Raw genomic sequence first — 72,089 nt, 5'->3', positions numbered from 1 at the left:
CTCTGTAAATCAAGACTATTGCAGATCTTAAATCCGAGTGGTAGCATACGTCTTCTAAAAGTAAATAAAAGTGTTCGCACTCTAACAACTTAACTTTTGAATTAGACAGTTTACACCCTTCAATAGGGTATCAGATGGTATTGGAGTAGGTAGAAGTAGGTAGAAATTTGGCGGTTGAATCTCATCATCATCCATCAAAAATAATCAAATCTACATGTACGCAAGTGTGTTGCTAACCTGAAATAAATAACTGAAGCTGTACTACGAAGAAATTTAAGTTTGAGAAGTTAACACTAAGGATGCCATTTTTTGGAATTAGAAAAATTTGAGAACTCATACTAGCAAATGGTCCCGATCTATGCCAAAATGGCCCGAGTAAATTCCAACCAGTGAAATCAAGCTCAACAAGATTATATCAAGGAAATTGGCCCATAAAGTTAGTACTATAGGCTCCACATTTAAAAAATAATAATACTGAAGTCTCAACTCTATATTCGAGCTCTAAATAAAAGCATGTTCAAGTTGCTAAAGTATGTACAAGTTCCGGTATTACAAGATGAAGCCACTCAAACACACTTTAACAGAGACTACTTCTGGACAGATGTTTGATAGATTCAACATAAACATGACTCATCTAACTAATCCTAGGAGCCAAGTTAATTGATAGGTACCGCGGATTTACATCCATGAGTAATCTGATATAGAGACTGCTTTAGTTCTGAAAAATTAACTCCTCTTTCCCATCGCATTACTATTATCCAGGAATAGAGAATCTGGAATTCACAGATAATATGCTGTTTCACTGATTATACGGCCAAATGTCAAATTTGAAGGATACAGAAAACGGACTTTATAGAAGAAATGATTTATTGCAAGACGAAGTCTATTATGGTCATGTACTCTGCAGTCAGCTTCTACCTGTTTGCTCAGTATCATTTTAATAGCTAACTCTTTTTTGCTGTTGTTGGTGTCTCTTGTTTTCTCATGTATAATGATTTTTCACTAAGTTCTTTGTCAATTGTATTTGCCACATATTCACTATGTTTGTTCTGTCAATCTTGTTCGACATACTCTAGGTTCTGTTACATGAAACCTTTTAATGGTAAGTGCGAGATACCAGAACAGGAAGTTGAACCTGGAGTGATAACAATATCCAGCAAGCGTTTGGGATACACTCCCACTGAAGATCGTGAAGAAATAAAGGGCAAGTTCTCCAGAAAAGCTGCGGAAACATCAGAAAGTATGACCCTGAAAATTGTTCTCTTCCTTAGTTATTCTGGTTTGCTGCTACAAGTATAATAGTTAAGTTCCTCTTTTGCCTGGTGAGGAGAGGTGTTTGTTAAAGTGGTTTGTGCATAAGTAGATAAAGTTTCCAAGTTTAGGTGCAGCTTGGATATATGATTATAGATGGTCATTAGAGTTCTATTTAGAGGGTTGACCCAAGATATCAATGTTTATTGGGAAGGTTTGCTGGGTGGGAAATCTGGAATTGATGATTTCATTTTAAGTTTAGTGTTTTTGTGGTACAGACTACCGGGGTCTATATCCCTTGCCATTACTTGAGGTAAAGTAAACATATCCAGAGCATGTTTAGGAGATGTCATGCTGATGGTTCAGTTTTCGGTGCGAGAAACAAAGAAACCTTTCAGCTCTTTAATAGGGTGGAATTTCTTTGATGGTTGTCTCGCCTATACTTTTGCATTAGACGTATGTTAACTGGATCAATATAATTTTCGAGAGATAAATGAGGGTTTATTATGATACAGGTTCTGACATTCTCAGTTTTAAGTGATCTATAATGAGGCTTAACTTTTGAAGATGTTCCAATTACATGATAAACAGGATAATGATTTTTAGGCCTCATTGTCTCTTTCTCATATTATATGCTCAACGGTTTCTTATGCAGACATTGGTGAGAACATTTCAAGTCAAACCATGGAGGATGATCTTCCAAACGACTATTCAGAGAGACGTAAAAGGTTCAGAAGGAGTTGTAGAAAAAGTTAGTATTATTTTGAATCGTCTTGTTTCTTCATGTGCAGGTATCTTATGTATATGTTGTCAATAGATTTTTTTTGTTACTACAACAATATGTTATGATCGGTCGTCAAGAAATGTGTTATACGACCGAGCACATATCTTTTTGAAGCCTTCTATTTTCATCTTGTACAAGTGATTGTTCCAAGTGAAGCATAGATATTCACTTTTAGATCGAATATAGTATACTTAATTGCTCGGCTGTGACGATAGTATTTTAAGGGGTCGCTTGGTTGAGAAATAAGTTATCCCATGATGAATTATCCTGGGATTATTAATCCCACTGTCCCATAGGGATAAAAAAATACTACAATTTCGGGATTAGTTATATCACGATTTTGTCCCAACCAAACATGGTATAACTCATCTCAAAAATAATCCCGGGATTATCCCTTATCCATTCATGTTATGTGAATCCATCAGAGAACATAGTAAGGTGAATAATTGTTGTATGGCCTACAAGGATCCCGACGCCCTAATGAGGTTCAAATTCATTTTTGCTCCATTACCTTAATATGACTGATGAAACATAGAAGTTTTTGCAATAGTAGCACTAAGATTGACGCTAACACTGTTTCAATGAGAATTTGGAATTAAAACCCATAACTCACCCAAACCCCTCGTCTCCCACCCCCAAGAAGAAAAGGAAAGTGAATCAATATGCATTAGTTGATTTCAGATAAATTTTGAAGATTTTAACTTGGTAGGACCACAAATCAATGAATATTTTAAATATTTGCACGACTGATAGGAAATATGTGTCGAGTGGGCACAAGGACACAAAGAAGGCCTTTTTGGTTGGATGTATTTCATTTTCAATTGTAGTGCTTTTATTGTAATCGCACTTTCATCAAAAAAGAGAGCGACTTTTTCGTTAGTGCCTTCATACAAAGGGTAGTTCCTACTTGCCCATGACTTTTCCAGTATCCCTTAATATTGACATATTATTGTTTGGATACGAATTGTTACAATTTTCCTCATACCAAATGGACAGATGAAATAAGTTGTCATTTCGTGACAATCTAACAATATTAATTGTAATTTACGATACTATCGTATCACCATACAAGAGGACCCCCCTTCACAGTTATCTTTGTACTAGTTTTTCGGCACATGTGTGCTTCATCATGGAGTAAACAGTTTGTAAAATAAAATTGATACAGCTAAAGCAGAAGTTTTGAGTAAATAATTATACATGAAGAACAAAATAAATAAATAAAAACTCTCATCAATGTGAAGCTCAACGCAACAAAGTAGTCTTCGAACAATAACAATTCTTCTGATATATAATATTTAGCTTGATCACTATTTCCTTGATGTCTCAAAGTTTCTGCCATGTTTTAAGAAATTGTAGCCTCCCAAATCCGTATCTAAAAATCTCGGTGGACAAGCACATTAGCTTATAATGAGAAAGAACAACAACAACATAAATGCATTGAATTGTTTAATTAAGTGAGAAAAATAATCCATAACTTAATCTATGAAATAGCTAGCGTAGAGTGAAATCTTTTCAATAGTCACGCTTACAAACAGAAATATCAGTTACAACTTATCCTTCAAGTCTATCTTGGAAGAAGTGTGAAGTAAATAAAGGAAAACGATTTAAAAATTTATTTTCACTCATCATATGCTTGACGTTCTCCAATGTTTAATCTATAGATTCCTAAGGATATTTCCTATCTAGTAGCGCAGAGACGTATTCAATGTATTCGTCTTTTTGCTTCGCTAACTTTTAAATCTCAATTGGACCATAGAAAAAGAGAAAAAAGTAACTCTAACCTCATAGAAGTAATTCTGACAGTGAGATCCCAAAGTGTGACATATGTTAGAAAAACTATCAATCATTAATAGATGAACTGAACACAAGTCATGCCATAAAAATATGGTTGAACATTGTATCACATTGACTTCAGAAATTAAGGTTCCAACTAACAATCTTACGTGCATATCTGTGATTTTAAAATATTCACTTGGATGCTTGAAAAAGGAATAAATACTATTATATCAAATGCAAAAATGAAGAGGTCAAACACAGGATTTTTCGTTTACGAATTATAAGCTCTGAAGAAGTCATCTTAGAGTTTCTTCCCCTGTTATCCCTTCAAATTTTTATCTTTCATCTTCAATATGTCAATATAACTCCATGGTATTTCTCAGTTGTCATCTCCAATTCCAATTGAAATCCAAGTGAGATTCTAAAGTCTAGTGTTATCTTTCTCATAAATTAATGGGTATTACTTTTTTCATAATTAGCACAGAGTACCAGACATAAAATTTGTTCCTTTCCTTCTGCTTTCACGTAAAGAAAAAAAACAATTAATATCTTCCTCCACTAAGCAGTCAAATCTTTCACGAAACTCAAGCAAATCACACTGGTCTCACTACAACAAAGAATTACAGAACAAAGAAATCAAAAGAATGACAACAAAGCTTAATTATTGAAAATTCCTAGACCTTACCCTCATCTCAATTTCCATTTCTTCCGCAGTCTCTGCATCCTCACCATGTATTCCATCATATAGAGTCCTCAACATCATAAGCCAAAAACAGATTGAAGTATACTTTCTGTCAGTGGGCCAAGTAAGTCCGTTGACAAAAGGTTGTCTCTATCTAACTATCATCGTCAAATTACATATATTACGAAATTACAGTTTTTAATACAGGATAAACCATGTCGTATTAAACAGCATGATGTATAACATAATTTTGAAAAATAAAAAACTTACCTCTAGTTGGCTGGTACATATCTTCTCATGAATGTTAGGATGATTTATGCCACGATATGGAACTCATCTCTTTCACTTCCTTTCATGTTACTGAATCTCTTGGTATTGTCTTACCAACAGATATTACTCTCAAGGCATGCCGAGAAACCAGTTCTATGGTGGGCTGGTGAACACAAACATGATCGTGCACTCTTCAAGCCTTCCATCTTGAGCCCATAACATGGCGTCTCAATGTTCAACTATATTCTAGTCCCTGCAAACATATGTAGAGGCTTCCTAATCAAAATTGAAACAGAAGTTGACAGTATAAAAGTAGTAATAAGCGATAATAGAAGAACAAAATAAGTGAATGAGAAAATTTCCTTTGGAGGTATAACTACAGAATGTGGACTTTGTGAAGGAGCATATCTCTTCATAACAATAAGTAAGCGTCTTTTCGTTTAAGCTCGTTTGCTAAGCGTCTTTTTTTTTTTAAAATTAGGGTACTTAATTTTAGGGTTGTGCATAATTTGGTAAATACCGAATTACCGTACCGAAATCGAAAATTTTGGTATTTGGCATTCGATATTTTGGTATTTGGTATGGTATTTGGTTTAAATTTTAAAAAATATTGGTATTAGGTATGGTATTTGGTATTTTAAAATGAAATACCGAGATACTGATACCGTACCAAAATATATATTATATTACACAATACACATATTATTAGTCATAACATAAATATAAAAATCTAAAATTTTACTTTCCTTTATTCTCTAAGTTCATCAATTAACTCTAAGCAAGTAACATGATATTTCTAATGATCAAATTTATTCTTTTATGTACAGTTTTCTCTCTCTAAGTTGGTATTTGCTAGTTTTGGACAAAACTTTTGTCAACAAATGTTTTTAGCTTTGTACTTTTGAGTACGTTAATTTAGAATATTACAGTTTATGACTCTATGCACTAGTTAGTATTTGAACCGAATAAACCAAAGTTACTGTCACACCTCCTTTTTGCGCGCCCCGCCCCGAGGGGTAAGATGCGCGGGTGGAGTTTTTCCAATTTAAGTGACAATATTCGAAATGGGATTATTTATTTAATTCAGAGTCGCCACTTGGGAAAGGTTTGGCTTTTGGTGTCCCAAGTCACCGGTTTATCTTGAATCCCAAGTCGAGGAAAATTTTCGACTTTTCCAAATGAAGTCTGCGAACCAGAAATTCTAAGTAAGGAATTCTGTTGACCCGAGGGAAGGTGTTAGGCACCCTCGAATCCCGTGGTTCTAGCACGGTCGCTTAAATTGTTATAATGGCTAAATATCTGATTTAAATACATGTTGTGACTTATGTGCTTTTATTAAGTTTTAACCGCTTTTATTATTATCATTTACTTTTATAGAATTGCAACGTCGTGAAAATGTATCTCGAACCACGTCACAATCAATGCACCCGTAGTTGTTAACACATTTCGACTCCGTTGAGATTTGAAATTGGGTCACATAAATGCGCACCCGAATTTAAGAATGTGATTTGATTAAGTCGCGCCTAAAGAATCTAACGCGTTATTGTCTTCGGGGAGGGCAGTGGAATTCACTAAACAGCCCGTCCCAAATTCTAAGTATTTATTATGACCAATTATTGAGGGCCCCGCAATTTGCCTTTTGATTTGGCGAGGCTCGTCTCATTATTTTAGAAGGGTACCCTACAAGAACTACATTTTACTACATTTATCTTTTAAGGGAAGGATGATGCCGAATTTTGCTGGTTTAGACAAATACGGACTGAATCCTTATTATGTTTGCCGAACCTAAACTTGTTTGATTACTTGATTGATTGTTCATGAGGTGAGAGCTACGGCATGCTTTGTCTTCAACAAGTGAATATGCTTATTAATTCGCTAAGTGAGATTGCAAACAAACTAACAACATATGTTGAGTTATGTTTTAACGACCTCCAAGTTCTATTCTTAACACTCTAACCTATTCGAAATTGATAAAGAAATCGGCTGTTTTATTAGGAAAAATTACTACTAATTGAACTCAAAAATGATTATCAGTTTTTCTCAACAATCATTACATCATTTCGAAATAAAAATCTGTAACGAAACCCAGTATCGAACCTGTATTGGAACGAATGAACTGACAAGAGAACTGGCATTCATAGCCATACTCTTAGTGTGACTGTATGGGAGTTTGTTTGGGGATACATTTATCCCGGACACCAGTATCGCAGTTTTGTCAATTCAGTGGTCTAGGCAAAATACATACAATGCTTACCATGACTCTATGTTATACAGTCATACTAAATCAAACAAGTGTTATACTTGAACTGAATGTATACTAAATCAAAACATGCTGTCCATGTCATACCGTCATTACTATTGAGCCATGCTATCTAACAGTTCATCTTAAACAAAATGTATGCTAGTTCCTACAGAATATTTGCAGTTCACAGTAAGAATACAGGCCCAAACAACATTCGAACTATCTTTTTACACCAATGCTATAACATAAACTGGCGTTCATTCCTTTATTTCTGCTTCAACTTCAAACTTTCAACAATACAAGGTTCAAAGGTTGTGTACCTGGGAATATTTGCAATTGAAGAAAAAGGGCAATCAGTAGAGTAACAATAAACAAATGCAGCAGCAGTAACAGCACCAACAGCAACAGGGCAGAATAGCAGCAGGCAAAACAAATAGCAAGAAACAGGCTCGAGTGCAGAGATGCAAATATGGCCAATAGAAAGTAATAGCCAAATAGCAGCAACACCCAGTGGAATAGAAACAGAAATCCAAAAGACCAGACCAGTAGTAAACCAATGAAAACACTCGACTAATAGACACAACTGGAATTTCAAAGAATCAGAATTGATTTGAAACAGGTTTAACAACTGAAACCCAGTAATAATAGGAGGAAAAAGTTTCTGATTGTTGGTTGTATAGTCTCTATCCCTTCACCTCTCTCTATCTGTGTTTGTGTTTTTTCCTTTTCAATTCCTAAGGTTCAATGTCTGTCCCTTAATTCTGTATGTCCATGCCTTTATAAACCTCAAAAACTATCTCTTTCAACAGCCTGTTTTCAGAATATCCCAGTACCCCTCCCATGTGCCTTCCATTTTTAATTCCAAACTTTAGCTAATTAAGTATTAAACCCCATCAACCTTCTCTGGCAGACTTCACTTTTAAAAGGTTTACATACTTCTTTAAACTAAAGCCAAGTATGGGCAGTGGAATGTATCTGACAGCATATGCTGTCAAATTGTTTAAAACTTAACAAAGGCCTTTATGCAGGCCACAGGCTGTGCACAAAGCACATGAGGTGCACTAATGCACCTGCTGTGCATGAGTGCACATGCCTTCCAATTCAGAATTTAAACTAAACAAATCTTTTTACATTACTGTTTAATCCAAACAACTATAAGTAAACAAAAACTGGTTCTTAATTGACTCAACAAATGCTTAGCAGAAGTAAATCGATTTGTTATTGTTCGGACAGTTGAGAGTAATTGACGACACATGTCGATTCGACTATATTAGCATTAACATACACAATCGTAACCAAAAATCCGACATTTAACAGTATCGACCCATAATTCGAATTATACTGACTGAGCAAAGTGGTACTTGAGGAACCAATTGCTCAGTCAACATTTGAAGCTCAATTATTGTACAACAAATACATATGTTTCATCAGAACAGGAGGGGGGATTTTAGACAAACAAACAGAAGTTCAGGCAAAACGGTTGAAGAACAGTTGATAGAAGTCAAGGACAGAAAACGAACAGACCCTTACAACAATCAAACGAACCAAAGCAAATAAAGAAAAGAAAGAACTCACCTTAAACCTTGAAAATTAAGACCTCGACTCGGACTTGGCCAGGCCTTTCTTAAGGCTGAACGGACTTTAAACGAAGTGTTTCTCATATGAGAAACACTTTGATTAAAGTCTATTAGACCTTAATCTCTTTGGTTGAACCAAATGACGGAGGAACACAAAATTTTCAAACTTAGATCTGGGATTCAGGCTTCCCTGGTCAGATTCGGACCAAACCAAGTATGGTTTGGTCACGAGGGGGGTCTGGGGAGTATCTGGTGTGAAGCTGGGGTTAAACTGTGTAGATCGAGTTTCGACTCGAATCTTCAAATGAAGATTCGAGAAGGTGGGGAGGGATTCGAACTACAGGGTTAATGGATTCATGTTCAGGAAGGCAAGGGGATTCTAGGGTGTTAAGGGGAAGGTCACCGGCATCCATGCCGCCGGCTTTCATGGCGAAAGTACGCAGGGGCGGCTAGGGTTTTAGGGCTGTTTGTTTGGGGACGAAGGTTGGGGTTCAGATAGGGGGGCAGGGTAGGATTATGGCCTTATATAGTTAATGGGTGGATTGATCTCGACCGTTAGATCAATCTAGATCTACGGTCTGGATCTGATAGCTTAAGTGGAACGGTGTCGTTTCAAGGGTAAAGGGTTGGGGTCGGTCCGGGTGAGACGGGTCGGGTTTATTGGTGGGTTATGGGGAATTGATCTTGGCCGTTAATCAATTTGAGATCAACGGCCCAGATCGACCTGTACCAAAACGACGTCGTTTGGATTCTCTGGGCATCAGGTGGTGTTGGACCGGGCAGGCCTGGGTTTTGGGCTGTTTGTTTGGGCCAATTTTGTTAAAATTGGCCCAAGTCCGGGAGGGAAGGGGTCCTTTCAATATATTTTTTCTCTTTTTTTTTTCTTATTTATTTTAAAACAAAACCAAGCCAAAAAATCAAATTAAAATTAAACACACACTCAATACAATTATTTGCACACATACTAAAATATTTCAAAACAGGTAAAGTTAAACAAAAAATAAAATCACGGACGAAGATGCCTATTCGTGATTTTCTATTCAACGACCGGATTACGGTTCGAATTATGCAGGACACATATATTTTTGAATTTTGTTTTAATAAAGTAAATAAATAAAAATGGGCCGAAGTCACAAATAAATCAACAAGGTGCCGCACAGAAATCCAAAATTTGTACAGCAGGGCCAATTATTATTTTTTATTTCCTTTTGGAGCGATTGTCGTGCGAAACAAAAATCACGTGCTCACAGCTGCCCCTCTTTGTTCGGAAACACGAAGAGTTTTCGTGCAAAGATAAAGTGAGCGCGTATGAGCGATTTTTGCCTATGGACCACTCCGTACGAAGCATTTTTGAAAGGTCTGACCGAATCTTGCTTCAAAGATTTCCTACATATCCTGGGCTAAACAGGAATCAGGTCAATGTAGTTCGGGAAGTTTTGGTAGCTGGGACTACCATGGGATGGCAATGCTTGCTGCTACTGCTGTTGCTGTTGTCACTGCTACGTCACTGACCGCCTTATTACACCCAAACGAAAATTGGAAACTGAACTAACTACTTATATGCATGTCAACTGCTAGTTACAAGATTCCTATCTATGATTCTTTTACGACTTGATCTTGGGTCTTAGCTGCTCCTGCTTGTAGACTCCGATCTGAATCTTGATGCTTGCGAGTTGCGGCGACTCGTTCAACCTCTGGGATACTGAGTGAGACACGATTGGCAGGGTTTAGGACCTTAGTCAAACGTTGGAGTCGATCTGCTCCCCATTCACTCTGATATCTCTGGATGTCTTCTCTTTTTTTTTTTTTTTTTTTGATTTTGAGTTGAGACTCATCTCGTGGGTCATTTCGATCCGTGTAGCTCGAGGTTAGACCTGCGGGAAAAACAAACAAACGAACGAAATTTTCTGCCCCAGTTTCACTAGGAAAATTTCGTTAATTATTCACCAGGAAGTTCATAAAATTGATGAAAGAGGATATGCATGCTCAGTTTAGGGCTGGAGTCCTAACACCGGCTAGTTGGGGAGAGGTTCGGTTTGGGGTTTAAAACCCTAACGCCGATCAAAGGAAGAACTCAGTTTAGGGTTTAAAACCCTAATGCTGACTGCATGAAAAAGCTCAGTTTAGAGTTTAAAACTCTAACGCTGGCTGAAAGGAAAATTCAGTTTAGGGTTTAAAACCCTAATGCTGATTGCATGAAAAAGCTCAGTTTAGAGTTTAAAAACTCTAATGTTGGCTGAAAGGAAAAAGTTCAGTTTAGGGTTTAAAACCCTAATGCTGATTGCATGAAAAAGCTCAGTTTAGAGTTTAAAACTCTAATGCTGGCTGAAAGGAAAATTCAGTTTAGGGTTTAAAACCCTAATGCTGATTGCATGGGAAAGCTCAGTTTAGAGTTTAAAACTCTAATGCTGGCTGAAAGGAAAATTCAGTTTAGGGTTTAAAACCCTAATGCTGATTGCATGGGAAAGCTCAGTTTAGAGTTTAAAACTCTAATGCTGGCTGAAAGGAAAATTCAGTTTAGGGTTTAAAACCCTAATGCTGATTGCATGGGAAAGCTCAGTTTAGAGTTTAAAACTCTAATGCTGGCTGAAAGGAAAATTCAGTTTAGGGTTTAAAACCCTAATGCTGATTGCATGGGAAAGCTCAGTTTAGAGTTTAAAACTCTAATGCTGGCTGAAAGGAAAATTCAGTTTAGGGTTTAAAACCCTAATGCTGATTGCATGGGAAAGCTCAGTTTAGAGTTTAAAACTCTAATGCTGGCTGAAAGGAAAATTCAGTTTAGGGTTTAAAACCCTAATGCTGATTGCATGGGAAAGCTCAGTTTAGAGTTTAAAACTCTAATGCTGGCTGAAAGGAAAATTCAGTTTAGGGTTTAAAACCCTAATGCTGATTGCATGGGAAAGCTCAGTTTAGAGTTTAAAACTCTAATGCTGGCTGAAAGGAAAATTCAGTTTAGGGTTTAAAACCCTAATGCTGATTGCATGGGAAAGCTCAGTTTAGAGTTTAAAACTCTAATGCTGGCTGAAAGGAAAATTCAGTTTAGGGTTTAAAACCCTAATGCTGATTGCATGGGAAAGCTCAGTTTAGAGTTTAAAACTCTAATGCTGGCTGAAAGGAAAATTCAGTTTAGGGTTTAAAACCCTAATGCTGATTGCATGGGAAAGCTCAGTTTAGAGTTTAAAACTCTAATGCTGGCTGAAAGGAAAATTCAGTTTAGGGTTTAAAACCCTAATGCTGATTGCATGGGAAAGCTCAGTTTAGAGTTTAAAACTCTAATGCTGGCTGAAAGGAAAATTCAGTTTAGGGTTTAAAACCCTAATGCTGATTGCATGGGAAATCTCAGTTTAGAGTTTAAAACTCTAATGCTGGCTGAAAGGAAAATTCAGTTTAGGGTTTAAAACCCTAATGTTGATTGCATGGGAAATCTCAGTTTAGAGTTTAAAACTCTAATGCTGGCTGAAAGGAAAATTCAGTTTAGGGTTTAAAACCCTAATGCTGATTGCATGGGAAAGCTCAGTTCAGAGTTTAAAACTCTAATGCTGGCTGAAAGGAAAATTCAGTTTAGGGTTTAAAACCCTAATGCTGATTGCATGTGAAAGCTCAGTTTAGAGTTTAAAACTCTAATGCTGGCTGAAAGGAAAATTCAGTTTAGGGTTTAAAACCCTAATGCTGATTGCATGGGAAAGCTCAGTTTAGAGTTTGAAACTCTAATGCTGGCTGAAAGGAAAAAGTTCAGTTTAGGGTTTAAAACCCTAATGCTGACTAAAAAATGGAAATTCAGTTTAGGGTTTAAAACCCTAATGCTGATTGGCTGGGGATAAAGCTCGAGAATACTACCCGATCTATTTTTTGAGTTTTCTTGTTTTAATAGAAGGTATAAGGGAGTTTTGCGGGAACTTACCTTTGAGTGAATTCCTTATTGCCAAAATGTTTCTTGTAGCCGTGTACCTTCTTCTTTGGGCGACACCTGCTTCTTGCACGGTTGTCTTGGATTAACACCTGTTTCAATTTCTCAGACAAAGAACAATTGTTAGTTTGAAAATGACGGTCGGTTTGGTGACCTTGATCGTTCCCAATTGCTTCGTTGCGTTTTTACTTCTGTTGCGAAGTCCCGCCATTGATTCGAATTGAATGGCGAAACCTTTAGACTGCTCAGGCTTGTATTTCCGGATTCTGTGATGATTTGCCTCGTAAGGCCCTTTTTTCTTTTTGTCCCGTTTTGATTGAAGGTTCTCAACGGGGATTTTATTGGAGGTATTCTGTGGGAACTTGTACAAGAGGAAGCTATGTGGGGGAAATATTTACAAAGTGGATTCTTTGTGCGGATTCTGTACAATGGGGTATGCTGGGTTTTGGTTTCAAAACGGGTTTCCCAGGGTTTGTTGGGGTAAGCTTGTTGGGGAATATTTACAAAAGAACTCGCTGGGGATGTGCTGATGAAATTCCAACAGGGATTTTTTTTTTTTTTTTTACTGGGGATACTTTGTGGGAGATTGTACAAAAGAGAGACTCTGTGGGGTTTTGTACAGGGGGAGACTCTGTGGGGACTTGTCCGAATGTGGACTTGCTGGGGAAGATTTCAAGATTTCTCTCTTTCTTCTTTACTCCGGAACACCATCAAACGTCATGATTCATCATGCTTGGGTAATCATATCAACGAGATGAGGTGTTTTCCTTCATGAGACGGGATTCCGTGCAAACAAACCATGCCACCTACTCTTTCCGGTGTGTCCTGAACTCGGGGTTAAAATGCAAAAGGGATTCGAAAAGAAACAAAGCAGGGGAAAACAAATCAGAAAAGGAATACCCTTTTTCGGGACGAGAAAGACTTATCTGAGGAAGATAACGCTGGCTTTAAATGACATGACATGCTCTTTGGACTGGACATCCGACCTTCCATGAACTTGCGTTTTCCTGAACCAGAACAGATCTATGATTCCAAAACCGGTGGAACTTTGCCGAGACCTTCTTGGGGTGGCGTCATTCCTTTTCGGCCAACAGCGCCCTTTGCGGGTTTTCGCTGGCTGACCTCTCTCATTTCTCTTCCTGTCATCGCTTGATAGCACTCTTTGCGAGTTTTTACTAAACAAGCTCTCTCATTTCGGTTTCTCTACTCCCGTCGCCTCGTGGTGCCCGAAGGTTTTCACCGCCGAGACTCTCTCATTTTATCTCTCTCAATTCAGAGTGTGCTGGTCTCCATTTGTGACGCTTATTGGTTCCCCACCATATTCGGTAATTGATTTGAAGGCTTGTGCTTGGTAAAGAGATGGTAGTGGATATTAAACTTCTCAAGTGTCCGACGTGCCCCGGTTTTCAATTTCAGGGTGGATGGGATTTTGTTGTTGGTGTGACTGAACCTCAAGGAGAGGCTGCCTACGTATCCTTTCGGAATCAAGTCAAACGTAGTTCAGGCCTCAATCGAATTTTGTTTTGTTTTGTTTTTTTTTTCTTTTCTTTTTTTTGTTTTTCTTTTTTTTTCTTTTCGTAGAGAGGATTGGGTAGTGTTTGGGAGTAGTGGGGGATAAAACCTTCGCCATTCTCAAATGTGTCAGGACTGCTTGGAGTATGATCTAGACGTAGTATCTCTTGACTGCATCTGCATTCACCGCTGTGTCAGGGTCATTTCCTTCGATATCACCTAAATACAATGCTCCTCTTGGCAATATTTTCCTTACGATGTATGGGCCTTTCCAATTTGGGGCAAACTTTCCTTTTGCTTCTTCATGATGCGGCAGAATACGCCTCAGTACCAGCTGACCTACTTCGAAATTCCGGGGTCGGACTTTCTTGTTGTAAGCACGGGCCATCCTTCGTTGGTATAACTGTCCGTGACAAACTGCAGCCATCCGCTTTTCATCAATCAACGTCAATTGCTCTAACCGAGTCTTAACCCACTCGCTGTCCTCGATTTCTGCTTCGACAATGATTCGAAGCGAAGGAATTTCTACCTCTTCCGGTATTACAGCCTCGGTCCCATAAACCAAAAGATAAGGAGTCGCTCCCACCGATGTGCGTACCGTAGTGCGGTACCCCAATAATGCGAAAGGTAACTGCTCATGCCACTGTCGGGAACTTTGTATTGTCTTCCTCAAAATCTTCTTGATGTTTTTATTTGCAGCTTCCACAGCACCATTGGCTTTTGGCCGATAAGGAGTGGAATTCCTGTGTGTTATCTTGAATTGCTCGCACACATCTCCCATCAAGTGACTGTTCAAGTTTGCCGCATTATCTGTAATGATAGTCGCAGGAATACCGAAGCGACAGATAAGATTTGAGTGTACAAAATCCACTACAGCTTTCTTGGTGACCGACTTGAGAGTGACAGCCTCTACCCATTTCGTAAAGTAGTATATGGCAACTAGTATAAACCTGTGTCCGTTTGAGGCCTTTGGTTCAATCGGTCCAATGACGTCCATGCCCCAGGCGACAAATGGCCATGGTGCGGACATGGGATGCAGTTCCGTGGGAGGTGCATGAATCAAATCACCGTGCACCTGACACTGATGACACTTCCGAACGAAACTAAAGCAATCCTTTTCCATGGTCATCCAGTAATAACCTGCTCGGAGGATTTTCTTCGCTAAGACATACCCGTTCATGTGAGGTCCGCACACACCTGCGTGTACTTCGTGCATGATCTTTCTCGCTTCCTCGATATCGACACATCTTAAGAGATTGAGGTCCGGAGTCCTCTTATATAACAATTCACCGCTCAAAAAGAAACCACTTGCATGTCGCCTAATGGTCCTCTTTTGATCTCCAGTAGCGTGCTCGGGGTATTCTTGCGTCTTCAGGAACCTCTTGATGTCATGGTACCAAGGCTGCGTATTTGATCCCGCCTCGATTACACTGCAGTAACCGTGTCTTTCCTTGATTTGGATTTCCAAAGGATCGATGTGGGCGTTGCCCGGGTAGGGTAGCATAGAAGCCAGAGTAGCAAGTGCATCTGCCAGTTCATTGTGACACCTCGGAATATACCTGAACTCTATTGAGGTAAAGCGCTTGCTGAGGTCCTCCTACATGTTGTCGGTATGGGATAAGCTTGACATCCCGAGTTTCCCACTCGCCTTGAACTTGCCGGATGATCAGGTCAGAATCTCCCATAATCAGTAAGTCTTTGACATCCTGATCGATTGCCATATGTATGCCCATAATGCAGGCTTCATATTCAGCTGTATTATTTGTGCAGAAGAAACGAAGTCTAGCTGTGGCGGGATAATGCTGACCGGCAGGTGAGATCAAAATTGCCCCAATCCCTATACCCTTGGCGTTCACGGCTCTGTCAAAGAACATCTTCCAAATATGAGCTTCCTCCGAGATCACTTCTATGGTGTTTACCTCTTCATCTGGAAAGTAGGTATCTAATGGCTGGTATTCCTCATCGACCGGGTTTTCGGCCAAATGATCTGCTAACGCTTGGGCTTTCATTACCGTGCGAGTGACATAAACTATGTCGAATTCCGTAAGCAAGATTTGCCATTTAGCCAGTCTCCCAATAGGCATTGGTTTCTGAAATATATATTTCAAGGGATCCAACCTGCTTATGAGGAATGTAGTGTGGGCTTGGAGATAGTGCCTCAGCTTTTGAGCAACCCATGTGAGAGCGCAACATGTTTTTTCCAACAGAGTGTATTTGGCCTCGTAGCTGGTGAATTTCTTGCTCAGGTAGTAGATCACCTGCTCCCTTTTCCCGGTTACGTCGTGTTGCCCGAGGACGCAGCCAAAGGAGTTCTCCAAGACTGTCAGATACAAGAAAAGTGGCCTCCCTGGTTCTGGAGGGACCAAGACTGGGGGATTCGAAAGGTACTCTTTGACTTTATCAAAAGCTTCTTGACACTCCGTTGTCCATTTAATCGCCGCATCTTTTCTTAACAACTTGAATATGGGCTCACACGTGCTTGTCAGCTGGGCAATAAACCGACTGATGTAGTTCAGCCTGCCCAAAAGACTCATCACGTCTTTCTTCGTTCTCGGGGGAGGTAGATCTTTGATAGATTTTATCTTAAGCGGATCTAGCTCGATACCTCTCCTGCTTACGATGAAACCCAAGAGTTTACCTGACGGAACTCCGAAAGCGCATTTGGCTGGATTTAGCTTCAAGTCATACTTCCTTAGCCTCTCGAAGAATTTCCTCAAGTCTTGGATGTGATTATCCTGCGTCCTGGACTTGACTATTACATCGTCCACGTACACCTCTATTTCTTGATGCATCATGTCATGGAAAATGGCGGTCATGGCCCTCATGTAAGTAGCCCCAGCATTCTTTAGACCAAATGGCATGACCCGATAACAGTAGGTGCCCCAAGGCGTGGTGAAAGCGGTTTTCTCGGCGTCCTCTTCATCCATCAGTACCTGATGATACCCAGCATAACAATCTACAAAAGACTGTATCTCGTGTTTGGCACAATTATCAACGAGGATGTGGATGTTGGGCAGCGGGAAATTATCTTTCGGACTTGCTCTGTTCAGGTCTCGGTAATCTACACATACCCGAGTTTTCCCGTCCTTTTTCGGTACTGGAACCACATTCGCCAACCATGTTGTATATTGGACTACCCGGATCACTCCTGTTTTCAGTTGCTTGGTGATCTCCTCCTTAATCTTGTCACTGATCTCAGTTTTGAACTTTCGTTGCTTTTGTTGAACTGGAGGACAATCAGGATGAATTGGCAATTTGTGAACCACTAGATCGACACCTAGTCCCGGCATGTCATCATATGACCAAGCAAACACGTCTTTGAATTCGAAAAGAAGTTGAATTATCGCCTCTCTCGTTTTCTTGTCCGTGTGAATGCTTATCTTGGTCTCCCGGATTTCTTCCGGGGTTCCTAAATTTACCGGTTCAGTGTCATTCAGATTTGGCTTAGGTTTATTCTCGAAATATTCCAACTCTCGGTTTATCTCCCTAAAAGCCTCTTCCGCATCATATTCTGGTTCTGGGTTCATTAATTCGCAGTTAAATAGCTCATTGTGATCTGGGCGTGAAGTCCGCAAGCATGTCATATTTAAAGCCGCATTATTAGGACTGAAAAGGAAGATGAAAGGAAAACTAATAAAAATCAGAACAAAGAAAGAATAGGAAAGCAATGATGATTTTTTTTTTGTATATTTTCTTGGAAAATTGGAAGACAACAACGTTTACAACTAGGAACAACAATTGAAAAGAAGACAACGTTCAAGTCATGTCCCGGGGATAACTTGTGATACAGGAAAGGTGGCAGGACAGGTCTACCCGGACTTCCGTCTAGTTGGGAATGGCGTGATCTCCCAGTTTTGGAGTTTGGCGTTTGGCCCCATGTACATCATCTCAGCAGTGCTCGTGCCTTCGCCTGGTTGAACCATGTGGACCTCGTAGAGCATTTCCCTCATTGCCCCACATATTTCCTCGATTTCCTCAGCTGTGAAGACCTCACCGTCTTCTTCTTCAGCGTACCTTGGCCTGACGAAAGTCGCATGTAAATCCGGCAGTGGTTGAGGCAACTTCCAGCCCTCATTTCTCCTTTTCTTTGCCCATTTTTCGTCTGCTGGAGTAGGTTTGAAACCTAGTCCAAAAGGTTTCTTGATGACTGGTAAAGTTATGGGTTCCGTCATTCCCTGAAGGGTTCGTCCAAGCCCATTCCCTGGCCTAAATCCGTGTCGGATCATCTCTTTGGCCACCATAACCGAAGCGTTAGACAAGAAAGGCTGGGGGCAAGGTACTCCTTCTTCGTGCTGCTCTGCCAATACCACCTCGAAAGCTTGATATACCGTATGCTCACTCCCTTCTCTTGGTTCAAGATACGGGATGGATGGGTCCCGATAAATGGCATGTTCGTCTTCCCCATGGACCACGATCTCTTGGTCTTCATACTCGAACTTCACCATCTGGTGAAGAGTAGAAGGCACGGCTCCTGCCGCATGGATCCAAGGCCTGCCAAGGAGGAAATTGTAGGATGTGTCCATGTCGATCACTTGGAAAGTGACTCGAAATTCGACTGGTCCTATGACCAGCAGCAGGTCTATTTCTCCCATGGTGTCTCTCTTGATGCCGTCGAAAGCTCTTACGCAGACATTGTTGGGTCGGATTCTTCCGGTCCCAATTTCCATTCTCTGTAGCGTGGAGAGCGGGCAAATGTCAACGCCTGAACCTCCATCCAACATTACTCGCTTGACATAGTAGTCCTCGCATTTGACTGTTAAATGCAAAGCCTTGTTGTGTGTTGCTCCTTCCGGGGGTAGATCTTTCTCGCTGAAGGAGATTTGGTTGACGGCGAAGAATCTTTCTGTCATCCGCTCTAATTGTTCAACCGAGGTTTCAACCGGCACATATGCCTCATTCAGGGTCTTTAGTAAGATCTTTTGATGCTCGGCCGACCTTGTCAATAATGATAGCATGGACACCTGCTCAGGGTGCTTGCGCAGCTGATCTATCACTTCGTAATCCGGCATCTTCATTTGTTGGAAGAACACTTCCGCCTCTTCAACACTCACAGGCTTCTTCGGAGGAAAGCGCCTTTGTGTGGCGTTGTTCAGTTCTTGGGTATTTGAGTACCCTCTGATGAAAGTATTTTCTGGAAGTTCTCCCACGACCTCTTTTCCTTTGTACATCACCAAAGTCTTTTTATAATTCCACGGCACTGTGGTCGGGTTGGTCATTGGCTTTTGTGGCACGCGTCCGATAACCACTGGCTCATTCAGCCGAGGTGGTTGAATCGTCCCCCGGACCACATAGGCCCCTTTTGGCACATACATAGGTTTTGTCTTTTTGATCCCGGATCTCTGCGTCTTCTCAGCTTGACCTCGCGGTACGTAAAGAACTCCGCCCTTTGCTGGTACCACTTTCTTTTCCACCTTCTTTTCAGACTTGCCCTCTGCGACCTTGGCCTCCTCCCCTTTTTCTGATTTTTGGTCTATTTCAGGCCTCTTCCCCGTGTCGACAATGGCAATTATGGCTTTCAAAGCAGGGTCGAACTCTTTGTCTTCACAAATCATGCCGATCAACGGCCCATTATTGTGAGCGGGCAATGGATTGTTTGTTACATTCGGGATCTCCTCGTCCCTTAGCACTATTTTCCCCTGCTCTATCAAATTTTCGACCACTCTTTTCAATGACCAGCAGTCGTTTGTATCATGCCCCTCGGCCCCTGAATGATAGGCGCATCTGACTCCGGCTTTGTAAGAAGGAGATGTCGGGTTTTGCCTTGTTTGAGGGATGGGTTGCAAGAAACCCAACTGGACCAACTTTGGGAACAAAGTTGAGTATGGCTCACCGATGGGCGTGAAAGTCCGCCGTCGAGGTGGCTCTTGGGGGCGGTAGTTATTTTGCGGGGGTTGTGGGTTATAGTGGTTGCGGTAGTGAGGCTGATTTCTGGGAGGTGGAGCTGGGCCTCGGTTGGCTTGTTGTGGTGGATGGTTATAAGGTTGGGCATTCATGACCATATAAGGTTGATGAGCATATGCCGAATTTGAATGGGGGTAGTAGTGTTGTGGGGCTCTTCCCGGAAAATGGGGCCTGGGATGACGATACTCCCTTGCTTCAGAGGCTGCCATAGTCGTTTCTTCTTTCTTCTTCCCCCTTGTTGTTCCTCCAGACCCACTTTGGACGGCCTGGGAGGTCGCCCTTATGGCTGCTTGACTCAAAATCCTTCCCGTTTTCAAACCGTTCTCCACCATCTCTCCAATCTTGATCGCTTCTGCGAATGGCTTACCCATGGCCGACATCATGTTCTGGAAATAGTCAGACTCTTGAGCCTGGAGAAAGGTAGTGACCATTTCCACTTCATCCATGGGAGGCTTCACTCTCGATGCCTGTTCACGCCACTTAATAGCATACTCTCTAAAGCTTTCTGAAGGCTTCTTCTTCAAATTTGAAAGAGAGTTTCGGTCTGGCGCAATGTCGATGTTATACTGGAATTGTTTTACAAAATCTCTGGCGAGATCATCCCATATATGCCATCGGGACATTTCCTGATCCATATACCATTCCGAGGCTATCCCTACTAAACTTTCCCCAAAGTATGCCATTAGCAATTCTTCCTTTCCGCCGGCTCCCCGCAATTGGTTGCAGTATTTCTTAAGATGTGCAATGGGGTCACCGTGCCCATCGTACTTCTCAAACTTGGGGGTCTTGAAACCCGTTGGCAGGTGTATGTGAGGAAACATGCATAGGTCGGCGTAAGAGACGCTCTTTTGCCCGCTCAATCCTTGCATATTCTTCAGACTTTGCTCAAGGCTTCTCATCCTTTTGGACATCTCGTTTTGTTCTACAACTCTGGGGTTCTGATCCTGCCCTGGTACAAGCTCGTATTGAGGCGGTAGAGGATTAGTACTGGTAGCGAACCTATTTGGTTCCATTGAGAACGACGGTGCTTGGAATGTAAAAGAGGATGAGTCAAGGCTTGGCTTGTACGTGGCAGGCTGTGCCGTAGCTGGGCCAGGCGATGCAGTAAAGATGTTCATGCTTGCATCATTGGCCGACATTCGGGGATGAGGCTCAGAAGGTGATCCTGCAGAGAAGGCGGAGGTGGCTGGGTACCCAAATGGGGTAGCAGGGTAATTTATGGGAACACTAGAAGTCCCACTTGACCTGGAGAATAGTTCAGGGAATCCGGGGACGACACTCGGCGGCTCTTTCCCATTGTTCCAGTCATCCAGCATTTCCAACATGCGGAGTCGTAGGATCCTATTTTCCTCCGCAGTTGCGGATTCAGGTGTGAGGACGGCCGAGATTGAGCTCTCCTCAGAGACGGGGACGGTTTGCAATGGAATTTCCGACGACATTTCCACACTTCCTTTTGACCTAGTGAAATAAGTGTGAGTACTGCTTCTGGTCCTAACAATAGGTAGTTGAACACCTTTCCTTGATCTCGTGAAGTATGAGTGCGAGGCCAGCCTTTCACCAAACCAACCGTCTTTTCAAAAAACCCTGGGAAAAATGCTCAATGACAAACGCACGGTTAATTCTGCAGCAAATAATAGATAGTTAATCTCACGTTGGGCATGATGCACCTATGCAGTTAAGTGGATTACTATATGTTTGCTACGAGAGCATGCGTCATTCCGGCATTTTTCTCTTATTAGTTTTTCCCCCTTTTTTTCTTTTCTTTTCTTTTCTCTTTTGTTTTCTTTATTATATATATATATATATATATTTTTTTTTTTGTAGTAAAAGAAATGCGACCGGATCCGATGAGGATTGCCTACGTATCATGATGCCTACGTGAATCAGATCATTACGTAGTTCGAAAAACACAAATGGACGTAAAAGAAACAACCTCTTCATTGTTGAAATGTTCTATTACAAGCTACATTCTGCAAAAGAAAAAGCAAACTTGGAAAATGAACCTAGACTCAAAATAGACTGAAAATCATCTTGATGAAAAAAAAAAAAAAAAACAGGCAGAAGATGCTACAATACAGGTTTGACCTATGAATGCATTATGGTTTTAAAAATTGGTCTCCGCGGGGCATCGTTCGGCCTCGCCGCGGTCCTAGGCGTGAGATCCCTCTCGAGTTGCTCCAGCTCGTGCATAGTCTGCTTGACATAACCCATTACTGGCCGAGAGGACGGTAGCGCTGGACATGTTCTCACATCGTAGACATCGTCTGGTGATGGCATGGGCAATGGCATTGATCCTATCTCTGGTTTGCTTCTTCTCTATGAGTAGGTGCCTTATCTGATCACTGCTCGTCTTGAATACCTGTGAGTCCTGTATGTGCTGATCCCTCAACTGCCGCACTTCTTCCTTCATTTGGGCCAACAAGTCGTAACAGTATCTACTCTCCATTTGGAAATCCCTGGCCTGCTTAACTGCTTTAAACTCAAGTGCAGCCATTTCCCTTTTTATTTTGGAAACAGCCTTCTCGTGATCACGTTTCAATTGGTTCAAACATCGGCGATGCTTATCTACTCTTGTTTCCCACCGTGCCTTGAATTCTGTCATGACCTTTTCGGATTCTTCTAACCTGTCTCGCCATTCCGTGATCTCTCTTTTCAAACCCTTTATCAACCGCTGGTCTGACTGACTTCTGGGTTGCTCAACAAGAGACAGTCTCAATTTTTGGACTTGGGCCTTAAGTTCTTCATTCTCTTGGATCAACCTATTCTTTTCGCTTCGATCCGCCGCGATTTGTACGCTGTTATCGAATTTCAAACTATCTATTTGTAGCTTCAAATTGCCAATCTCTGCTCGATAACCCTTCTCTTTTGCTAACCAGTTCCATTGCCCTTGGGATGATTCTACGAAATCTTTGAGATGCGGCCTCTTAGCCGGTCTTTCGTAGGACAGGCTACCTCTAAACCAAGCGTGATATCCTGGGGCGACTTCCCCTTTTGCCGTGTCGATCACACAAGTGTTTGCTGTCAGATGTTGGCATTCACTCCAGATTTGGCGAACTTCCTCTTCAGGGAAATGACCGTGCGGACTGATTTCAATCACTTGGGTACTCAAATCTTCATCTTTCGGTACCACTTGGTACCTCCCAAGTTGCCTCAAAACCCGATACGGTGCATAGGGTTGGATACTTTTCAGTCCCATCAACAGAAAGTGAGGCCGGGTTGCCGGCATGTATATGATTTCCTCGATAGGTGACCATCCGAACGTCCATTGGATTTGGCTGGCAGTGAGAGTTCGGAGAAATGAAGTCCATGATGTGACTCCCTCAGGTAAATTGAGTCCTTTGATTCTCGTGCAGAATTCTCCAATACAAGTCTTCTCTGGCGAACCATAACCCACAAGTGAGGAGCGATGACATAAATGATCGGTCATCCATACTTGCAACAGTAGGTTACATCCTTCGAAGAAGTCACCCCTGGCTCGACAAACAGTGAGAGCCTGGAAAATGTCAGCCATAATCATAGGCGCCAGAGTACTTTTATCTTGGGTAAGCAAAGTACTGACAACCCCAGTTATTCTTAGATCGATGTTGCCGTCCTTCCTTGGAAACACTATAAGACCTAAGAAAGCCGTCATGAAGGCCAATTGCCTGTGTTCGTCCCATTTTTGCCGGTTGCCTTTACTACATAGTTTGAAATCCGGCTTATTGAACCCACCCTCATGACCGTATCTAGCATACATGAGATGGAGACTGCAGAAGCCTTTGGCAAGATCTGGATGGTGAAATGTTCGGGGTATTTTCAGAAAGTCCAAAAATCGGTGTACCGTGACGGTTCTAGGTGCAATCAAGTACTTGAACCTTAACGGAGCTTCATCACCCCCAATGTATCCCGCTATTTCCTCCAGCGTCGGGGTGAGTTCGAAGTCTGAAAAATGGAATACATTGTGCGCCGAGTCCCAGTAAGTGACCAATGATCTGATAATATCACCCCGAGGCTGAATGTCTAGTAAATCCGGGAGATTTTTCAGATATTTCCTCACTTTGCCTTGCCCCTCTTTGCCTAAGTCGTTCCACCATAATCGCAACTCAAAAGGGATCTTGGTCATTATTGAAAACGATTCATTTTGTATCGTGCTCATCCTGCACATTTATTTAAGGCGATAAACTTTATTAGACTCAAAAAAAAATTAAAATTATCTAGATTTTTGAAAACGGGAGGTTGGACCCGCCGAGGGTTGCCTACGTATCTCACCCCGTGCGAGAATCAAACCGGCGTAGTTCGGTCATAGAGAAAATCAAATAAACCTAGTAATCAAGAATAAGCATTTTTATTGTTTTTTGGAGAAAGATAAATACTAAAAAAAAATATTTTTTTTTTTTTTTGCAATATTTGGACTATTAGTCCGAATTTATAAAAGGGTATTACAAAAGAAACAACACATTTTTGAATTATGAGTTTTCCATTTTTTTTTTATTTTTTTTTTTGAAATAAATACCCTCTTTTTTCTTAAAAGAAAAGAAACAATTTTTATATGTTTTTTTTTAATCAGACTAAAAGGCAACTTTTGGTTTTATTTTTCCAAAATAAGTAATTATCTCCCCTACGCTGCTATTTCCCTTTTTTTTTTAAGAACCGGTCGACATGCGGAACCGAAGCAAATAAATGCATAACACAGATAGGAATGCAGCATGATGGTCTTTCCATTTCAGGTTGCCTGTCCTAGACGGACTCAACCCCTGTGTTGAGTCCCCTAAGTCAAATGCAACATGATGCAAATAAGCGTTCCTACTAGGGATCCGGCATGAAGTCGAGTTATACTAGGTTTAAACCTTGGTATTTGTTCTAGACTGTGTACCCGAGCGGACAACTCGAGTCGAGGAGGGGCAACTTACCGGGAACCAAAAGGCCGTCCGGCTTCGTAACTTATCCGTCCTCTTTCTTATTTCGGGTATTGACACTAACAGAATAGGGAGTCTCGACCAGCGAGCTTCTCCCCGGAGGTGAAGAGAGAAGGGTTTTGGCACAGTTTATATACAGTTCAGATAATATCGAAGCAGTAAAAAAACATTGCAGCACGTTATGTCAAAACATGTAATAAATATCAGATAATAAAGCCAAATATAACAATTATTCTAAGCTCGAATTCTTGAACCCTGAACCGGAGGTTCTGGGTATACATTCCCCAGCAGAGTCGCCAGAGCTGTCACACCTCCTTTTTGCGCGCCCCGCCCCGAGGGGTAAGATGCGCGGGTGGAGTTTTTCCAATTTAAGTGACAATATTCGAAATGAGATTATTTATTTAATTCAGAGTCGCCACTTGGGAAAGGTTTGGCTTTTGGTGTCCCAAGTCACCGGTTTATCTTGAATCCCAAGTCGAGGAAAATTTTCGACTTTTCCAAATGAAGTCTGCGAACCAGAAATTCTAAGTAAGGAATTCTGTTGACCCGAGGGAAGGTGTTAGGCACCCTCGAATCCCGTGGTTCTAGCACGGTCGCTTAAATTGTTATAATGGCTAAATATCTGATTTAAATACATGTTGTGACTTATGTGCTTTTATTAAGTTTTAACCGCTTTTATTATTATCATTTACTTTTATAGAATTGCAACGTCGTGAAAATGTATCTCGAACCATGTCACAATCAATGCACCCGTAGTTGTTAACACATTTCGACTCCGTTGAGATTTGAAATTGGGTCACATAAATGCGCACCCGAATTTAAGAATGTGATTTGATTAAGTCGCGCCTAAAGAATCTAACGCGTTATTGTCTTCGGGGAGGGCAGTGGAATTCACTAAACAGCCCGTCCCAAATTCTAAGTATTTATTATGACCAATTATTGAGGGCCCCGTAATTTGCCTTTTGATTTGGCGAGGCTCGTCTCATTATTTTAGAAGGGTACCCTACAAGAACTACATTTTACTACATTTATCTTTTAAGGGAAGGATGATGCCGAATTTTGCTGGTTTAGACAAATACGGACTGAATCCTTATTATGTTTGCCGAACCTAAACTTGTTTGATTACTTGATTGATTGTTCATGAGGTGAGAGCTACGGCATGCTTTGTCTTCAACAAGTGAATATGCTTATTAATTCGCTAAGTGAGATTGCAAACAAACTAACAACATATGTTGAGTTATGTTTTAACGACCTCCAAGTTCTATTCTTAACACTCTAACCTATTCGAAATTGATAAAGAAATCGGCTGTTTTGTTAGGAAAAATTACTACTAATTGAACTCAAAAATGATTATCAGTTTTTCTCAACAATCATTACATCATTTCGAAATAAAAATCTGTAACGAAACCCAGTATCGAACCTGTATTGGAACGAATGAACTGACAAGAGAACTGGCATTCATAGCCATACTCTTAGTGTGACTGTATGGGAGTTTGTTTGGGGATACATTTATCCCGGACCCCAGTATCGCAGTTTTGTCAATTCAGTGGTCTAGGCAAAATACATACAATGCTTACCATGACTCTATGTTATACAGTCATACTAAATCAAACAAGTGTTATACTTGAACTGAATGTATACTAAATCAAAACATGCTGTCCATGTCATACCGTCATTACTATTGAGCCATGCTATCTAACAGTTCATCTTAAACAAAATGTATGCTAGTTCCTACAGAATATTTGCAGTTCACAGTAAGAATACAGGCCCAAACAACATTCGAACTATCTTTTTACACCAATGCTATAACATAAACTGGCGTTCATTCCTTTATTTCTGCTTCAACTTCAAACTTTCAACAATACAAGGTTCAAAGGTTGTGTACCTGGGAATATTTGCAATTGAAGAAAAAGGGCAATCAGTAGAGTAACAATGAACAAATGCAGCAGCAGTAACAGCACCAACAGCAACAGGGCAGAATAGCAGCAGGCAAAACAAATAGCAAGAAACAGGCTCGAGTGCAGAGATGCAAATATGGCCAATAGAAAGTAATAGCCAAATAGCAGCAACACCCAGTGGAATAGAAACAGAAATCCAAAAGACCAGACCAGTAGTAAACCAATGAAAACACTCGACTAATAGACACAACTGGAATTTCAAAGAATCAGAATTGATTTGAAACAGGTTTAACAACTGAAACCCAGTAATAATAGGAGGAAAAAGTTTCTGATTGTTGGTTGTATAGTCTCTATCCCTTCACCTCTCTCTATCTGTGTTTGTGTTTTTTCCTTTTCAATTCCTAAGGTTCAATGTCTGTCCCTTAATTCTGTATGTCCATGCCTTTATAAACCTCAAAAACTATCTCTTTCAACAGCCTGTTTTCAGAATATCCCAGTACCCCTCCCATGTGCCTTCCATTTTTAATTCCAAACTTTAGCTAATTAAGTATTAAACCCCATCAACCTTCTCTGGCAGACTTCACTTTTAAAAGGTTTACATACTTCTTTAAACTAAAGCCAAGTATGGGCAGTGGAATGTATCTGACAGCATATGCTGTCAAATTGTTTAAAACTTAACAAAGGCCTTTATGCAGGCCACAGGCTGTGCACAAAGCACATGAGGTGCACTAATGCACCTGCTGTGCACGAGTGCACATGCCTTCCAATTCAGAATTTAAACTAAACAAATCTTTTTACATTACTGTTTAATCCAAACAACTATAAGTAAACAAAAACTGGTTCTTAATTGACTCAACAAATGCTTAGCAGAAGTAAATCGATTTGTTATTGTTCGGACAGTTGAGAGTAATTGACGACACATGTCGATTCGACTATATTAGCATTAACATACACAATCGTAACCAAAAATCCGACATTTAACAGTATCGACCCATAATTCGAATTATACTGACTGAGCAAAGTGGTACTTGAGGAACCAATTGCTCAGTCAACATTTGAAGCTCAATTATTGTACAACAAATACATATGTTTCATCAGAACAGGAGGGGGGATTTTAGACAAACAAACAGAAGTTCAGGCAAAACGGTTGAAGAACAGTTGATAGAAGTCAAGGACAGAAAACGAACAGACCCTTACAACAATCAAACGAACCAAAGCAAATAAAGAAAAGAAAGAACTCACCTTAAACCTTGAAAATTAAGACCTCGACTCGGACTTGGCCAGGCCTTTCTTAAGGCTGAACGGACTTTAAACGAAGTGTTTCTCATATGAGAAACACTTTGATTAAAGTCTATTAGACCTTAATCTCTTTGGTTGAACCAAATGACGGAGGAACACAAAATTTTCAAACTTAGATCTGGGATTCAGGCTTCCCTGGTCAGATTCGGACCAAACCAAGTATGGTTTGGTCACGAGGGGGGTCTGGGGAGTATCTGGTGTGAAGCTGGGGTTAAACTGTGTAGATCGAGTTTCGACTCGAATCTTCAAATGAAGATTCGAGAAGGTGGGGAGGGATTCGAACTACAGGGTTAATGGATTCATGTTCAGGAAGGCAAGGGGATTCTAGGGTGTTAAGGGGAAGGTCACCGGCATCCATGCCGCCGGCTTTCATGGCGAAAGTACGCAGGGGCGGCTAGGGTTTTAGGGCTGTTTGTTTGGGGACGAAGGTTGGGGTTCAGATAGGGGGGGCAGGGTAGGATTATGGCCTTATATAGTTAATGGGTGGATTGATCTCGACCGTTAGATCAATCTAGATCTACGGTCTGGATCTGATAGCTTAAGTGGAACGGTGTCGTTTCAAGGGTAAAGGGTTGGGGTCGGTCCGGGTGAGACGGGTCGGGTTTATTGGTGGGTTATGGGGAATTGATCTTGGCCGTTAATCAATTTGAGATCAACGGCCCAGATCGACCTGTACCAAAACGACGTCGTTTGGATTCTCTGGGCATCAGGTGGTGTTGGACCGGGCAGGCCTGGGTTTTGGGCTGTTTGTTTGGGCCAATTTTGTTAAAATTGGCCCAAGTCCGGAAGGGAAGGGGTCCTTTCAATATATTTTTTCTCTTTTTTTTTTCTTATTTATTTTAAAACAAAACCAAGCCAAAAAATCAAATTAAAATTAAACACACACTCAATAGAATTATTTGCACACATACTAAAATATTTCAAAACAGGTAAAGTTAAACAAAAAATAAAATCACGGACGAAGATGCCTATTCGTGATTTTCTATTCAACGACCGGATTACGGTTCGAATTATGCAGGACACATATATTTTTGAATTTTGTTTTAATAAAGTAAATAAATAAAAATGGGCCGAAGTCACAAATAAATCAACAAGGTGCCGCACAGAAATCCAAAATTTGTACAGCAGGGCCAATTATTATTTTTTATTTCCTTTTGGAGCGATTGTCGTGCGAAACAAAAATCACGTGCTCACAGTTACCAAACCAAATAAACCGAAACCGAAAGGAGAAAAACTGAACCATACCGAATTTAATTGGTACGGTATTGGTATTGCATCTTAAGAAACCGAATACCAAAAATACCGTACCATACCGACCAACGAACACTGCTACTTAATTTAAATAGGTTAATAATTAAAAGGGATATTTTGGTAATTTAACTTTTAACTTAAGGCCTTCCCACTTTTAATATAGTATAGATAGATAGATAGATAGATAGAGATTAGTACTAAATTTTCTTGCGGCTTGAAATAGTTAAAAATTTACGCGCAGCAAATATTTACATCAAATCATATTAATTTAGCATTGTCATAAATTACAGAAATAATATGCGTTAATTATCTATCGTATTGCAATAAGAGTATATGTAAAGATTTGTGTTAAACATGCCTTGAGTTTTGTTGTTGTAAGCATTGAGTTTTTACCCTCGAAATAACAAACCTGTGTCCCTTATTTCGATTCCTGTTAACAGCTAATGATAAATTCTCTATATTATATTATTTCAAAACTGGCTCGCTGTTGCATTAATAATTGAGTAAGCATTTTGCTTTATCATCCCTTTCTTTTTCTTTCTCAAATCAATGTTAAGATTTTGCAAATACAACGTCGGTGAGTGTTATAAATCCCGCGCTAAATTAATAAGAAAATGATGCATATCACATGATTCTGTTTTGTGAAGTAATGAAAGGATGTGACATGCCTAAAAACACACAAAAACGTGAACAAAGGTTGTGATAGTCATAAATTTAGTGGGCATTTGGACATAAGCATTATAAAATTTCGGGAAGAAGTGAAAATGATATTTGAAAATTAGAGTTATATTTGGATATATACAATTTTGGGTTGTTTCTGAATTTTTGTGAGTGATTTGAAGTGAATATTTTGAAAAATAGTTTTTTGAAGTTTTTTAAATTTGTGAAAAATTCCAAAATTCATCTTCAAGTGAATTGAAATTTTCACGGCCAAACACTGATTTCGAAAAGAAAATGAATTTTTTTATGGCCAAACGGCCCCTTAAACTATGAGGGCTCAACTAAAATTCAATCTAAAATTACTACTGAAACTAGATGCTCAATTAATAAATTTGCATGAATTACTAGTTTTCTTAACATAGGATCGCCATTGGCTATGTGAATCCTTAAATATTATTTCTTTTTTTATTTAAATTTATTCCAGACCAATATTATATAGTAATAATAACCATTACTAAGCCTTAATACCAAATTAGTCGGCATAAAAAAATATAGAATTATAGAAGTTTTCTAGTAGTATGTCTTTTTATTGCATAACAATGTCATACATGACTAAAAAAATACGCCGAAAAAGCACACTAAACTTACTTTTTTCCCCTTTTCTTTAAATCTCACCAATTCTAATTAAAGACATTTTTCGTCGTTTTCATATAAGGGTTTTGTGTTGAAAATATAAATAGAAAATATGTAAACAATACTGCTAGTAAATAATTAGTGAAAATAGGTAAAAAGAAAAAGAAAAAATGTCAGTTGGAGAATCCAATGGAGTTCACGCATCAATGCAAAACCTGGGATCAGTATCACCCTTTGCTGCCGATGATCGTACGGCAACGTACAACCCTTTGATGCAACCAGTTCCCTCTTCCACTTCTCCGACGCCGTCTTTTCAAGTTCCCGCCGCCGGCGACCCTTCCGTCAGTGTCGCAGCTCTTCTCAATATAAACCCTACCTCAATTGAACCTGCTAAACGAAAACGCGGAAGGCCGAGGAAGTATGCTCCCGAGGGTTCCACGAACCCTGGGATGGTTTCTCCTCCGCCGCCGTCGCAGGTCGCCGGTAGTGGATTTTCGTCTCCTCCGCCGCCGCAAGCAGCTGTATCGGCGGTGAAAAAGGGTAGAGGGAGACCACCTGGTTCTGGCCGAAAGCAGCAGCAACTAGCTGATATAGGTAAATACTTACTATAAGAAGTAAAGTTTTATGGTCTGCACATGTCATATTATTTAATTGTATTTCTGTATTTGTTTATTTATATTTTCCTGTAATTGTTTATTTATGTATGCCTGCGTTTGTTTATTTATGTTGACACTAACATTGCTTTACTCTTAGTATAGGGGCTACAATTTTTTGTACCATACTAAAAGACTCAATTTTTTTACTATCAGTCTGATATTTTAACCAATTTTCAACTTGATTTGGGTGAATTTGTGGTAAATTATTGTACATAATCAGGGACTACTATTGTTTTTCTTATTGATTTTTGTTATATTTTGCACTTAATAAGATAAAGGAGAAATCTTTTTTTAAGGGTGCATGAGAAAGGAGATGCATTCTATTTACTGCATATTTATTCATTGGGACTGCTGTGAAATTAGGATATTATATATTGGAACTTTTTTTAAGGAGCTGCTGAAGGGTAAAAAGTAAAAACTCATGAACTCTTATTTATCCTGTTAGCTTACTTTAATATGAAGTTTAGCCGGAAAAGTCGCATTCCGCTCTTATGCTAATCACCAAATCTGAACCTGGTATTTAAAAGAGTTTGTTTGCTGAAATCTTGTACTTTGGAGTTTAGCGGCTTTGTTATGTGCATTCTGCCAAATTTCAAGTCGTTCATGGGATACTCTATTTGCAGGATCAGCAGCAGCAGGGGTTGGATTTAGACCACATGTTATTACAATAAAAGCTGGAGAGGTATGGTCTTAATTTAATCTCTCTTGATCAGCAGGTGATTTGTGTTTTTGTCTTTCAATTTTCTTGTTAGTAGGGTTAAAGCTAGTATTAGTCATGCTTTTTGAGTATGTTCCGTGGACTTATTATGGTGGCATCATCACTTTCTTCTTGCCTTGTTTTTATAGTTCAAAATGATTAACTCCTTTAAAGGTACAGCAAATCTTTTTATTCGTGAAATAAATGCATTAGTTGTTCAAAATGATTTACTCCTTTTAAGGTACAGCGTGAATATCTTTCTATCCGTGTATTTCTGTAAGTTCACTGACTAAATGGTCTTCTTTAGATATTCTGAAGTGAAGTTTGGGTTGAAATGTTAGATTGGAGTAATTTTAACTTAATGTGCGAATTTTGGTTAATTCTACGAATTGACTTGATATAAAAACTCCAGATCCTCTATATGTTTGAATATTCAAATCAATATTTCTAGCTTTTTGGCTTCTCAGGATGTATTGGCAAAACTAATGTCATTCTCCCAAAGTAGCTCACAAGCAGTGTGCATTCTGTCAGCCAATGGCTCCATATCTAACGTAACACTTTGGCAAGCAGCAACATCAGGTGGAACTGTAACTTATGAGGTTTGTATTTCCATGTTAATATTTCTGCTTGCATAAATAGAGATTAGTGTACAAATGAGTTACCATACTGACTCTCATGTTTAGCATGTGTTTTGCCTGGTATGAATTCAACAGTCCAAGGTCATAGGCTGGTCTACCTTAGATTTTATTTGATGTCTTGTATAGTATGATGTTAACCACTCGATCAAGTGTTTGACGAAGAGCTAAGACATGCTTGGATATTATTCAGTACCATCACATCTCCTCTCATGGGTCAAACGATAATGCTATCACATTCTGAATCAAAAATATTGGGTAACTTATTCAGGGACGGTTTGAGATCCTAACTCTGTCTGGTTCCTTTCTTCTCTCGGAATCTGGTGGTCAACGCAGCAGAACAGGTGGTTTGAGTGTGTCACTAGCTGGACCAGATGGCCGAGTTTTGGGTGGCGGTGTGGCAGGGCTTCTTACAGCGGCAGCTGCTGTTCAGGTTTGACGTGGAACTTCGTGCCAAATATGTACTCCTTATTTTTAATACGTTCCGAATTAGTTTTATTTCCATCACATCTCTTATTTTGACACGAGGAGTCCAACTTTTTTACTTGCTGCAGGTTATTGTTGGTAGCTTCAGCACGGAAGGTCAGAGGCAGCTAAAGCCAGGGAATTCCGATGCCTTTGGTACACCAGCAACATTAACATCAGCGGCCAGAAGTCCTCCATCACTCGGAACCCTAAGCGAGTCGAGTGGTGGGACTGTTAGCCCTCATAATCAGATTGTTGAAACTTCGAATAACAGTCCTTCTGGAGTTGCTAACTTGCCCTGGAGATGAGAGAACCTTATAAATAGAAATGCTTCTGTTTTTATGTTTCCAGAATTCGTGTTGATATGTCCTGCCCTCAATCCTTAGAAAGCTGTGCAGTCTGTTTATTTAGTAGTATTTCATTATTACAGTGTAATCATGATAAAGATTTTTCCGTCCCAGCCTACTATCTGAAAACGTGTAAAAGAGGCATGTGGTTTGCTACCATTAAATAAGTTACATAATGCTATCATTTTCTATGGAGAAAACTATGTCATACATATAATGCTACTTTGCTCGAGTCGGAAAGTAAAGTTTCTGCGTACTCCCAGTATTAGCTATAAATTTTAATGGTGATAAATTTAATAAAAAAACTTAAATATATTAATCAAGTGTGATTATAGAAAACATGGTGTCATAACATGGTGTCCTCGGGTGGGGTAGAGTGTGGGTCAGGGGTTGGGGCGGGAAGTAGGGGAGGTATAGGGGGTAAGGGAGCCTATAGGTTGAGAATCGGGTCATGGAACATAGGGTCACTAACGAGTAAGTCTATAGAGTTGGCAAAGATACTTCAGAAGAGGAAGATTAATATAGCATGTGTTCAGGAGACTAGGTGGGTTGGATCGAGGGCGAGAAACGCGGATGGGTATAAGTTGTGGTACTCTGGAGTCCAGAGAGGTAAGAATGGAGTGGGTATCCTGGTGGATAGCCATCTTAGAGAGTCGGTGGTAGAGGTTAGGCGGGTGAATGATAGACTAATGACTATTAAATTGGTGGTGGGTGAGTGTACTTTAAATGTCATTAGTGCGTACGCGCCGCAAGCGGGCTTGGATGAGGAGATTAAAAGGCGCTTTTGGGAGGGGTTGGATGACGTCGTTCGTAGTATTCCGCCTTCCGAGAGGTTATTCATAGGAGGAGATTTCAATGGTCATACTGGGTCGTCGGCAGGTGGTTATACTGAGGTGCATGGCGGCTTTGGTTTCGGGGAGCGGAACGAAGGGAGCACTTCGCTGTTGGACTTTGCCAAGGCATTCGATCTAGTGATTACGAACTCGTGTTTTCCGAAGCGGGAGGAGCACCTGGTTACTTACCAAAGTTCGGTGGCGAAGACTCAGATTGACTATCTCCTCCTCAGGAGATGTGACAGAAGGTTGTGCGAGGATTGCAAAGTTATCCCAGGAGAGACCCTTGCAACGCAGCATAGGCTTTTGGTGATGGACATTGGTATCATGATAAAGAGGAAGAAGAGGTCAGTAAGAGGACGCCCGAGGATTAGGTGGGGCGCCTTGACTAAGGATAAAGCTCAGGATTTGGAAGGAAGGTTATCGACAATGGGAGCTTGGAGAATCAGTGGGGACGCAAACACTATGTGGTCGACGACAGCGAACTGTATAAGGAAGGCGGCGATAGAGGTGTTAGGGATATCTTCGGGCCGCACCGGTGGCCACAAAGGAGACTGGTGGTGGAATGCAGTTGTCCAAGGTAAAGTGGAAGCAAAGAAGGCGGCTTACCTACGGTTAATAGGGAGCACTGGTTAGGAGGAGAAGAGAGCGAACAATGAGAGGTATAAGGTAGCTAGGAAGGAGGCGAAGATGGCAGTAACGGAGGCTAAGACGGCAGCTTTTGCTCGTCTATATGAGGAAGTAGGGAACAAAGGCGGGGAAAAGAAGTTATTCTGAATCGCTAAGGTGAGAGAGAGGACGGCTCGGGATCTGGACCAAGTGAGGTGCATAAGAGATGATGACGGCAAAGTTTTGATGGGGGATGACCAGATTAAGAGGAGATGACAGAACTACTTTCATAAACTTCTAAATGAAGAAGGGGATCAAGATATTGTACTAGGTGAACTGAGGAATGCCGACAATCCCCATGAATTAAGTTATTGTAGGGACATTGAGGTCGATGAGGTCATGGAGGCAATGCGTAAGATAAGAAGGGGCAGAGCGACCGGGCCAGACGAAATTCCGGTTGAACTTTGGAGGTGTTTGGGTAGAGCAGGCTTGGAATGACTTACTGGGTTGTTTAATGTTATATTCAAAACTAATAGGATGCCTGAAGAGTGGAGGTGGCGTACAATGGTTCCGTTGTATAAAAACAAAGGCGATATCCAAAGCTGTAACAACTACAGGGGTATCAAATTACTGAGTCATACCATGAAAGTATGGGAGAGAGTGGTAGAAATGAGAGTGCGAAAGATGGTGTCTATTTCAGACAACCAGTTTGGGTTCATGCCGGGGCGATCTACCACAGAAGCTATCCACCTTATGAGGAGGATGGTGGAACAATACAGGGATAAGAAGAAGGATCTCCACATGGTGTTTATTGATCTAGAGAAAGCGTACGACAGGGTTCCTAGGGAGGTCTTATGGAGCTGCTTAGAGGTTAAAGGGGTCCCGACAGCCTACATTAGGGTGATTAAAGACATGTATGATGGAGCTAAGACTCGGGTTAGGACAGTAGGAGGCGACTTCGAGCATTTTCCGGTTGTTACGGGGTTACACCAAGGGTCTGCGTTCAGACCTTTCCTATTTGCCCTGGTGATGGATGTACTAACTCATCATATTCAAGGAGATGTGTCATGGTGCATGCTATTTGCTGATGACATAGTTCTAATCGATGAGACACGAGGCGGTGTCAACGAGAGGCTGGAGGTTTGGAGACAGACCCTTGAGTCTAAAGGCTTCAGGTTGAGCAGGACGAAGACGGAATACCTCGAGTGCAAATTTGGGGCTGAACCGACGGAAGTGGGAGTGGAAGTGAGGCTTGACTCTCGAGTCATCCCTAAGAGGAGTAGTTTCAAGTACCTTGGGTCAGTTATTCAGAGGATCGGAGAGATCGACGAGGATGTCACACACCGTATAGGGGTGGGGTGGATGAAGTGGAGGTTAGCATCGGGAGTCCTGTGCGACAAGAAAGTGCCAACGTTACTAAAAGGTAAGTTTTATAAAGCAGTGGTTAGGCCTGCCATGTTGTATGGGACCGAGTGTTGGCCGGTTAAGAACTCACACATCCAGAAGATGAAAGTAGCATAGATGAGAATGTTGAGGTGGATGTGCGGGCATACAAGGATGGATAAGCTTAGGAATGAAGATATTCGAGAGAAGGTGGGCGTGGCCCCCATGGAGGACAAGATGCGGGAAGCAAGACTTAGATGGTTCGGGCACATTCAGAGGTGGAGCACTGAGGCACCGGTGAGGAGGTGTGAACGACTGGTTGTGGTGGGCACGAGGAGAGGTAGAGGGAGACCTAAGAAATATTGGGGAGAGGTGATCAGGCAGGATATGACGCGACTTAGGATTACTGAGGACATGACCCTTGACAAGGAATTGTGGAGGTCGAACATTAAGGTTGTAGGCTAGGGGGAAGGTGTGAGTATTTCTACAGCGCACTAAAGTGAGGCTAGCCAGTTAGGAGTTAATCTTAGGATGCTACTGGTCAATTACTGATGTAGGGCTTTATCTGCTGGATATTATTATATCTTCCATCTTTTTCGTACTTCCTATATTTCTTATATGTTGTTATTTTTATTTTATGTTATGATATGTCATTTTATTTTATTTTATGTTATTTTATTATGAATTTATGGATAGTACTAATATATCGTCTCTTGTCGCTTTCTTGAGCCGAGGGTCTCCTGGAAACAGCCTCTCTGCCCCTCGGGGTAGGGGTAAGGTCTGCGTACCTATTACCCTCCCCAGACCCCACTAGTGGGATTATACTGGGTTGTTGTTGTTGTTGCACTTCTCTAAAAGAAATTAACGGAAATAGAATAATCTATTTCTTATAGTATAGCACTAAATTTTAAGGGTGGAAAAACAAATAACAGTTATACTAATCAAGTGAGATTAGAGAAAATATAGTTGTTTTGCACTCTCCGCATGGAGCATTACATTTCCAAATATGGACACACTCTTATATTGGGCGCGTAGCCTCGTAATGTATTAACACCAACAAGAAAATACAAGAGAATTTATCTATTTTCACCATTAGTTCTGATAATGGGAACAACCATTGCTACATATTACAAACAGCTTTTGCTATAAATACAAAAATTGACAACATTTCATGGGATGTGAAAGGCAGGAGTGGAGGCCTCACGAATCCCCGAGTCCAACGAATATCGCATTATCTTCACATCTTGCTCAAGGCCACCACGGTCAAGGACAAGCATTTCCAACTCTTAATGACATGGTCGGACACTTGTCATGCAAGGGCAAGCTTTTCCTCTGTCATGACAATCAAACGGCGGAGATTAATCTCTACAAGGACTCGGGACAAGGTCTGATTCTTGAAGGCATCTGCATCTCAGGTTGTAATTCACCTCCAAACCATTGAGCAACTTTAGGTGTTATGGACATTTTGCTCATTTCATTATCAAATTCATCAAGATCCTGATCATAACTTCGGGCGACTCCATCGGCTATATTCATCCCCTTCCCTGCAGTACAGATTTCAATATCGTCTTCATCACTAGTACCCTCATCATCATCATCGTCGTTGTCATATGAGCTCCGAACCATTGACCAGTACACAAAATTTGGCCGGATGAATCTTCCAAAACATATAATAAGATGAGACATAAGAACATACTAATTAATACGAATAGAAGAACAAATATTATCTCCTAAGGTACTTGAATATCCAATCAAGATCAACCTAATTAATGCACTTGAGAAGTCAATAGTCCAATGTAGAAACAAACCTGTCAGATCTCAATAGCAGACAAGGATCAAATGGGAAAAACATGTCAAGCCTCTCTCTACCACCAAAAGAGATTGAAAGATCGGATTCGAGCAGACCACTTGATACAAAGTTATCAGGCACATCAAGATTAGTTACTTTTGCCAACCTAAGAAATTCTTTCACTACTGATGGCAAGCATACCTGTTAAAAAATATTTTATTGGAGACCAGAATCAATAAAAGGTAGAGAATCCACTAACAGAGAAAAATATACAACCATTGGCTACGTTAGAGAGCACTAATATCAAAGAAAATACAGAATGAACTTGTACAACAGTACAATCACAAACTAGTTGGGATTGGCTACCAAATATCTAACCGAACTCAAAAGAATACTTACAAATACCGGACTATGCAATATGAAACTAACAATGAATAGACCTTAATATCAACTAGTTGGTATCAACTATCTGAATAATTTGCTTCCACTATGTTCTGTTTTTCAGTAATCCGCATGAATCCCAAGAGATTTTAAGTTTTTGAAAGTTTGCTCCATGTGACTTCAGTTAACACCTTTAATCATCACAATGTCACACACGAATGAGTGGATTTGGAGGTGGAAGATATTATCATACCATCTCAGTCAATCTTTGCTTTTGTTAATGGTGATCATGCCTAGTCTTGCCTAATTATGCTGGCTGGCGAGACACTGGGCCTAATAAAGCCCTTATCAAGCAAATCTTGCAACTGCTCCTTCAATTCCTTCAACTCTGGCGGGGCCATGCGGTACGGCGGGATAGAAATGGGCTGAGTGCCCGGAGCCAAATCAATGCAAAAGTCGATATCCCTGTCGGGTGGCATCCCCGGAAGGTCTGTAGGAAATACCCGGGACTGGGATCCATAGAAGGAACCTCAGCACTAGAATCACGAACATAAGTCAAATAAGCCAAACACCCCTGAAACATGTTGGTATTACAACAATTCTGTAGGATTTGACTTTGACAAACATCCTCCTGTTGTATAGCATCACCCACCCACACCCATACCCCCACCCACACCGAGTAATAGCAATCTAAGAATAAAGGGATAACAAACTAACATGAAAGACCATCGGCTAAACAAAAGATAAAAAAAAAAAAAAAAAAACAATGGCAACAAGTATTAACGGCAAGATAAAAAAGAGGACCGAAGCCAAGATAGCAATTAAATGGTAGTAATAGCAATCTAAGAATAAAGGGATAACAAACTAACACTAACAAAGGAAGACAAAAGGGAAACACTCGACTACCTACTAACCTTCTACCGCAACTCTCGACCTCCACACCCTCCTATCAAGGTTCATGTCCTCGGTAAGCTCCAACTGCACCATATCCCGCCTAATCACCTCTCCCCAAGATATCTTTGCCTACCACTACCCCTCCCCATACCCACCAAGGTTAACCTCTCACACCTCCTAATTAGGGCTTCTGTGCTTCTCCTCTTAACATGCCCGAACCATCTCAACCTCGCCTCCCATACAACTTCATTCCTAATCTTATCTAACCTGGTATGCCCATCCATCCATCTCAACATCCTCATTTCAGCTACTCTCAATCTTCTGGATATGAGAGTTCTTGACCGGCCAACACACTGCCTCATACAACATAGTCGGTCTAACCTCTATATCTGAAAGGACTGTAATTCCATTGAATCACCTAATCTCACTCAAATTTATTTTTTCTAAGCTCTTTAAATATATGAATAAATAAATGTGTCTATTTACCATTTAGATCTTGTTTGGTTTCGGTATATTAGATCTTGTAGATCCGCTCCGCTGTTTCAAGTTTTTCTCTTCTCTGTTTGCTTTAGATCTTGTCCTTTTTGCCTTGATTTTTCGCTTTCGGTATATTAAATTTTATTTATAGTTATTAATTTTACTTCTTCAAAAATAAAATTCCCCCTTTTTGCTCTACCGCCCCAATTCTATCATCGCCACTTTTGCTCAAAACCCCTTTTATCAAGAACAATCCAATTTCAAATCGATACTCTCATTATTCTTAGCTATAGATTTTTTACTTTTATTTCACTGAATCTGTTGAAGTAAATATCAATAAAGCTCGAAATTTCCAAAACCGAAATTGTTGGCTTTTCTGTACGTAGCAAAAGATTTGTTTGGTTTGCTCTGTATTCTTTGGTTTTACTTACTGGTTTTCAGTTTTCCTTTACTAGCTTACAACTGCAATTTAATGGTAGTAGTTATGCTTTAGATTCCATTTGGTCACCGGTTTGTTGTTGTTAGGTTGCCGGATCTCCTCGCATATTTCAGAAGCTTGCTTGTTGTTTTTCTTCAGTTAATTTCGGCTGCTAGTTACTTTCGGTGCTACACCAGTGGTAGCGGTAATAGCCCTTTTTGGTCTTTGGGTCGTGGTATTTTCTGTGTTTTCAGGGAAATTCTCAAAGTGGTTGGAGACAAGTTGGGCGCACGAGCACTAGCAAAGGAGAGCAACCTGGACGAGCGTCAGCAAAGGGCGGTGGGAAGCGGTGCGTGAGCTTGCAAGTATATCGAGGGCTGCAAATCAACACAGGTTTGGTTCTCGGGAATTGGTACCTCTCGTTCTACTGGTGTTAGCTAAATTGATGTTACGTTAGTTCACAATAGTTAAATCATTCAATAGGTGTACAGGTAGTCACTTGTTTCCTTCTAGTTTGATTCGTTGTCCGTTGTGCACTAGCGAGTCTTTTGTAGATCTGTCATAGGTGTAGTGGCAGCAGTCTGGGATGATAGATTAAAGGCATGTCCTCAGGTGGGGCAGAGTGTGGGGCAAAGAGTGGGCCCGGGTCAGGGGCTGGGTCGGGAGGCAGGGGAGGTAGAGGGGGCAAGGGAGCCTATATGTTGAGAATCGGGTCATGGAACATAGGTTCGCTAACGAGTAAGTCTATAGAGTTGGCGAAGATCCTTCAGAAAAGGAAGATTAATATAGCGTGCGTCCAGGAGACTAGGTGGGTCGGATCGAGGGCGAGAAACGCGGATGGGTATAAGTTGTGGTACTATGGAGTCGTGAGGGGTAAGAATGGAGTGGGTATCCTAGTAGATAGCCGTCTTATGGAGTCGGTGGTAGAGGTCAGGCGTGTGAATGATAGACTAATGACTATTAAATTGGTGGTGGGTGAGTGTACTTTAAACGTCGTTACCGCGTACGCACCGCAAATAGGTTGTGAGGAGGAGATTAAAAGGCGTTTTTGGGAAGGGTTGGATGACATTGTTCGTAGTATTCCGCCTTCTGAGAGGCTATTCATAGGAGGGGATTTCAATGGCCATATTGGGTCGTCTGCAGGTGGGTATACTGAGGTGCATGGCGGCTTTGGTTTCGGGGAACGGAATGGAGGGGGCATCTCATTGCTGGATTTTGCCAAGGCATTCGATCTAGTGATTGCAAACTCGAGTTTTCCGAAGCGAGAGGAGCATTTGGTTACTTACCAAAGTTCGGTGGCGAAGACTCAAATTGACTATCTCCTCCTCAGGAGAGGCGACAGAAGGTTGTGCGAGGATTGCAAAGTTATCGCAGGTGAGACCCTTGCAACGCAACATAGGCTCTTGGTGATGGACGTTAGTATTAGGATAAGAAGGAAACAGAGGTCAGTACGAGGCCGCCCGAGGATTAGGTGGGACGCCTTGACTAAGGTTAAAGTCCAGGAGTTGGAAGGAAGGTTGTCGGCAATGGGAGCTTGGAGAAGTAGTGGGGACGCAAACACTATGTGGTCGACGACGGCGGACTATATAAGGAAGGCGGCGAGAGAGGTGTTGGGGGTATCTTCAGGCCGCACCGGTGGCCACAAAGGAGACGGGTGGTGGAATGCAGTTGTACAAGGTAAAGTGGAAGCGAAGAAGGTGGCTTACCTGCGGTTAGTGGGGAGCACTGGAGAGGAGGAGAAGAGAGCGAACATTGCGAGATATAAGGTAGCTAGGAAAGAGGCAAAGATGGCAGTGACGGAGGCAAAGACGACAGCTTTTGCTCGTTTGTATGAGGAACTAGGGAACAAAGGCGGGGAGAAGAAGTTACTCCGACTCGCTAAGGCTAGAGAGAGGACGGCTCGGGATTTGGACCAAGTGAGATGCATAAAAGATGAGGACGGTAAAGTTTTGTTGGGGGATGACCAGATAAAGAGGAGATGACAGACCTACTTTCATAAACTTCTAAATGAGGAAGGGGATCAGGATATTGTACTAGGTGAATTGAGGAACGCAGACAGCCCCCATGAACTAAGTGATTGTCGGGACATTGAGGTCGATGAGGTCATGGAGGCAATGCGTAAGATGAGAAGGGGCAGAGCTACCGGACCAGATGAAATTCCGGTTGAGCTTTGGAGGTGTGTGGGTAGAGCAGGCTTGGAATGGCTTACTAAGTTGCTTAATGTTATATCCAAGACTAATAGGATGCCCGAAGAGTGGAGGTGGAGTACAATGGTCCCGTTGTATAAGAACAAAGGCGATATCCAGATCTGTAACAACTATAGGGGTATTAAATTACTAAGTCATACCATGAAAGTCTGGGAGAGAGTGGTAGAAATGAGAGTGCGAAGGACGGTGTCTATTTCAGACAACCAGTTCGGGTTCATGCCGGGGCGATCTACCACAGAAGCTATCCACCTTATTAGGAGGATGGTGGAACAATACAGGGATAAGAAGAAGGATCTCCACATGGTGTTTATCGATCTAGAGAAAGCGTACGACAGGGTTCCTAGGGAGGTCTTATGGAGATGCTTAGAGGCTAAAGGGGTCCCGGTTGCCTACATTAGGGCGATTAAGGACATGTATGATGAAGCTAAGATCTCGGGTTAGGACAGCAGGAGGCGATTCAGATTATTTTCCGGTATTACGGGGTTGCACCAAGGGTCTGCGTTCAGACCTTTCCTATTTGCCCTGGTGATGGATGCTATAACGCATCATATTCAGGGAGAGGTGCCATGGTGCATGCTATTTGCTGATGACATAGTCCTAATCGACGAGACACGAAGCGGCGTCAGCGAGAGGTTAGAGGTTTGGAGACATACCCTTGAGTCCAAAGGTTTCAGGTTGAGCAGGACGAAGACGGAATACCTTGAGTGCAAAGCCGACGGAAGCGGGAGTGGAAGTGAGGCTTGATTCTCAAGTCATCCCTAAGAGGGGTAGTTTCAAGTACCTGGGGTCGTTTATTCAGGGGTCCGGGGAGATCGACGAGGATGTCACACACCGTATAGGGGTGGGGTGGATGAAATGGAGGTGGAGTCCTGTGTGACAAGAAAGTGCCTCTGTTACTGAAAGGTAAATTTTATAGGGCAGTGGTTAGGCCTGCTATGTTGTATGGGACCGAGTGTTGGCCGGTGAAGATCTCACACATCCAGAGGATGAAAGTTGCAGAGATGAGGATGTTGAGGTGAATGTGCGGGCATACAAGGAAGGATAAGATTAGAAATGAAGATATTCGAGAGAAGGTGGGTGTGGCCCCCATGGAGGACAAGATGCGGGAAGCAAGACTCAGATGGTTCGGGCACATTCAGAGGAGGAACACTAATGCACCGGTGAGAAGGTGTGAACGACTGGCGGTAGTGGGTACGAGGAGAGGTAGAGGGAGACCTAAGAAGTATTGGGGAGAGGTGATCAGGCAGGATATGGCGCGACTTAGGGTTACTGAGGACATGGCCCTAAACAGGGAATTGTGGAGATCGAGCATTAAGGTTGTAGGTTAGGGGAAATTGTGATGTCTTTTTTACAGCGCACTAGAGTGAGACTAGCCAGTTAGGAATTAGTCTTAGGATGCTATTGATCAACTACTGATGATGGGCTTTATCTTCTGTGTATTAATACCTTACATATTCTCGTATTTCCTATATCTCTTATATTGCTGTTACTTTGTTTTTATGGTATTTATGTTATGTTATGGATTTTATGGTATTTTATGTTGTTTTATTATGAGTCTATTGATAGTACTAATATAGTGTCTCTTGTTGCCTCTTTGAGCCGAGGGTCTCCTGGAAACAGCCTCTCTGCCCCTCGGGGTAGAGGTAAGGTCTGCGTACATATTACCCTCCCCAGACCCCACTTGTGGGATTACACTGGGTTGTTGTTGTTGTTGTCTTTAAGCTTACAACACATATATTCTATCCACACGAACTAATAAAAAATAAAATAAAACACAAAACAAAAGTAATCCATAGAGAGGGAGTGTATGTGTGTGTGAATGCATTACCATTAATGGGCTCAATGGATGCCTTAGGATATCCTCTATGTGCTTTGAGAGCCGCGACCTGATACGAGGAATAGCAAGCATTGATCTCATGCGAAAACAAAGTATGTACATCATGGCCTGCATTACAATGAACAGAATCAGAAACAATTTGTTTGGATGTCAACGAAGTTTCTGAAATTTTTTTGCTAAAGTAAAGTTAAAATTCCTTCAAGTTTCCTACATGTTTTGCAAAATTAAAGTTGGAAGAAATCTTTTTAAAGAAAAAGTTAAAACCACTTCTCTCACAAGTTTCCTACAATGCACAAAAGAATATGGAAGTTAACTTTCCAACACTTTCCTTTCCCCTTCCCAGCACTCACATGGTATATAAAAAAAATTAGCCCCAGGGATATAATTCGGAAAGCCTTTAATCAAATCCACACTAACAGAAGAAAAAGGCCCTGCACTCCTGAAACAATATAATAGCCAATACCAAGAGTACTTAAAGAGAATCATCTGCCGATTACAGAATTGACACTGATCTATTCTCTTGGTCTCAAGATTGACACTACAATACTATAGAAGTCATCTTTTACTTACAGATAGAAACCACCACAAAAAACTTAACAAAAAAGAACAAGGGCCTCTGTGTGTGAGGGAGTGGGGCAGACCATTAAAGGTTTTGACTACAACAAAGCTGTCAAATACCTGGCACCCAGCATAGAATTCCTTGTGAGCTTTTGGATTGATGCCACCATTCTGGTTGGAGCAATAAGTGGAACACCATTCAACCAAACTGATCCTCGCACAAAAAGAAAGAAATCCATGACTTGAGATGTGCCTCAATTTGTTATTGACCAAGGGAAGCAACTTAAAACTACAAAATATTGTGTGCAAAGCTGAAGATGGTTGGGTTCATCGAGTAAACCTTTCTACATATTCAGCAACAGATGAGATAGAGAAAAACTTTGCACGAGCCAAATAACTAGCAAGATAGGCAACAGCACTCATTCTGCAAGTAACCAATAAAAGTATTAGTACCTCCCAACAACCATTAGAAAATGTATAACTAGCAGCAAAGAACTATCAAATTTATCCACTCCCAGAGAGTATCAAATATGTTCAGTAGCATTTGAAATTGAAAAAACAAGATCACCAAGAAGCACTTCACTACCTTCTGACAAAGAAATGACAACTACTTCAGTACTTCTATTTGTCCTATCCAACACAACAGACAAGATACTGAAGCACAGTAATCTATGACTTTTTTTTTGAAAAAGGTAACAATTATATTCTTCAGCACCCAAAAAACGGGGCTGGTATCTAATATTTACAAGTACAACCCCTGAAAATCTTACAGAGAATCAAAAAGGTCTAGTAGTGATTCTACATCACCTATCAACTGTTCTTTACACCAAAAATGAAAAAGAGAAATACAAGAACTCTTGATTTTGTGTTGACTTTTAAGGATCACTATTTGGTGGCATGTTACCGAAACAGCATATACAGAAAGTACGCTAGCCTTAGTACAGAATACTACTCTGTGTGCATGTAAATTCAGTGACAGGATCATAGAGGGACCAATGTTGAGACCCCAAGCAGTGTCCCAACAAAATTCAAACTAGCAAACCTCCTAGGGAGCAGATTAAAAAGGAGAGGACAGTTGAATTCAAAATTAGAACAAAATTATCCTTAAACAGAGAGCACAGACTGTTTATTAGCTTCCATAATTATGTTCAAAGATGAAAGAACCCTAAGCTCGTCGACCAATTTACATAAAGAGCAATCCACTAAACACTCAGATTGAGTAGCAAACTGAGCAAGCAGTTGCTTGTGTATCCATAAGATATGATTAAGCTAATTGATCAACAATACAGTATCAAGGTGCAACAGGTGGGAAAAGCAAGAAAAAGAAGCCGAAGATTCAGTAACTCTTAATCCTCACCTCCATTGTGGATAGATACTGCTCTTAAATATATCAAATAGTGTATCAGCAAATCTCCTGCCGCAGTTTTCAGGATCCAGGGTACAGGCATAAAACATCACAAACTGCAATTTCAGGATCAAGAAGTTTAAGTTTAATTTTCAAAAGGGCAACAAGGTACACATAGAAGTAAGAAAAGGAACAAAGAAGAATAGTGTACAGCAAGTTCGAGAAGTGCTGGGAAAAGGAGTACACGAAATGAAAGACTAGCCCAAGTGTCAGAGATGATATTATGCATGTTACCTGGGCAAATTTAGACTTGTATGCCGTCAAAACAGTATGCTGAAAAGACTGGAGAAGAGTCTCAAAAACCTACACCATATGAAAGACAACTACATGTAAGAAAAGCAAGTAGAGTTAGAAACTAGACACTGATGTGTCCAATTTACCTGACTCAGGCGTCCACTCTCTTTGCAAAAGTTAAGGTGTTCAAAGGTAAGCACCATCAAGCTATCCAATTTTTGAGCACTGGCATTTCCAAGCCGTTCCATCCAAGAAATTCGGAGCTGAGAGTAAAAAGCTTGTTACTATATAAAGAACAATGGCAAAAACCAAATCAAAAAAATGGATGAGCTCAGTCAGTAGAGTGCAATGCTCTTAACCTTGTGGTCAGCAGATCGAACTTCTGATAAACGCTCCAATAATTTTACTTATAAATGAATCAAAGAGATGGATGAAATTTTTTAACAGAGAAATACAGAATTTGATCAATCATCAGCTGAAAGTTAAAGTATTTATTTTCTTTGTATTTTCCTTATAATAAGTACTTTCGATATGCCTAGTATATTGTATGTATACAAGATACGATCAAATACTAGCTTAATCAAAAAGTGGATAAAGGGATACAACCGCATACCACATGAAAAAATAAACATTTACAAGAACAAAAATAAAAAAATCTTGCAATAGACGGTAATACGGTATTTGTAATTCTCTCTAATTGATGACAATTTTGAATATAACGGACCCTAATATAATTGTTCGCAATCTTTTGATCAGAAGATCAACAACATGAAAAAGGAAATGTCTGTAGATGAATATAGGAAGGGTGAAAATGGAACTGTGGGAAATATGACCTTTATTAAGGAAAATAATTCGGAAGAAAATAGTACTCTTGACCACTTAAATGCTGGGCAGAGTTCACACAGTGTTGACAAGGCAAATTTGTCTCAAAGGTTGACTCAGATTTAAAGAGAAATGTTATGAAATCCTCTTCTGAATCATCAGGTATTCTTTAACTACTTGGATTCTTCAAGATTAAGACCAGTTTTTATTATAAGGTATATGGTTCTATAAATACCGGGAAATCTCCATATACACATAGTACACCAAAAAGTAGAGAAAACTAGGCTAAACATGGTTCTGTACAAAATTCACCCAATCATCTATACAAACAGGTATCATGAGTGCACCAAAAAGAAGCTAGAGGCACAAGACTACTCTGGACATGTACAAAATCACTCTCAAGTGTCACCCACTTGTAACGATCTCCTATTTGTTTCCTTCGATTCCTTCCATGCTACCCTCATAAAAGCTTTTCCGGTTAAAGAAAAGGCAAAGTGAACCAAATAACTGCAACATTAATATTTTTACACAAATACATGATTTTCTTTTTCTCAGCTCCAACAGAAATGAAAACGTATATCACCATCAACCCCACTATCCCAGAAAAAAAAAGTCAAAGAAACAACTCTAGTGGCAATGGTAACACTAACATACAGAAGAATATCAGTAAAAGGATGAAAATCACCTGGTCACCATCTTGCTGACCATCATCTACAGGACCATCCAGATCTTCCAGCTCCATATCGAAGATGCATTTGGTGAAATCCTCATTTAAGATTTCATCCCATGCAATGTCTACCTAAGCAACTCAAGGACAAGAAGAAAGTTAAGTTAGTGCAACAACTTCTACGCAGTGACAGAGCGAAGCTTCAATTTCAAACAGCTTACATCCAGATCTATCAGCCAATCCATAATTGCCACAAGCATTGTTCTCCCAACAAGACCACCAATTGCTCCACCCTCCAGTTTTAACATGTTCTCCACATATGCCATGATGAACTTCAGGTAAAGAAGAAAAACATGGATAAGAATTTAGGAGCTTCCAGCAATAAGGATCACAACACAGAAGAAATAGATTACCAACACAAGGTTCTGGTGATGCATGGTTCACTAATTCAAAAAAAATGCCACTAGGACCAGAACATTCAATAATCTGCATAGTGAAAGAATCTTCTTTGTAAAGAAAGTATGAATCTGCACTTACTGGTTCCTTTGTGTAATTGATTGGCATCTTCTGCATCTTCTCCTTTACTATCTTCTCAAGTCTCAAGGGGGAGAGAGGAACTAACTCTGCAATGTCTATTAAAGTCGAATGGACACGATCAGTGACTTGGCCCTTTCGTAAAATGCCACGTGGCTGATTCAACAATGATATGAATGAAGGAGGAGGCACAAAATTGTTCACAAGCATTTCCAAGCACAAATCGACATACTGCCCACCAGATGTAGCCTACAGCATAGGAGAAGACTCATGATCATATACACAATTAGTCACAAACATGGAAGATTGCAGCACTAAAGCCACATACCAAGGATATAAGTAATTCCATCAAAGCATCCATTACATCAGTCCCATAGTTCCACATGCTCATTCCTAAAATCTGGAGGCGAATAACACATTTAAATATACAATCTTACCAACCACTATTCTTATTTAAGAGATGCACACTATTAATACAGCTATTTAGAACTTACAGATGAAAGAAGACTTTGATGGTGAACAATGTCTAGACAAGAAACTGATCCTGACAAAGCTTTTAAACATGTCTGAAAAGCAAAGACCAAAGAAATGAAAATTAAAACATGAAGCAAAAGAAACCACCAAAAAAAGTGATTCCATGTGCAATCTCCAAGGAAAACATACCACTAGTAGGGCCACCTCTTCAGGTACAAGGCGTTCCTTACAGTGCATAACCCCAACAAGCTGGTTATATTTGTCCGGATCACCCTAATACACGCAACATTCAGCTATAAAATTAACTCTGCAGTGCTATAACAAATATATGGAAACTATAAAGCACAATTCATAAAAATTGCATTGCACGAGATGCACCAGTGAAAATAGCAACTAGGAAGGTACAGACAATTCACATCTGTGAAGATGTTTGCCAGGAAAAAAAAATTAAGTGAAACACAAAAAAATCAGTAATTTAAGCGTAAGGAATAAATGAAAACATTTGGCTGGCAAGTGCTTGCTGAATATAAATGAGAGAAGTGTGCCAGGAAAGTAAATAAAGTGAAACAGACAAAAAATAATCAGTAATTTAAGCACAAAGAATAAGTGAAAGCATTTCGCAGGCAAGTGCTTGCTGAATATAAATGAGAGAAGTAACGCCCCACTCACCACCACCACTCCCCCCCCCTTCTCCCCCCAACCCAACCAAAAAAGAAAGAAAAAAAAAGAAAAGGAAAAATATAGGGAGTAATAAGAGAGGGAGAGAAAAGAACATGTCTAACTAACCACTTGTAAGTCCATTCAGAACTTAACAGTTAACACTTAAATTATCATATCAGATGCATAATACTCGAACCTGACCCCTCTTTCTTCTCAATTCGATATACATCACCTTCACAAAAGCCCTAGTAATTTCCCTCTATTTTCTATCTAAAGTCAAAATCATGCAAGGCTTATGCACCTCACCTCATCAATCTTTTTATAACCGAGAAATCCTCAAGGACCAGCTTGGAGCACAGTTCATACTCAGTAGATTATGGGCTGCCCCTATCTGATGTGACAATTTCTTAGTTTTCGTCACATCTTCGACTATTATAATAACATCTTGCCCAAAATCCCAAAAAAAAAGTATCTAATCAAACTTTCAGCTTTTAATCTCCAAGGAAGACAACCAAGGTCAATCAATCTGGAGCACCTATGCTTGTCATCAAGCAAACATTTGAAATAGTCATCTTAGCAGGAAAGATACTTTTCCTCTTATTTTTTGATGAGTAACTTAGCCAAAACAAACAATGAGAAACAAAGGATTGCGGTGAAACAAATTCAATCTGTTGATTCATACAGTTCAAACTTGATTTCCCATGCAGTGGCATGGGCATCCAAACCCAATCCAAAGCACTTATCAGTGTATAATTTTATTTTTATTCAAATATGTTTTTTGAGAGACCAACCTCGAGAGCGGATTTAAGGGCACCTCTAACATGATAGAACAACTCTGTATCTGTAATCTCAACATTCTCCATCTCAGCATAGCCTGCCTGCTCAGCTGGTAATACCATTCCCATTATGTTTGATAATTGAATATTGCCGAAATTTCCTCTGAAACATCATCATGTGGAAAAGCCCTTATCAGCAAAAAAAAAGGTTCTATAGTAACCAGCAATATACCCTTGAATCACTCATCAAAATGCTTATTCAAGATAAGAAACAGCTAAAAATACTCAAGTCTGTTTATTAAAAGATATCTATCAACAAGACAACAGCACATACTGAAAACCATATCACGAGTTACAGAACTATACAATAGTTATAGTTCACAGCTATTACTCTAATCTTTATGGAAATTTTATTATCAAAAAGATGTCCATTACCAGTGACTTCAAGAGAATGCTACACCAAAGATTGAATTTTCAGTCTTAAAACCACATTAAGATTTTCAAATTTCAACTTGTTATCCACATAGATGCAAAAAACCACTGAGCCCTTATCAATTCAAGCAAGAAAACATCAGTCTTTCGCAATACAAACCAGCAATAATACCCATCTGGAACCAGTATACAAAACAGTCCTATTCAATCAACGAATCAGCAATTTGATGGTTGCGCAAATAAAAGGCTTTTATATAAAATCGATTTTAAAGAAAATCGAGTTCGTACACAATCACAAATTCCGGCCAGTACATTAACTAGTAAAAACCCTCGGGAAACTAAGATATTGGAGTTAAGCTTCTTTAAAGCCTGGGAGCACCCAGAATATTATAGTCTAATTCACCAAAAAATCGTTTTTTCATTAAAATAGCTGGAAAAAAAAGGTCGTTGTGTATTAGACAGAATGATAAACGATAATATGTAGAGGGAGTGAGACAGAAAGAGGAGCATACACTTCGATTACGCCGGAGAAAGAGAAAACTGAGGAATTCGGCCCCAGAGGAGATGGAGGAGCTGAAGAAGCAAAAGCGGCGCCAGGGAGTGGAGGGCTGAAGAAAATTTCAATTTGGTTTATTTCAAGACACCCTCGGCATTCGGTACTTACGGTATTTAATGACTACGGTTCAGCACTTTGGTATTCGGTATATCAATTGTGCATACCAAATACCATACCAAAGTAGTTCGGTACGGTTCGGTATTTTCTTATTTGGTTCGGTACGGTTTCGGTATCATACCAAAGTCTTTCAAATCTCCCAAGATTATGTTATGCCTATTGCCTAACGTCTCTTCTGACTTCTGCTGAGAATTCAACCACTCAAAGGCAAACTTAGAAAATAGAACCTTGATAATTACATAGAGTAAAAAAAAAATCCTGGAGTGCAATGACCTAGATTTAACAATTGCAAGTTTGCAATTTGGATCTTGAAAAGAAAATGTGAACATTGCAAAAAGACAGCAGGAGATTTATGAAATCATGTTTTCCAAATTCAATATTTTATGACTAACAATAATTGGAGATCAAAAAGCCAAGTAGCAACTCTGCATTCACCTGCTACCATGATCAGCCGTGTGGTGCTATGGTTACAGGCAACATATTCCGATGAAATTCTATAGCAGAGAAACGAGGCACAGTAATAATTCTGATGCAATCCCTAAGCAGAGAAACGAGGAACAGTAATTGCAACAGATTAAAGGAGTAAAAGTGAGGTGCATGGCTCATATACTTAATCATGTGATTGAGTCAACAACGCAACACAGTTCACTTAATCAATTGAATATGTTCTGGAAAATAGGATTTCGTTTAGCAGTGAACGACCTTCCGAATAAATATGTAGTGAAATAGTACATATTTTCACAAAAGGAAAAGTGATAAAACAAGTATCTTTACCCACCCAAGCAGCCAGTGAAAGCGTAAGGTGAAAAAGGACAAAAGAAGCAGTTGAAGACTAACATAAAACCTCAAGATTGAAGAATGAAGAATGAAGAAGTTATGAACTTGTTGAAGACTTGAAGATTGTCGAATGAAGGTCAACAATGAGCAAACAAGCAGTCGCCGAGGAGATGAATCGCCGTAGCCGTCGCCGCTCGCCGAGGTCGTGAAGTCGCCGTCGCCGTCGCCCTCTGCTATTGTAAGGCTAGAAAATAGAAAAGGGAAAGGTAAGAAGAAGAAGCTAACGTAAGTCTGCTGTCTCTAAGCCTAAAGAGGCCGCTAGGCGCGCTAAGGGTTAGGGAATCAGGGGGCTTGGGGTGTTGGGCTTAGGTTTATTGGGCTGTAAAAATAGAAATAGAATTGGGCTTGTACATAAATATTTCGGTATTTCAATATACCGAAATATAAAAAATTTAATATCGAATACCGTATCGAAATACTGCAATTTCTACGGAAGTATACTGAAATACTAAAAAATCAAAACCGGAATACCATTTTAATTCGATTCAGTTCGGAATTCGATTTTTCGAATTTTGTGTCCACTCATACACGCTATAGACGTGAATTATTTGGGCCGATATTGGCCCATGATGCCATGAAAGTAATTGGGGCTTTTAGCATATTAGGCTGGGAGAAATAAAAATAGATAGATTTACAAGTGGTCATCCAAAAATAGCCACAGTTTCAAAAGTAATCGAAATTTAGCCACTTTTCATGTAAAGATAAATCTGAATGAAAACACTATTCAAAATTCGAAAACATACTCCAGCATAATATACAGGAGTTCCAGTATATTATAATGGAACTCCAGTCTAATATACTAGAATTCCAATACAATATACCGGTCCAGCATAATATATTGGAGATTGGAGCACCGGTACTCCAATCTCCAGTTTATTATCCTGGCGCCAGCAAAGTATACCGGTCCAGCATAATATGTTGGAAGTTCATATACAGGTGCACCGAACTCCAGTATATTATGCTGGATTGGTCTCTGTTACGGCAAAATTGTGCTTATTTTTCAATTACTTGACAAACACTAGCTATTTTTGAATAACCCGTCTGAAAACTAACTAGCCCGTGCTATTTTAACTATTAGGCTGATCGGCCAAAAATAGTTATAGTCACTAGTTAATTATACGCTGATTATGGACAAAATATGTATATCATATATACATATATATAATATAATAATATATTAAAATATATATTTATTGGCTATTTATTTTGGGACGTAATTTTTCAAGGATTTGTGAGGCCCTTCTTCGACTTACAAGCTTGATTTCTTTTGCACTAAGTCGACCAAATCATAAAGTCAACCAATTTAATGTTCCGATAAAAATGGAGAATTTATTTTTTACTTTTGGGTTTATCTTATTCGTGTTTTTAATAGGACTAGTTCTTCTACAAGTTCGTTGCACGTGGATTATAAATTATTTAATACATACGAATTTGAGAAACCATATCAATATCATTTAAACATGTTGTTTCTTTTGAATAGATATATGAATTATTTAAATAAAAATAAAATAATACTTAAATCAACAAACAAAGATAATTTTATGAGTCAAAGATAAGATTTTGATGAACATTTTAATTATGTTGAAAAGGAAAATTGGGTATTTTCTTTATTTTTATTTGTAAAGAAAAAAAGAATAAACGATGAACAAAACAAAGTGAAAAAAAAAATAATGGGTTAATGCTCATTTGCGTTCAAATATGCAAAGTGTATCAAATTAATAATATAAACTTACGAACAAATATTTGTTTCACTTTAAAGAAATGTTCTACCCTGTCATTCATAAATATTGAACTTCACCAAAAATTCATAGAGAGTAATAATAGATTAAAAGATAATAAGTAAAAGTAAGATAGTAGAACCCATTCTTTATTATTAACTTTTTTCTTGCTATTGGATTTGAAATTTTGTCAATTCCAACATTTCTCTCGTACAATCTTTTTAAAATTTGGTAGTTAGATTATTCCTGGTATTTTTATAAACAAGAGTATTATTTAAAATAAAACATAGTGATTTATATGGCAACTTTCATGAACAACGCCCCATACTCACTTTATTCCTGTAATTTTCTGGTCAGCCCAAGAGATAAAAGAATGCAAAGGTGTCACGATTCGGATTTCACACCTTCGGGAGTCGTGATGGCGTCTGCTAGTGAAAGCTAGGCAAGTCAATTAGTCCAATTATTTAACCATTTTCATTTTTAGTCCCTTAACAATTCCAAAACAACATAACAAAAGCAGCAGAAATGCTAATAATAATAATAAAAATAGTGCGGAAGACGAAATTTGATAATTTAGATTAATACAAACTGTGGAAATCTAAGTACAACTCCACCCAGAATTTGGTGTCATAGTGTCACGGACCATCTATGAATACTACAAATAAAGTCTGAATAGAAATACACGAATCTGTCTCTGAATAAGTAAAAACAGAAGGAAATGATAGAAGGAGACGCCAAGGCCTGTGGACGCCTATAAGACTATCTCGGGTCGCCTAAATAGACTGAAGGCAGCCACCTCACTGCGGTCCAAAAGCTGCACCACCGGGATCTGCACATAGTGCAGAGTGTAGTATCAGCGCAATCGACCCCATGTGTTGGTAAGTGCCTAGCCTAATCTCGACGAACTAGTGACGAGGCTAGGACAGGACTACCAAATAAACCTGCGCAGTTAAATCATATGCAATAGAAAATAAAGGCAGAAATGTACAGTTGAGGATAGAAGGGGAAACATGCTGCGGGGAACATCAAGTAATAACAGAAGACAACAGATAAATATAAGGAACACCAAAGTTCAATTATCAACAAGAATCAGAAATAAAAAGACAAGTACACGACATCACCCTTCGTGCTTTTACTCTCGTCCTCACCATAAAATCAATAAAATCGGCACGATATCACCCTTCGTGCTTTTACCTCACATAATCATGGCACGGAATGATCTTTCGTGCATTATCACTCATATCATGGCACATAATTGTACATCGTGCGGCACAGTATCACCCTTCGTGCTTTAACCTCACAAAATCGACATGGCATCACCCTTCATGCATTAACACTCTCTCACAAATATCATGAACGGCATCACCCTTTGTGCTTTAACACTCTTCCTTACCCAAACAATAATCACAAAGCAATAAGGGCAAGGGAATCAATAAAATCACAAAAAAATCCCAGCAAGGGAACAATAGTATAACAACCATATCTCGGCAAGGGAAACAATATCAAAACAATAACATCTCGGCAAGGGAGATAACATCAAAAGTAACAACATCCCTGCAAGGGAGACAATATCATAAATCTCTTCTCTTTTCTACATTTACTTCACAACTTGAGCCAATGCTCTAAAATGTTCAATTGCCAATAATACTTCCACAAATCATTTTACAACTCGAGCCAACGCTCTTCAATGTTCAATTACCAATAATACTTTCACAAGCCTTGTTCAACAAAAGAAATCATCATATAAAGCATGAAATACGAATCGGAGTCACATTAATCATAGTATAAGACTCACGGGCATGCTTGACACCAACGTATAGATACTCGTCACCAAGCCTATATGCCGTACTCAACGATTAACACGTAGCAAATAAGACACGACTCATAATTCCTCAAGCTAAGGTTAGACCAAACACTTACCTCGATGCCACGAACACAATTCAAGCCTCAACTACCGCTTTACCTCTTGTTTCCACCACCAATTCGCTTGTGTCTAGCCATAACTTACTTAACGATATCAATGAATGCTAAATAAATCAATTCTAATGCAAGAAAATAGGTTTTATAAAGTATTCCCCAAAAAAGTCAAAAATCGATCCCGGACCTACATAGTCAAAACCCGAGGTTCGAATCAAAACCCGATTACCCATTCACCCACGAACCCAAATATATATTTTATTTTGAAATCGGACCTCAAATCGAGGTCTAAATCCCCAAAATTTGAAAAACCTAAGTTCTACCTAAAACACTCAATTTCCCCCCATGAAAACCCTTGATTTTGAGTTGAAATCATATGAAAAGATGTTATAGATTAACGGAAACGAGTTAGAAATAACTTACAATCGATTTGAAAGAGTAGTTGTCTTTGAAAAATCGCCCAAAGATGTTTTAGGTTTGAGAGAGTTTGAAAAATGAGAAATTTTCGGCTAAGTTATGATTTACACAAGCACAGATATCACAATTGCGATGATATGTTCACAAATGCGAACTTGCAATTGCGGAAAAAGCTTCGCAATTGCGAAGGATGCCTATCTCCGCTTTCTTCACAAATACGAACCATTGTTCGCAAATGCGAGGCCCGCTAAGGTCACAATTGCGACATAAGCTTCGCAATTGCAAAGGTTCCCTACCCAGCCCAATCTTCGCAAATGCGATGGTGTTCACAAATGCGAGCTCGCAATTGCGAGCCAGGCTTCGCAATTGCGAAACCTGCTGACCTGCAACACACAACAGTTTTTTTCCTAAGTTCAAAACACTCTCTGGCCTATCCAAAACTCACCCAAGCCTTCGGGGCTCCAAACCAAACATGCGCGCAAGTCCAAAAATATCATATGGACTTGCTCGTGTGATCAAATCATCAAAATAACATCAATAACTATGGATTTAGCATCAAAATCAAAGAAAAAATCTCATGAACTCTTAAGTGCCATTTTTAACAACCGATGGTCCGATTCACGTCATTTCAAGTCCGTTTCTTACCAAATTTTACATGCTCAACCTAAATACCATATAAGACCTGTATCGGGCTCCTGAACCAAAATACGGGCCCGATACCATCAAATTCAAACTCATTTAGATTTTTGAAAACTCTTATAATTTCAGTTAAATAATTTTCTTCAAAAATTCATTTCTCGGTCTTGGGACCTTGAAATTCAATTCTGGGCATATGCCCAAGTCTCATATTTTCCTACGGACCCTCCGGGACCATCGAATCACAAGTCTGGGTCCGTTTACCCAAAATATTGACCGAAGTTAACTTAAATTCATTTTAAAAGCAAAATTTACCATTTTTCACTGATTTTCACATAATGGCTTTCTGGATATACGCCCGGACTACGCACGCAAATCAAAGTGAGACAAAAAGGAGATTTTAAGGCCTCGAAACACAGAATTTATCACTTTTTAGGTCATCACATTCTCCACCTCTAAAACAATTGTTCATCCTCGAACGGACATAAGAAAGAAGTACCTGAATCGGAGAAAAGATAGGGATAATGGCTCCGTATATCGGACTCTCAGGTCGATGCCTCAACAAGCTGACCTTTCCACTGAACACAAACAAAAGGAAAACTCTTTGATTTAACCTGCTGAACCTGCCGGTCTAGAATAGCTACCAGCTCTTCCTCATAGGACAAGTCCTTTTCCAACTTGACAGTGCTGAAATCTAACATGTGGGATGGATCGTCGTGATACCTCCGAAGCATAGACACATGAAACACTAGATGTACGACTGATAAGCTTGGTGGCAAAGCAAGTCTGTAAGCCACCTCTCCCACTCGATCAAGAATCTCAAACGGGCCAATGAACCTAGGGCTAAGCTTGCCCTTCTTTCCAAATCTCATCACGCCCTTCATAGATGGCACCCGAAGCAACACCCGCTAGCCGACCATGAATGCCACATCACGAACCTTACGTTCGACATAACTCTTTTTCCTGGACTGAGTTGTACGAAGCCTATCCCGAATGATCCTGACCTTGTCCAAGGCATCCTGTACTAGATCCATACCCAACAACTGAGCCTCTCCCGGCTCAAACCATCCAACCGGCGACTGATACCGCCTACCATATAAAGCCTCATAAGGAGCCATCTGGATGTTCGACCGGTAACTGTTGTTATAGGCAAACTTCGCTAAAGGCAAGAACTGATCCCACGAGCCTCCAAAGTCAATGACACAAGCTCGGAGCATATCCTCCAAAATTTGAATAGTACGCTCAGACTACCCATCCGTATGAGGATGAAATATTGTGCTCGACTCAACTCGTGTGCCCAACTCACGCTGAACTGCTCTCCAGAAATGTGAGGCAAACTACATACCTCGATCCGAAATGATAGACACGAGCACACAATGAAGACAAATAATCTCCTGAATATAGATCTCAACTAACCTATCGGAAGAATAAGAGACTGCTACAAGAATGAAATGTGCTGACTTGGTCAGCCTATCAACAATAATCCACACTGCATCGAACTTTCTCTAAGTCCACGGGAATCCAACAACGAAGTCCATAATGATACGCTCCCACTTCCACTCATGAATATCAATCTTCTGGAACAAACCACCAGGTCTCTGATGCTCGTACTTTACCTGCCGACAATTCAAACACCAAGCCACATATGCAACAATATCCTTCTTCATCATCCTCCACCAATAATGTTGCCGTAAATCCTGATACATCTTAGCGGCGCCCGGATGAATAGAGTACAGAGAACTGTGGGCCTCCTCTAGAATCAACTCTTGAAGCCCATCCACATTAGGCACACAAACTCGACCCTGCAACGTCAAAACTCCATCATCTCCTAATGTAACCTGCTTGGCACCACTGTGCTGCGCTATGTCCCTAAGGACACACAAATGAGGATCATCATATTGCCGATCTCGGATACGATCCAATAAAGAAAAATGAGCAACTGTGCAAACTAACAGACGGATGGGCTCAGAAACATCCAACCTTATGAACTGATTGGCCAAAACCTGAACATCCAAAGCAAGCGGTCTCTCACCGACCAGAATATATGCAAGGCTACCCATACTGGTTGACTTCCTACTCAAAGCATCGACCACTACATTGGCCTTCCCCGGATGGTTTAGATGGTGATATCATAGTCTTTCAATAGCTCCAACCACCTTCTTTGCCTCAAGTTTAGCTCTTTCTTCTTGAACAAGTATTGCAAACTCTTGTGATCTGTGAATACCTCATATGACACCCCATACAGATAGTGCCTCTAAATCTTCAATGCGTGAACAATGGTTGCTAACTCCAAATCATGAACCGGATAGTTCTTCTCATGAATCTTCAACTACCGCAAAGCATAAACAATGACCTTGCCATACTGCATCAACACCGCACCAAGTCCAATACGAGATGCATCACAATAAACTGTATATGGCCCTGAACCTGTGGGAAAAACCAACACCGGCGCCATAGTCAAAGCTGTCTTGAGCTTCTGAAAGCTCGCCTCACACTCGTCCGACTACCTGAACTGGGCACCCTTCTGGGTCAACCTGGTCATTGGGGCTGCAATAAATGAAAACCCCTCTACAAACCGGAAACTCCGGATTTCTGTATCTGATGCAGTTCTAGGCCAGTTCTTAACTGCCTATATCTTCTTCGGATCTACCTGAATACCCTCTACTGATACAACATGACCCAAGAATGCAACTGAACTCAACCAGAACTCACACTTCGAAAACTTAGCATACAACTGACTTTCTTTCAAAGTCTGAAGAACCACTCTCAGATGCTGCTCATGCTCCTCCCGGCTACGGGAATAGATCAAAATATCATCAATGAAGACTATCACGAACGAATCCAGATAAGGCTTGAACACTCGGTTCATCAAACCCATAAAAGTTGTCGGGGCATTTATCAACCCAAATGACATCACTAAGAACTCATAATGCTCGTATCGAGTGCGGAAAGTTGTCTTAGTGACATCGGATGCCCTAATCCTCAATTGATCGTAGCCAGATCTCAAGTTAATCTTTGAAAATACCTTGGCACCCTGAAGCTGATCAAACAAATCATCAATCCTCGGCAATGGATACTTATTTTTTATTGTAACCTTGTTCAACTGCCGGTAATCTATACACATCCTCATCGATCTGTCCTTCTTCTTAACAAACAACATCGGCGCACCCCAAGGTGAGACACTAGGTCTAATAAAGCCTTTATCAAGCAGGTTTTGCAACTCCTTCAATTATTTCAACTTAGGCGGGGCCATGCGATACGGAGGAATAGAAATGGGCTGAGTGCCCGAGGCCAAATCAATGCAGAAGTCAATATCTCTGTCGGGTGGCATGCCCGATAGGCCTGAAGGAAACACCTCAGAAAACTCACGAACAACAGGCACATACTCCATAAAAGGAACCTCAGCATTAGAATCATGAACATATGCTAAATAGGCCAAACACCCCTTCTCGACCATACGTCGAGCCTTCATATATGAGATAACCCTAAGGGTAGAATGACCAGGAGTCCTTCTCCACTCTAAACGAGGCAAATCCAGCAAGGCTAAGGTCACAGTCTTGGCATGACAGTCCAAGATAGCATGGTAAGGTGATAACCAGTCCATCCCCAATATGACATCAAAATCAACCATGTTCAATAGTAACAAATCTACTCGAGTCTCAAGACCCCCAATCACAACTATACATGAACGATGAACACAATCTAATACAATAGAATCACCCACCGGTATAGACATGTATATAGGAGCACTCAAAGAATTACTAGGCATAACCAGATACTGTGCAAAATAAGATGACACATAGAAGTATGTAGACCCTGGATCAAATAGAACCAAAGCATCTCTACTACAAACCAGAACAGTACCTGTGATAACTGCATCAGAAGCTTCAGTCTCAGGCCTGGCTGGAAGAGCATAACATCGGGGTTGGGCCCCACCACTCTGAACTACATCTCTAGGACGACCTACTACTGGTTGGCCTCCACCTCTAGCGGCCTGAGCTCCACCTCTAATACCTCTACCTCCACCTCTAGCTGGTTGAGCGAGCTGTGGAACACTCAGTGCCTGAACCATGGCACGGGAACCCTGATGCTGAGAGCTACTCGGTGCTCGAGGGCAAAACCTAGCAATGTGACCCATATCACTATGAGTGTAGCAAACCATCGGCTGCTGAGACTACTGGCCCTGACGACCTAAATGACCACCCCGAAAACTCTGAAACGGTGGTGTACTAATAGGAGAAGGTGGTGTACTGTAGGACTGCTTATCAGAATACTGCATCTGAAGACCACGACCACTTGAAGTACCGTGAGAAACCTGAAGTTCTGACTGAAAAGGCCTAGGAGGATGGCCTCTACTATATGTATCCCTATCTCCAAACGAGGTACCACAGAATGTGCCTGAATGACGAGGCCTCTTGTCAGACCCCTGACTACTCCCCTTTGATAGAACCATCTCGACTCTCCTGGACACATTAGCCGCATCCTGAAAAGAAATCTTGCTCCCCGTCCCCTTAGCCATCTGAAGTCGAATAGGCTGAATGAATCCGTCAATGAACCTACTCACTCACTCTCTCTCTTAGTGGGAAGTATGAGCAGAGCATGACGGGCCAAGTCAATAAATCTGGTCTCGTACTGAGTAACAGTCATAAAATCCTGCCGGAGATGCTCAAACTGCCTCCGATAGTTCTCCCTCTGAGTAATAGGAAGGAACTTCTCCAGAAATAGTTGAGAAAACTGATCCCAAGTCAAAGCTGGTGACCCAACTAGTCTAGCCAAACAATAATCTCTCCACTAAGTCTTGGCAGATCCAGACAAACGAAAAACAGCAAAGTCGACCCCATTGGTCTCCACTATCCCCATGTTCCGAAGAACCTCATGACATCTGTCTAAATAATCTTGGGGATCCTCAGAAGATGCACCACTGAAAGTGGTAGTGAAGAGCTTGGTAAACCTGTCCAATCTCCACAAGGCATCAACAAACATAACTGCTCAATCACCGGTCTGAGCTACCACACCCGACTGAACTGCTCCAACTAGTTGAGCTACTTAGTTTGAAACTGGGGAGCCATCTGCTCCGGAGTGCGTGTAGCGGGAGTCTGTGCTCCTCCCCCGGCATGAGAGATAGTTTGTGCTACCGGAAGTAAGCATGCCCGGGTGACACTCTCCATAAGGCCCACTAGACGAACCAGAGCATCCTAGAGTACTAGAGTAGCAATGAACCCCTCTGAGAACTGAGTTGGGCCCACCGGAACTGCCTGGGCCGGAACCTTATCATCAAACTCAACCCAAGGCTCCGCCGCTGGTGCTGCTACTATGAGCACGTGATTTTTGCCCTATATGAATTACTCCCACAAATTCAAAACAAAACAAATTTTTCCATTGTTTGTAATTTTGTGAATTTTTGTGGCATTTTTGTCAATTGTTTGCATTTGTCTGTGCATGTTTATTTTATTTAATTAATGAAAAACACAAAAATACATTTCATTTGCATTTAGGATCTATTTTCACATTTTGAGGTTAATTATTAAATTAGGTGCTTTATTAAAAACAGGAAAATCATAAAATTGGTTTACTTTTGCATTTTTAGTCTTTTAACTATAAATCAATAATTTTCCCTTTAATTTAGAAGTAATTAATTCTTGTAAATATTATGTTAGGTTTTTAGCTTAATTTAGTAAATTAATTACTTTTTAGGAGTTTTTAATTTAAGTTTTAATTAATTAAAAAGGAAAAGAAAAACAAAAAAAAGAAAGGGAATTAAAAAGATTTTTGAAAGAAGGTTGATAGTTTGGGCTGCCTTTAATTAAATTTACACAGGCCCAAGTCATTTTTTTCTTTTTCCAAGACCCAGTCAATTCAGCCCAAAACTCACTCCCTACCCGGTCCGTCGCCACACCCCACCAAACGACCTCGTTTCTTTGAGATTCGTCTGAGCCGTTGATCTTGCCCAAATCAACGGCTAGGAACTGGGCCCTCACTTATTATATAACGGTCCTAACAAGCCACCCCCTCTTCTCGTCTCCCAACCCCCTCCCCTTCAGTGAATCTCATATGAACCCTAACCCGCCGCCCCTTTTCTCCACCACCTTAAACCCGGCGACGCCACCTCCTCTCACCCCCAAATCAATACCACACAATCTCCAAGCCCCCCATTCTAAATCCCAACTTAGTTTCTTTCAAATATCCCCAAAACCTCTCGAATCTTAAATCTAGGGTTCGAGTTCTAGAGGTCAAAGTCATGTTCATCCATGCAAGGTCATCCCTCCAGTTCCTCCAAGTGTTCAAAGCCTGGTTCATCTCAGAATGGTGTTATTCGTGTGTTCTTAACAAAGAACAGGCGATTTATACCATTTTGGGATTAAATCAGAACTACCCAGTGATTTCAAGTTTAAATTGGTAAGTTTTTTGTCTTTCTTCGCCTTTTTTTCATCTTTCTGCCCCGCCTCTTCTTCTCCTTTTCTTCTCTAGCATGCCCCGACTAAAATCAGCTTCGAGTTTAGTTTTCCCGTTGAGGCAGTTTGTTTTCGTGTGTGGTTGTGTATTTATTTCCGTTTCATTTCCTCGGTTTTCTTTTAAATATTAACCAATATCCTCTGTTTCTCTTGATTTTATGATAACCTTTCTGATAAAATAGCTTAGGTTAGATTGTTAATAAACTGGTAATTTAGTGTTAATTTCAATTTAGTACTTTTAGCTTAAGAAAAATCATCACTCGTTGCTTAGGTTCCATGTTCTGAAATCACTCAAATATTTCCTTTTGCTGCTTATCAACAATTTGGTTGGGTTTCTGACTCCTTTTGGTTTGGGCCTGAGGTTCATTTGATTCATTCATTTGGACCTGAACATATGGGTCACTGACCCATGACCCATACCCATAGGTTTCAGCAGTAAAAACAGGGTTATTAAGGGGCAATTTGGATAGTCTAGTCTAGGGAATCTTTGTATAACTGAGATGGAAGCTTCTTGAAAGCCGACTTTGGGATTATTTTGAAAATCTGAAAATTAAATAGGGATATCTAGGCAAAAATGAAAACATGAAAAGGGCTTAAAGGAAAATTTGAGTCTCTATTAGTTGCCCTATTGCCTTGCCTTTAAAGGCATCCCTATCTTGACATTCAAGGCAGACCTGAAGAGATAAAAAGTACTAAAAAGTTGGCTGAAAATTCCAATACAATTAATGTTCCATTGCATTTCATCTGTGATTTTTAAGGTCTTCAATTTCTGAAACAAATTTTGATTCACCTGGGGTTGGAAATGGATTGAGTTTGGTTTAAAAGTTTAGTTTAAAGCCTGCTGGGCTTTTGCTCGATTGAAACTATTTTTCTTTTGGATTACTGCACATCATTCCTGGGTTGGAAGCTGTGTGAATTTACTGCTCCATCGTTGAAGTTTAGAGTTAACTGTTGTTGCTGCTTCTTGCTACTCACTCATCCTCTGATTTTGTTTTTCTTGTGAATTCCAGGTACATTTTCTTAGTTCTGCCTAATGTAAGTTTCATATTGAAGATGGAAATAAGAGCTGAAAGCATGGCAGTAAATTTAGTTGTGTTTCACTTACATTTCTTCATGTTGTTTTGTGCTTTTGGCCACACGAAGTGTCATGGGTTCTAGTTAATTTTTATTTGAGTAATTGAATTCATATAGTTATATTTGGCTTGAGACTACTGAAATATTGTTTTGGGAGGACTCAATCAACTTAGATATGTCCTCAACTCGCTTTGGCTTTAGATGAGCCAAATGATAATGTATTGATACCAATCTCACGTTTGAATTGCTCTTAAATATGCTAAGAACATAAATGATGTTGTTTAAGGTGTTGTTGAAGGGCATGTGATTGAATTTAACTTAGAAGTGTTTTAAAAACTGGAATGCTTCGTCAATCGATTTGAGTATGAACATTTAAAAAGGGAAGCTTGACTATCTACTTAATGTTTCAACGATTTTCAATTTCTGGTGTGTAAATGATTATCACGTGAATGTGGTTAATTTAAAAATGGCTTGGAATGGATTTCAATTTAGTTCCAATCGGTGCTTCAATGCCTAGTAATTGTAGGTTTAATTTTGGTGGTTGTTCAATATCAAGTTTATGGATCTGTGGTGTTCAAATTCTTTTGTCACTACATTTTTAAAAGTTTGATCGTTTTCTGTTGTTGTCCGGGTTCGACACGTGAACCCCCTGATACTCGGCTTGTGCGTGGCTTCATAAAATTTAGCTTCATGCATGGGCTCAATGGAATTTGTTGTGGAACTTTACCCTTACAGCTTGACGGTTTTAGTGAGCCGTTGGGCCTCACGTCAGGCCAGGCCCAGGTGGTGAAACAAAATTGAAGTAGACCTCATGCCTTAGCTCGTTTGGATTCACAATTTAGATTCATCTTAATTTAAAAATAGTTCAAGTTCCTTAAGCGTTATTTAATTGGTAGGCCCTTTTAGTTAATTTGAGGCAAGCTATTAGCTAAGTTACAATTCATGGTTTCAAAGTTTAGCTTTGGATTTCCCCTGAAAATTAGAATCAAGGTGTGCCGTGCCGAACAAAATTTCAATTGCACGGCCCTCGCTTGATTAACGTTTTATCCTTAGCAATCGAGGCATGCCATTTAGCGAATTTTCATAGCCCTCGCAAAGTTGCAAACGCGTAGTTGCTTTAGACGCGTTATTTTAATAGCTTACCTTCCTAAACCCGGGTGCGCATTTATGTGACCCAAATCCAAATCTCAACGTTAAATAAGATGTGTTGCGGACTGCGGGTGTATTTATGTGACGTAGTTCAAGACATATTTTAAATGACGTTACAATCTTCCTTAAAAAAATAATAAATAAAAGTGGCTATAAAGTTAAAATTGAACCATAGGCCAAAACATGTATTAAAATCAGATAATAGGCCAATTATAACAGTTGATCCACCGGGCTAGAACCAAGGAACTCGGGAATGCCTAACACTTTCTCCCGGGTTAACAGAATTCCTTACCCGAATTTCTGTGTTCGCAGGCTGTAATACAGAGTCAATCTTTTCCCCGATTCGGGATTTGAACCGGTGACTTGGGACACCATAAAATTATCCCAAATGGCGACTCTGAATTTAATAAAAATAATCCCGTTTCGATTATCACTTTAAGTTGGAAAAAACTCTCTTATACTCCCTTACGGGGGTGTAGTGAAAAAGGAGGTGTGACAGCTACTCTGGGCTGAGCTCTGCCCCCACCTCGGCCTCTAACACGACCTTGCCCTCATCCTCTCACGGGAGCTGATGCTGGGGGCTCGGGCTGCTAATAAGTTGATGAGGAAGCGAGCGTTCTCGCCATCTGTGAAAGAACAGAGTATAAATTCAATTAGCATTAAGAAACCAAACTGCACGACCAGAAAGAATAGATGTGAAGTTTTTCCTAACTCTTTAGCCTCTGGGGGGATAAATACAGACGTCTCTGTACCGATCTCTCAGACTCTACTAAGCTTGTCCGTGAATTGTGAGACCTAAGTAACCTAGAGCTCTGATACCAACTTGTCAAGACCTAAAAAATCCCACCCTCAAGAGTCGTGATGGCGCCTACTAGTGAAAGCTAAGCAGGCCAATTATCCAATTATTTAACCATTTTCATTTTTAGTCCCTTAGTTATTCCAAAACAACATAACAAAAGCAGCGGAAATAATAATAACAAAAATAGTGCGGAAGACGAAATTTGATAATTTAGATTAATACAAACTGTGGAAGTTTCAGTACAACTCCACCCAGAATTTGGTGTCACAATGTCACGGACCATCTATGAATACTACAAATAAAGTCTGAATAGAAATACATGAATCTGTCTCTGAATAAGTAAAAACAGAAGGAAATGATAGAAGGAGACGTCAAGGCCTGCGGACGCCTACAGGACTACCTTGGGTCGCCTGAATGGACTGAAGGCAGCCACCTCACTACGGTCCAAAAGCTGAAGCACCTGGATCTGCACACAGTGCAGAGTGTAGTATCAGCGCAACCGACCCCATGTGCTGGTAAGTGCCTAGCCTAACCTTGGCGAAGTAGTGACAGGGCTAGGACATGACTACCAAATAAACCTGTGCAGTTAAATCATATATAGCAAAAATAAAGGCAGAAATGTACAGTTAAGGATAGGAGGGGAAACATGTTGCGGGGAACATCAAGTAATAACAGAAGAACAACAAATAAATATAAAGAACACCAAAGTTCAATTATCAACAAGAATCAGAAATAAAAGACAAGTGCACGACATCGCTCTTCGTGCTTTTACTCTCGTCCTCACCATAAAATCAATAAAATCGGCACGACATCACCCTTCGCGCTTTTATCTCACATAATCATGGCACGAAATTATCCTTCGTGCATTATCACTCATATCATGGCACGGAATTGTACATCGTGCGGCATGGTATCACCCTTCGTGCTTTAACCTCACAAAATCGGCATGACATCACCCTTCATGCATTAACACTCTCTCACAAATATCATGCATGACATCACCTTTTGTGCTTTAATACTCTTCCTTACCCAAACAACAATCACAAAGCAATAAAGGCAAGGGAATAAATAAAATCGCGGCAAGTGAATAATAGTATAACAACCATATCCCGGCAAGAAAAACAATATCAAAAAAATAACATCCCGGCAAGGGAGATAACATCAAAAGTAACAACATCCCGGCAAGGAAGACAATATCATAAACCTCTTCTCTTTTTCACATTTACTTCACAACTCAATTTACAACTTAAGCCAATACTCTAAAATGTTCAATTGTCAATAATACTTCCACAATCATTTTACAACTTGAGCCAATGCTCTTCAATGTTCAATTACCAATAATACTTCCACAAGCCTTGTTCAACAAAAGAAATCATCATATAAAGCATGAACAATACGAATCGGAGTCACATTAATCATAGTATAAGACTCACGGACATGCTTGACACCAACGTATAGATACACAACATGCCTATATGTCGTACTCAACAATTAGCACGTAGCAAATAAGACATGACTCCTAATCCCTCAAGCTAATGTTAGACCAAACACTTACCTCGATGCCACGAACACAATTCAAGCCTCAACTACCGTTTTACCTCTTGTTTCCACCACCAATTCGCTTGTATCTAGCCACAATTTGCTTAACGATATCAATGAATGCTAAATGAATCAATTCTAATGCATGAAAATAGGTTTTATAAAGTATTCCCCAAAAAAGTCAAAAATCGACCTCGTGCCCACATGGTCAAAACTCGAGGTACGAACCAAAATCCGATTACCCATTCACCCACGAACTCAAATATATATTTTGTTTTGAAATCGGACCTCAAATCGAGGTCCAAATCCCCAAATTTGGGAGGCGCGACCGGTGCTCAATCGTGTGAACCCAACTGAGCAAGCCTTATCAACCGCTATCTACCCAACTCGATAGGAATAAGGAAGCCATGCTTACCTTTATTTAAAATAGGAAAGATAGTACATTCAACATCTTAGTTCATTTTATATCACAACATTTAAAACGAGGTTAATATAACAAAAAACCCGATTTTTTATAGCTGCGCCGTGTGGGGTGCCGCGGTTGTGAAAAAAGTGCTCAAAAAATGTTTTTGGATGCTCTTTGTACCTCCCCATAGGCGCGCCGCATGGGGCACCGCATGGGGCCGCGGTAGTGTAAAATTCTGTGCTGCTTTTGGTAATTTGGTCATAACTTCTGGTATGAGTGTACGAATGACGAATGGTTTGAAGCGTTGGAAACTAGACTCAAAGACCTTTCATTTGATAGGTTGTGCATCGCACAAAACCTTATATAAATAGAATACTTGTCCAAAGTGAGGTCTTGTGCGTACTCATTTACAACTTTAGTCTATTTGGTAATTTTCCAACTTGTCTTAGACTTAGGCTTCTCCTTAGACCCTAAATCAATTATAATAAGACTTATACACTTATTACCATATCCAAATGATATCCATAATATCATTAATCCTCATTTGCACGCAAGATAAAATAATTAGCCTACCTTGGCACCACGAAATCTTAAATTATTAAGCAAAATTTTCTGGGGCTTTACATTCTCCTCCGCTTAAGATCATTCGTCCTCGAATGAGGATCAAGGTTCATTCATTAGCCATCCTTAAGTAACTTCTGCTTTTTCACATCATGAAATATATCAACAACCCCGAATTTGGCTAACTCCTTAAATTTTCGAAAATTTCGCCAGAGTTTCCTTTGTAACTAGGACTATCTACCTGTCAGAGGGCCCTAGATACATATCCTAACAACATATACATGTCCCATAGACATAACATAACTTGTACAACACCAACCATGGCCGCATAGGCAACATATATAACCAAAATGGAATAGTTTAACGTAGATCAAATCAAAAGATAAGAGTTTATAGGAACCAAATGCATGAAAGCTATTACATAACTATTCAAACAAATGTGGGTACTTCTTTCTCATTTCTTCCTCGGCTTCCCAAGAGGCTTCCTCAACCTACTGGTTCCGCCATAACACTTTTACAGAGGCAATTTCCTTATTTCTCAATTTCCGGACTTGCCTATCAAGAATGGCAACTGGAATTTTTTCATAAGATAGTTCTTCATTAACCTCAATAGCTTCAATTGGTACAATAGCGGATGTATCTCCCACTACCTTCTTCAGCATAAACACATGTAAGACCGGATGTACCAACGACATCTCGGGTGGCAGCTCGAGCTTGTATGCCACTTGACCAATCCTCTGAATGATTCTGTATGGTCCGACATACCTCGGACTTAATTTCCCTTTCTTCCCGAATAGCATGATACCCTTCATGGGGGAAACCTTCAAAAATACCCAATCATCTTCTTTGAACTCCAAATCTCTGCGACGAATGTCCGAATAAGACTTTTGGCGACTCTGAGCAGTTTTCAACCTCTCATTAATAATCTTGACTTTCTCCAAGGCCTGATGCACGAGGTCTGGCCCTATCAATTCTGCTTCTCCAACCTCGAACCACCCAATGGGAGACCTGCATCTCCTACCATACAGTGCCTTGAATGGTGCCATCTGGATACTAGCATGGAAGCTGTTGTTGTAAGCAAATTCTATGAGTGGTAAATGGTCATCCCAACTACCCTTGAAATCAATAGTACAAGCACGCAATATGTCTTCAAGCGTTTGAATAGTCCGCTCTGCTTGCCCATCGGCTTGTGGATGAAAAGTTGTGCTAAGGTTTACCTACGTACCCAAACCTTGCTGAAATTTCTTCCAAAAGTTGGCCGTGAACTGAGCCCCTCGATCTAAAATGATTGAGACTGGAGTGCCATGCAACCTCACTATTTCTTTGATATACAACTGAGCATACTATTCCGCTGTGTCGGTAGATTTAACTGGCAAGAAGTGCGCTGATTTTGTGAGTCAGTCAACGATCACCCAAATTGAGTCGAACCTGCGCGGAGTACGCGGCAGCCCTACTACAAAATCCATATTGATCATCTCCCATTTCCATATTGGAATTTCTATGCTTTGAGTCAATCCACCGGGCCTTTGATGTTCGACGTTCACTTGTTGACAATTTGGACATTTTTCTACAAAATCTGCCACATCCCTCTTCATGTTGTTCCACCAATAAATTTCCTTGAGATCATGATACATTTTTGTAGAACCGGGGTGCACGAAATACCTAGATGTGTGAGCTTCTGCCATGATCCTTTCCCGAAGACCGTCGATATCAGGAACACATAGGCAGTTTTGGTACCGTAGAGTACCATCATTCATGCCAAAGGAAAAAGTTGTGGTATTATGTTTGTGAATCCCCTCTTTCAATTGTGCTAACAAAGTATCGTTGAATTGTTTTTCCTTCACCTCCGCTACAAGCAATGATTCAGCCCTATTCTGTATAATTACCCCTCGTTCACTAGAGTCCGCAAGGCAAACTCCCAAACTGGCCAACTGGTAAACCTCCTTGGCTAACGGCCTCTGATATGCCCCCAAATGAGCCAAACTCCCCATAGATTTTCGACTAAGTGCATCTGCCACGACATTAGCCTTTCTCGGGTGATAAAGAGTGTCGATGTCATAGTCCTTGAGTAACTCTAGCCATCTTCTTTCCCTCAGATTCAACTCTTTTTGCTTGAAAATATATTGAAGGCTCTTATGATCCGTAAATACATCCACATAGACCCCATACAAATAATGTCGCCAAATCTTTAGCGCAAACACCACTGTTGCCAGCTCTAGGTCATGGGTTGGATAGTTCTTCTCATGATTCTTGAGTTGCCTAGAAGCGTAGGCTATAACCTTGCCGTGCTGCATCAACACACACCTGAGCCCGATCCTTGAAACATCGCAATACACCACAAATCCCTCTGTACCCTCTGGTAGGGCCAATACCGGTGCTGTTGTCAACCTTGATTTCAATTCTTGGAAACTCTTTTACAAGCATCTGACCATTAGAATTTAACTGCTTTCTGTGTCAATTTAGTCAATGGATAGGCAAGAGTAGAAAACCCCTCCACAAACCTCCTGTAGTATCTAGCTAAACCCAAGAAACTGCGGATCTCGGTTGGAGTGGTAGGTCTAGGCCAATTCTTCACTGCTGCAACCTTCTGAGGATCAACCATAATTCCTTCCCTGGAAATGACATGACCCAAGAACGCGACAGATTCAAGCCAAAATTCACATTTTGAAAATTTCACATATAGTTGATGTTGCTGAAGAGTCTACAAAACTGCCTTGAGATGGTCAGCATGGTCCTCCCGACTTTGGGAATATACCAGAATGTCGTCAATGAACACTATCACAAAGGAGTCTAGAAAGGGCTTGAAGACTCGATTCATAAGGTCCATGAAAGCCGCGGGGGCATTTGTTAGCCCAAAAGACATCACCATAAATTCGAAGTGCCCATACCGAGTTCTGAAGGCTGTTTTTGGAATATCCTGCTCCCTTATCTTCAATTGGTGATACCCGGACCGTAAGTCAATCTTTGAGAAACACGTAGCACCCTGCAATTGATCAAACAAGTCATCAATTCTTGGCAGAGGATATTTGTTTTTGATTGTGATTTTGTTGAGTTGCCGGTAGTCAATACACATCCGTAGCGATCCGTCTTTCTTTCTCACAAACAAGACCGGTGCGCCCCATTGCGACACACTCTATCGGATGAAACCCTTCTCTAACAAATCCTTCAATTGCTCCTTTAGCT

General features: G+C 40.4%; 3 protein-coding genes and 1 long non-coding RNA gene across 13 annotated transcripts in view; 2 read left to right on the top strand and 2 right to left on the bottom strand.

Moving 5' to 3' along the window:
* LOC107788929 (uncharacterized) overlaps window positions 1-2,239 on the top strand; it is a 22,213-nt gene extending 19,974 nt beyond the window's left edge. For all 4 annotated transcript variants that reach the window (XM_016610680.2, XM_016610674.2, XM_075250042.1 and 1 more), the window contains 2 exons: window positions 1,077-1,240; window positions 1,907-2,239. In XM_016610680.2, the coding sequence (XP_016466166.2) occupies window positions 1,077-1,240; window positions 1,907-2,007 (265 nt within the window). In that variant the 3' untranslated portion in view covers window positions 2,008-2,239. The remainder of the gene's footprint in view (window positions 1-1,076; window positions 1,241-1,906) is intronic.
* Window positions 2,240-3,165: 926 nt separating this feature from the next.
* On the bottom strand, window positions 3,166-5,170 carry LOC142179522 (uncharacterized). 2 transcript variants are annotated; one of them, XR_012707926.1, is made up of 2 exons: window positions 4,497-5,170; window positions 3,166-4,418 (listed from the first exon to the last, which is right to left on the bottom strand). It is a non-coding gene; the product is annotated as an uncharacterized LOC142179522 (long non-coding RNA). The 2 variants fall into 2 exon arrangements; XR_012707927.1 differs by having other exon boundaries at window positions 3,166-3,407.
* A 25,408-nt stretch (window positions 5,171-30,578) lies between these two features.
* On the top strand, window positions 30,579-33,538 carry LOC107772904 (AT-hook motif nuclear-localized protein 10). Its single transcript, XM_016592359.2, has 5 exons — window positions 30,579-31,132; window positions 31,818-31,876; window positions 32,359-32,490; window positions 32,798-32,959; window positions 33,081-33,538. The coding sequence occupies exons 1-5, from the start codon at window positions 30,709-30,711 to the stop codon at window positions 33,297-33,299; spliced, it is 996 nt and encodes a 331-aa protein (XP_016447845.2). The 5' UTR covers window positions 30,579-30,708; the 3' UTR covers window positions 33,300-33,538.
* Window positions 33,539-37,098: 3,560 nt separating this feature from the next.
* On the bottom strand, window positions 37,099-52,522 carry LOC107772905 (uncharacterized). 6 transcript variants are annotated; one of them, XM_075250040.1, is made up of 17 exons: window positions 52,239-52,480; window positions 51,241-51,336; window positions 50,312-50,459; window positions 49,050-49,133; window positions 48,881-48,952; window positions 48,715-48,786; window positions 48,390-48,635; window positions 48,074-48,184; window positions 47,871-47,984; window positions 46,510-46,626; window positions 46,364-46,432; window positions 46,082-46,185; window positions 45,065-45,148; window positions 44,845-44,932; window positions 44,158-44,274; window positions 37,972-38,153; window positions 37,099-37,820 (listed from the first exon to the last, which is right to left on the bottom strand). In XM_075250040.1, exons 3-17 carry the CDS (start codon window positions 50,423-50,425, stop codon window positions 37,529-37,531), a joined length of 1,866 nt encoding a protein of 621 aa, XP_075106141.1. In that variant the 5' UTR covers window positions 50,426-50,459; window positions 51,241-51,336; window positions 52,239-52,480; the 3' UTR covers window positions 37,099-37,528. The 6 variants fall into 6 exon arrangements, with proteins under 6 accessions (XP_075106141.1, XP_075106140.1, XP_016447846.2 ...); XM_075250039.1 differs by lacking the exon at window positions 51,241-51,336 and having other exon boundaries at window positions 52,284-52,360; window positions 52,397-52,449; XM_016592360.2 differs by lacking the exon at window positions 51,241-51,336 and having other exon boundaries at window positions 52,284-52,522.
* Window positions 52,523-72,089: the final 19,567 nt, after the last annotated feature.

The sequence above is a fragment of the Nicotiana tabacum genome, chromosome 3 (genome assembly GCF_000715075.1).
Source record: "Nicotiana tabacum cultivar K326 chromosome 3, ASM71507v2, whole genome shotgun sequence".
NCBI classification, from domain to species: Eukaryota; Viridiplantae; Streptophyta; class Magnoliopsida; order Solanales; family Solanaceae; genus Nicotiana; species Nicotiana tabacum.
Note: the sequence above shows the minus strand (reverse complement) of the source record. Positions and strands in the feature narration are given on the sequence as shown.

Excerpts from the sequence above, each read along its gene's own strand:
- LOC107772905 (XM_016592360.2), bottom strand. The coding sequence starts at position 50,425 with ATGGGAATGGTATTACCAGCTGAGCAGGCAGGCTATGCTGAGATGGAG. Across the intron at positions 48,636-48,714 it reads TGGAATTACTTATATCCTTG|GCTACATCTGGTGGGCAGTA; the intron begins GTATGTGGCTTT and ends CCTATGCTGTAG. Across the intron at positions 37,821-37,971 it reads CTGCTATTGAGATCTGACAG|ATTCATCCGGCCAAATTTTG; the intron begins GTTTGTTTCTAC and ends ATGTTTTGGAAG.
- LOC107772904 (XM_016592359.2), top strand. The coding sequence starts at position 30,709 with ATGTCAGTTGGAGAATCCAATGGAGTTCACGCATCAATGCAAAACCTG. Across the intron at positions 31,133-31,817 it reads GCAGCAACTAGCTGATATAG|GATCAGCAGCAGCAGGGGTT; the intron begins GTAAATACTTAC and ends CTCTATTTGCAG. Across the intron at positions 32,491-32,797 it reads GTGGAACTGTAACTTATGAG|GGACGGTTTGAGATCCTAAC; the intron begins GTTTGTATTTCC and ends TAACTTATTCAG.